The sequence below is a fragment of the Erythrolamprus reginae genome, chromosome 6, assembly GCF_031021105.1.
Source record: "Erythrolamprus reginae isolate rEryReg1 chromosome 6, rEryReg1.hap1, whole genome shotgun sequence".
Classification (NCBI taxonomy): Eukaryota; Metazoa; Chordata; class Lepidosauria; order Squamata; family Dipsadidae; genus Erythrolamprus; species Erythrolamprus reginae.
The window spans coordinates 93,380,566-93,437,771 of record NC_091955.1 but is presented as its reverse complement, the minus strand read 5'-3'; the positions used below and the strand labels follow the sequence as shown (position 1 = coordinate 93,437,771).

The following is a 57,206-nucleotide window of genomic DNA, read 5'->3' as shown; positions in this document are numbered from 1 at the left end:
AGATGACAGAAAAGGTAGCTTGCGTACAGGTGTGATTTTTTTTCTGAGTGTGAGCCTCAGAGACAACAAGGAGAAAGGAGAATCTCCATTTCCCCCACCCTCCACAACAATTTGGTAGTACAGTGGGGGGTTCCCCCCCCCAGAGGAATTTGGGGGAGTCTGGTTTGTTTGTTTATATTTTATTTATTTATTTATTTATTTATTTATTTATTTGTCTGTTTGTTTGTTTGTTTGTTTGTCTGTCTGTGTGTCTGTCTTAAAGTCTTAAAGCAAAGCTGGCTGAGGAATTCTGGGAGTTGAAGTCCACAAGTCTTAAAGCAACGCTGGCTGAGGAATTCTGGGAGTTGAAGTCCACAAGTCCTAAAGCAAAGCTGGCTGAGGAATTCTGGGAGTTGAAGTCCACAAGTCTTAAAGCAAAGCTGGCTGAGGAATTCTGGGAGTTGAAGTCCACAAGTCTTAAAGCAAAGCTGGCTGAGGAATTCTGGGAGTTGAAGTCCACAAGTCTTAAAGCAAAGCTGGCTGAGGAATTCTGGGAGTTGAAGTCCACAAGTCTTAAAGCAAAGCTGGCTGAGGAATTCTGGGAGTTGAAGTCCACAAGTCTTAAAGCAAAGCTGGCTGAGGAATTCTGGGAGTTGAAGTCCACGAGTCTTAAAGCAAAGCTGGCTGAGGAATTCTGGAAGTTGAAGTCCACAAGTCTTAAAGCAAAGCGTGCTGAGGAATTCTGGGAGTTGAAGTCAATAAGTCTTAAAGTTGCCAAGATTGGAGACCACGGGACTAGAACAACTTCCTCCCTTACCTGTTTGCTCTCTCAAGCTCAAGAGCTTCATATGTTAAATTGTCCGGCTGTCCTACAAGAAGCCTCATCATCTTTTCTGTACAAAGGGTGAAGTTGGTAGTTATAACTTTGCACTACTATGGTTTTATTCATTGCTGTCCACTAGGAGGCCCTAGCAAATTGTTTTTCTCTCTCTGTTGGAGCTGTCCTACCTAGGCCAGTTGAATAACAGCCGAGTTAAGAAATAAAAAGAATATCTCCTTGCCAAGAATCAATAGCCAGAGAAGCAGAAATTAACACTAGGATTAATGCTAGACCAATACTCAAGCAGTAAAGAAGATCCTAATAAAGGAACCACTAGGTCAGACAAACAATCAAATAGTAAATAGCCGTCCAATCAAGAAAAGCAACACTCCCGCCAACATTGACAGGTCAAACCATTTGTATATAAATGGAGGACAAACCTCACACCCTACAAGCACTGATGTTGTCACCTATTTGGGTTATGAAATGTCTGCAAGAAAACAAACATGCTCAGAGAGCATTAAGGACCCTCATAGTTCTTATCACCCTCTTCCTCTTCCTCCTCCCTGAATACTTCATTCTTTTCAAGCACTGATGTCGTTGCCTAGTTGAGTCATGAAATGTTTGCAAGAAAACACCCATACTTCGAGAGTACTAAGGACCCCACAGTCCTCCTCCTCCTCCTCTTCTTTTCCACTTCTTCCTTCTCTCCTCCTCCTCTTCTCCTTCTCCACCTCTTCCTCCTATCCTCTTCCTCCTTCTTTCCTTCTCCTTCTCCATCCCTCCTCCTCCTCTTCCTCTTTTCTCTCTCCTTCTCCATCTCTCCTTCCACTCCTCCTCCTTTCCCTCTCCTCCTCCTCTTCCTCCCTCTTTCCCTCTCCCCTCCTCCTCTTTTCCTCTTCCTCCTCTTCATCTTCCTCCCTCTTTCCCTCTCCTTCTCCATCTCTCCTCCTCCTCTTTTCCTCTTCCTCCCTCTTTCCCTCTCCTTCTCCATCTCTCCTCCTCCTCTTTTCCTCTTCCTCCTCTTCATCTTCCTCCCTCTTTCCCTCTCCTTCTCCATCTATCCTCCTCCTCCTTTCCCTCTCCTCCTCTTCCTCACTCTTTCCCTCTCCTTCTCCATCTCTCCTCCTCCTCTTTTCCTCTTCCTCCTCTTCATCTTCCTCCCTCTTTCCCTCTCCTTCTCCATCTCTCCTCCTCCTCCTTTCCCTCTCCTCCTCTTCCTCCCTTTTTCCCTCTCCTTCTCCATCTCTCCTCCTCCTCCTTTTTTCCTCTTCCTCTTCCTCCTCCTCCTCCATCTTTCCCTCTCCTTCTCCATCTCTCCTCCTCCTCCTTTTTTCCTCTTCCTCTTCCTCCTCTTCCTCCATCTTTCCCTCTCCTTCTCCATCTCTCCTCCTCCTCCTCCTTTCCCTCTCCTCCTCCTCCCTCTTTCCCTCTCCTTCTCCATCTCTCCTCCTTCTCCTTCTTTCCCTCTCCTCCTCCATCTCTCTTCCTCCTCCTGCTAGTGATTGGTCCAAAGTCACCCATCTGGCTTTCATGCTTAAAGCAGGACTCTTAACTCAGAGTTTCCCTCTTTCTAGCTTGGTGCCTTAACCGCTACTAGACCAACCTGGCTCTCCGTTCTCCCCACTGCACGATAAAGCCATTTATTTGAGGTTAGAAAGCATCGTTTTTGCTCGCAGACCTGACTGTGGGCCTGGCAGCGGAGCTAAAGGGAAGCAACGTGAGCTTCGTTTCGATCACACCTCTGACGACCACCGATGCCAAATGTAGGGCAAGCAGCTGCATTGAGTAGAAGTGGGGTGCCTTTGCAACGGCGTTTTGTGGTTTTTGCTAAGCTGTGAGTCAGCCGGAAACGGCATAAGAGATGCTACCTAATGTCTGCTACTCAAAAGCAGCCACTTTATCAGAAGTAGCTGAGTTGATATAGAGAGTAAACCAAGCACACAAGCTCACGAAGGTTCAGGTCCCTTTTCATTAAGCTACAGGTATTCTACCACCCAAAATTGTTTCCCAAGATATCTGGACTTCAACTCCCAGAATTCCCCAGCCAGCATTCGCTGGCTAAGGAATTCTGGGAGTTGAAGTCCAAATATCTTCAAGTTGCCAAGGTTGGGAAACACTGCCTTATAAGGTAAAAGGTAGAATGTAAGCATGCTAATACTGAGTCATTTGGTGTGAACTGCAATGTGATTGGGCCAGAGTGTTATAAGATGCAAATCAACTTCACCATTCCCTTGTTGGTCTTGTTGGATTGGTCGTTGGTCATTATTGGTGTTGACGGTGGTGGCTAGAGCAGTTTGAGCACGAGTTAGATATTGAGTAGAGCTGAGATAGTGATACGAAGAAACCAGGATAAGTTTAGTCTCTACTACAAACCTGGATAGGTTTTGTACCTACTTGTAACCTGGATAGGTTGAATATCTACTTGTAAGTAAGATGAATACAGCTGATGTAAAGTTCCTGTATATAGAAGACTGGAGATATTTTTCACTGAAGAGTAAACTACTGTTTTATACAAATGTGTCTTCATTCATTTATCTGGTTCATTTATTGCCACAATAGATTCTGATATCTTATCTAGTCTTCCTGCGTTACTCTGCTTATATACATCAGGACACGGATTTACAATGATCCCAAAATCTTTCATTGGAGCACAGAAACATAACAAATGAACTGGAAGGAAAACTCTGGGTCAAGAGGGTTTATGTACAGGTGTCAAACTGTATTTCTGACAGTCTCAAAATGGGTGAGCAGTGTGGTCGGGCGGTAGGAAAAGCAAGTAGGATGTTTGGCTGCATAGCTAGAGGTATAACAAGCAGGAAGAGGGAGATTGTGATCCTGCTATATAGAGCGCTGGTGAGACCCCATTTGGAATACTGTGTTCAGTTCTGGAGACCTCACCTACAAAAAGATATTGACAAAATTGAACGGGTCCAAAGACGGGCTACAAGAATGGTGGAAGGTCTTAAGCATAAAACGTATCAGGAGAGACTTCATGAACTCAATCTGTATAGCCTGGAGGACAGAAGGAAAGGGGGGACATGATAGAAACATTTAAATATGTTAAAGGGTTAAATAAGGTTCAGGAGGGAAGTGTTTTTAATAGGAAAGTGAACACAAGAACAAGGGGACACAATCTGAAGTTAGCTGGGGGAAAGATAAAAAGCAACGTGAGAAAATATTATTTTACTGAAAGAGTAGTAGATCCTTGGAACAAACTTCCAGAAGACGTGGTTGGTAAATCCACAGTCACTGAATTTAAACATGCCTGGGATAAACATAGATCCATCCTAAGATAAAATAAAAAAAATAGTACAAGGGCAGACTAGATGGATCATGAGGTCTTTTTCTTCCGTCAGTCTTCTGTGTTTCTATGTACATAAAATAATCCACCATAGTGGTTATAAATGATCAAGACTTGACAGGTACTTTAACGCATGGCTGTTTTTTTTAATTACACTGTACAAACATCACAAACAATCATTTTTGATGGGGAAATAAATCCAATGCCTATTCACAACTCAAAACACCACAATCCAGTTTTTCTAATCCCTGAAGGAAAAACAAAGGATGCAGGAAATAAAGTGAAATTACAGTTATTCCAAGGATTCCCACGTACAGATTCAAACAAGTCCTATCTCCCCTCCTCCATGGAGAAAACAGAGAGCACATCCGCAGGTTTGCAAAACCTAGGGAGAGCAATAGTATTTAGCATTTAGACTTATATACTGCTCCATGGTGCTTTTACAGCCCTCTCTAAGTGGTTTACAGAATCAGCCTCTTGTCCCCAACAATCTGGGTCCTCATTTGACCCACCTTGGAAGGATGGAAGGCTGAGTCAACCTTGAGTCAGGAAGGAAGGAAGGAAGGAAAGAAGGAAGGAAAGAAGGAAGGAAGGAAGGAAAGAAGGAAGGAAGGAAGGAAGGGCAATACTGCTTAAACTTATATAGCACTTCATAGTGCTTTTACAGCCCCCTCTATGCGGTTTACAGAATCAGCCTCTTGCCCCAACAATCTGGTCCTCATTTGACCCACCTTGGAAGAATGGAAAGCTGAGTTAACCTTGAGCCGGTGGTGAGATTTGAACTGCTGAATTACAATTAGCAGTCAGCTGAAATAACCTGCAGTGCTGCACTCTAGCTACTGTGCCACCCCAAAAGAAAGAACTTTTGAGAAACGAAATGTGGGTGCTGAGAATTTTTCCATAGGTCATGTGAAATCTGCACGAAGGTGTTTTTTTTTTTCCAGAAGAACGGTTTGCAAAATAGAAACTAGCAAGAAAACGCCTTTGACATTTATTCTGTGAATTTTGAAGTATAGTGGAGATAGTCATAGCACTTTAGACTTATATACCGCTTCACAGTGTTTCACTGCGGCGGCGACAAGGAAGCCTTGCCTGATCTGTAGCATCCTTGGTCCGCAAACTTTTAGAGAAGGGTTAGCCAAAGACCTTCCAGCACCCGATGTTGGAATTAGGGGACTGGAAATATTATAACTGAGAAGGATAATAGGTTTGCAACATGTCAAAACTCTAGAATAGTTGTCTTGAAAAAAGGTCTGTGCAGTTGTAATTCCAGCTTTGGGAGTGTTGTGGCCTGGCGGCCTAAGAACCTAAGAAGAGCCCTGCTGAATCAGGCCAAAGCCCATCGAGTCCAGCATTCTGTGTCACACAGTGACACACCAATTGTCCTTGGAGATCTTGAGCAGAAAGAGAAGGCAAGACCTTCCCTTTCCCTTGACCCCCAACAAATGGTACTCAAGGGAATCCTGCCTGCCTCAACCAACATAGAGGCGGCACATGGACATCTGTTTCAATAACCACCGATACACTTGGCATCCATGAATCTGTCTAATCCTGCCTTGGAGTTATCCAGGCTGACAGCTGTCACCACCTCTTCTGGAAGGGAATTCCATAAACTAGTGATGGCGAACCTTTTTTTCCTCCGGTGCCGAAAGAGCGTGCGTGCATACTATCACAGATATGTAAGTGCCCACACCCATAATTCAATGCCTGGGGAGGGCAAAAACACATTCCCCTGCCCTCCAGAGGCCCTCTGGAGGCCAGAAACCTCCTGTTTCCCAACTTCTGGTGTTTCGCCCTCCCCAAGCTCCAAAGGCTTCCCTAAAAACACCCTCCCAGAGCCTCTGCGTGAGCCAAAATTCAGCTGGCCAACACACACATGGACGTTGGAGCTGGACTAGGGCAACGGCTCGTGTGCCAGCAGATATAGCTCCTCATGCCACCTGTGGTACCCGTGCCATAGGTTCGCCATAACTGCCACAAACCAAGGACCCTCTGGATCAGACCTGGGCAAGGGGCATCCCGTGGGCTGCATCCGACCTGCCCGCTATCTGTAACAGATCTGCAGAGGTCGGGGTCCGCTCCAGTGCGAGGATGAAAGAGCTCACCGCTGAGGAAAGCAGGAACCGGAGGAGTCCCGACAGACGCGATGAGCTCTTTCATCCTCGCACTGGAGCGGACCCCGACCTCCTACTGAGAGCGGCCGACCACAGAAACCACGCAAACACTCCAGCCCAGTGACTGTGGTGCACCATGTTGCCGTAAAGCAAACAATTAGGGGTCTGTAGAGTGGGTCTGGGTGCTTAGGTCAGGCCAAGGTCTGGGTCTTTACAGTATTGGGTAGAACTGAGTTAATTATATTAGTCCGGCCCTCTAAAACCATCCCAATTTCTCATGCGGCCCCATGGTAAAATTAATTGCCCACCCCTGCTCTGGATGAAGAAATATTTCCCTTTATTTGTCCTCACTTTCTTACCTGTGAGCTTTAGGGAGTGTCCCCTTGTCCTAGTATTGTGTGATAGAGAAAAGATTTTTTTCTCCACCCACCTTTTCTATCCCATGCATGATCTTATACACTTTGATCAAGTCACCTCTTCAATGCTGTCTTTCAAGGCTGAAGAGACCAAGGCGTTGCAACCTGGTTTCATAAGGAGGCGGCGTGGGAGTCAGGGTCAGGGTCAAGACAACCTGAGAGGTCTGAGTGGAAAGAGGGAATGGAGCTATTGGGGGAGAGAGAGAGAGAGAGAGAGAAAGGGAAAGAGAGAGAAAGAGAGAGCGAGAGAGCATCTGGGCCGGCCGTCAGCCCTCGGATGGAGAGTCAACAGCCCCCAGGTCTGGAGATGGCTGATGAGGAAGAGGAGAAACAGCTGGGTCCTGTGCCTGACACCCAGATGAGCAGAAGGCAGAAAAGAGGAGTGGAAATCCATGGGCTGATCCTTTGGACAAAAGAGCCACACTGCTAATGAAGCCCCATGCTAGCTCTGGGGATATGAGTCAGGGGACAAGATAAATAGATGGGGCAGACAACCATTCCTCTTCTCAGATGGAGAGCCCCCAAGTCTGGAGGTGGCTGATGATTAAGAGGAGGAACAGCTGGGTCCAGTGCCTGACATGAAGATGCACTGAAGGCAGAGGAGAGGAGAGCAGTGGAAATCTATGGGCCGGTCCTGGGGAAGGAAGATGCCACCACTGCTAGTGAAGCTCCATCCTAGCTCTGGCAATAAAAGGCAGGGGGTGGAGATGAATAGATGGGGCAGAAAACTAGTTCATCTTCCTGTTAGCCTGAAGGAGAACCTTTACCGGGGCTGCCTAATAAAGGAACCTTTTGAATTCACTGCAGAGGATTTGCCGTGTTTGGAGCTCTGGGTCAGAACAGGGAGTCGCTTCAAGTCTTCTTCTCAAGGCAGGACCTTCCGTCCTCCTGGTTGTCCGGGAAGACACGGTTGTGCAAGGATCTCGTCAATGGTTGCAGTCTCCACAACTTGTAAGTTGCGAGTAGGGAATATGTAGACGCAATGCCAGCGCTGTCAGCAGGGGCGGATTGCTCCTACCGCTGCTACTGTGTACGCAGCTTCGGGTGTCTTGTGTGCTTATGCGTGCGTCCCAGTGTGTTTTTGCTCCTGCGCATGTGCAGGAAGTATAATCTCATGGGGCAACGAGTGTGGGAGATTTCGGCAATTTTTTTGCTTTGGCGCATGCGTCAAAGCAAAAAATCACCGAAACCTCACACGCGCACTTATCCCCTCGCGAGATTTTGCTTCTTGCGCATACACTGAAGCAAAAACACACCGGGGGAGGCATGCACACAGAGCTCAACTTTTGCTACTAGTGTGGCGTCCTCTACCGTTCCAGTAAGAATTCAGTACTGACTGTCAGTCACGTGACGCTGCCTGCCTGAGTCGGCTTCTGCTTAAAGATGCATCTTTCGCCGGTCGTTGCTCAGGACATCAATTTCTCCATGATGGGGTTGGTAAAAGAAAAACTCCTAAACATGTTTTGGTCCATGCTGTTGATGAGGGTCCGGTCTCCGACGGAGAGGCGGGGGTTTTCGTTGAGAAATTCCTTGTCGAAGTTGCTGCAGTCCCCGGGCGATTTCTTTCAAGGAGAGAGAAAATGGTGTTAGACCCGGATAAAAATCCTCTCTATCAGCCAATAAAGAGGGAGATTCATTTATTTATTTATTAGATTTGTATGCCGCCCCTCTCCGTAGACTCTGGGCGGCTAACAACACAATAAAACAGTTCATAACAAATCTAATGATTTAAAATTTAAAATATTTTAAAAAACCCATTTATTAAGCAGACATACATACAAACATACCATACATACATTGTATAGGCCCGGGGGAGATATTTCAATTCCCCTATGCCTGACGTCAAAGGTGGGTTTTGAGGAGTTTATGAAAGGCAAGGAGGATGGGGGCAGTTCTAATCTCTGGGGGGAGCTGGTTCCAGAGAGTCAGGGCCGCCACAGAGAAGGCTCTTCTCCTGGGGCCCGCCAAATGACTGGTTTATCTGGTTTTTGTGCATGTATGACTGTAACTTGTTGCTTATATCCTAAGATTTTTATTAATATTGCTTCTTCATTGCTTATTTGACCCCTATGACAATATTTATTTATTTATTTATTTATTTATTTGTTTGTTTGTTTGTTTGTTTGTTTGTTTATTTATTTATTTGTTTGTTTGTATGCCGCCCCTCTCCGTAGACTCGGGGCGGCTCACAACAGTAACAAGAACAATATAAGAACAAATCTAATAATTTAAAAAACACTAAAAACCCCATTATTAGTTTAGTTTAGTTTAGTTTAATCAGATTTGTATGCCGCCCCTCTCCGCAGACTCGGGGCGGCTCACAGCAACAGCAATACAAGACATTAAAAGCAAACACACACACAAACATTCCATGTATAAACTGTATAGGCCCGGGGGAAATGTGTCAATTCCTCCATGCCTGACGGCAGAGATGGGTCTTAAGAACTTTACGAAAGGCAAGGAGGGTGGGGGCAGTTCTAATCTCCGGGGGGAGCTGGTTCCAGAGGGTCAGGGCCACCACAGAGAAGGCTCTTCTCCTGGATCCCACTAAATGACATTGTTTAGTTGACGGGACCCGGAGAAGGCCAACTCTGTGGGACCTAACCGGTCGCTGGGATTAAGTGATTAAGTGTTGTACCACAAGATTCTTGACAAATGTATATTTTATTTTATGTACGCTGAGAGCATATGCACCAAGACAAATTCCTTGTGTGTCCAATCACACTTGTCCAATAAAAAATTATTCTATTCTATTCTATTCTATTCTATTCTATGTATTGGTACTGGGCTGTATCTAGTACGGGCCATACTATAGTATGGTAGCAAAAATGGAGATGCGCACGCATCTCTTCATCCCCGGTGCGCATCCATGTGAGATTTGGTTTCTGCACATGCGCAGGAAGTTAAATCTCGCACAAGAATGCTGACGTGTGTGAGATTTCACCAAATTTCGGTGGTTTTTGCTGGAAAAATTGTCAAAATATCATGCACGTAAGCATCCTCATGCAAGATTTCACTGCATACGCAGAAGGCAAATCTCATACTGGAGTGCAAGCGTGCGCCAGATGCTCTCGCGCCCACACCAGTAACCGGGAGAGCACCAGTAGCGCCAGCGATGGGGAGCCCTTCACTGGTGTATATGTTTTGTAAACTGTAATAAAATTATTTGAAACCTCTCTCTCCCACAACAGAGAGCATTTCCTGAATGTAAGTGGCATGGGGCAGGGGTCACATAGGGGCATACATAAGTGCACTGGTGTGCCTAACGTCCCCTGTCCAATTGTTTTTCCTTTATGTCATGTATCCTATATATTTTCTTCCTCTCATATACTTTCTCTTCTATATTACATATTATATTTATATATACTACCCAATGTCTATTCTCTTCCATATGTATTGTGTATTGGATAAAGAATAAACAAACAAACAAACAAACAAACAAACATTCATTTTATAAATGAATAAATAAAAATATGATTGGGCTGCATTTTTTTTTAAAAAAGAAGAAAATTAAAGTTTTTAGAAAACCATTCAATTTTTGTTTCATTTAATTTTTTTCATTTTAAAAAAATAGGTAAAGAATATTTGTTTCTCTTTTTTGGAAAGAGGGTGACATGCCAGGAGACTCAAATTAGATATTTTTTTAAAATTTTTGGCATGCCGAGCCCAACATGTTCACCCTCAATGCATTGGCACAATCAATGCAGTGTGCCAATGCACAATCAAAGTGGCATGCACCAGTAAAGCCACTCTCACACACCCACACCACAGGCTGCATTTGCAGATGCTTACCCTGGTTATTAAAGTCTCGTGTTGTGGGTTTGCATTAAAAAAACACAGAGGTGAGCTGGGATTGCAGTTAAGAGAAAAAATTACCAAGTTTAAGCTTAACTAAACTCAGTGTCTTGTGTGAAGGCACCTGATTTGATTTGGTTAAGCCAATTGTATGAATTGTATGAATTCACACCCGAACTTAACTCCCCCCTGAGTACTAAACATCTGGCTAGGAATGTCCCCAAAATGCTATTTCTAAAGGCAACTGGACTTCCTTTGTTTTCCTTGAAGCTTCTTCAGTTTGGTTCAGAACTGGGGAAGCTTCTTGGATGGAAGTGAAACGTCTTCAAGGAAAAACAAAGGAAATCCAGTTGCCTTTTGAAAAAGCACCTTTGGGACAACACCTATGACCTGGATGACTGAGAATCTCCATAGACATCTGATCGGGAATGGTACTTTTTAAAGCATTGGATGTATTTATATTATTATTATTTATTAGATTTGTATGCCGCCCCTCTCCGAAGATTCGGGGTGGCTCACAAATTTATATTTAGTTGCATTGGTGAGACCGATGCCATATAAATATAACTAGATACTGTATTTTTGGCATGAGGTCCACAGTGGTTACCGTATTTTTTAGAGGATAAGACGCACATTTCTCCCCCTAAAACTGAAAATTTGGGTGCATCTTATACTCCAAATGTAGCTTTTTTTTTCCAGCCCCAAAGTTCTTCCTGGCTGTTACCAGTTTGCAAGCTTTTTCATTGCTACTCTCTCTGAATAAGTTTTTTTTCCAGCCTAAGTCTTTACAGGCTTCCCCCCCATTGCTACTTGCTCCAAAGGAGGTCCCTCCCCCCAGTCCTAAGTCTTTGCAGGCTTGTTTTCATTGCTACTCCCTCTGAAGATTTTTTCCCCAGCCCTAACCATGAGATAAAATACTGTGCTGAAGCTGACCAGACTAAGGAATGCTATCTCAATGGTCTAAACATACTGTTAAGATATTTATGAACTGGAAGAGGCAGTGGTAACAAGGTTAGCCAATGAATAAGCCATAGCAACAGAATCAGCCAATAAGAGATACCCACTTCTGAGTCTGTGCCCAGAATCGAAATTGGAATCCGCTCAGAACTGAAAGCTGCTTGTGTTTTGCTTTTAACTGTGGCTACATTGAAGAACTCTGCTAATTGTATTGTGAATATATATATTATTGTGCTTGTAAAAAAAGTTATTGAATCCAGATGATGTGTGTGCTTGTGGTTTTGATTTTGCAGCAAACATTTAATACACACACAAATAAATTAAAGTAAAAGTGGCTTCAGAAAATTATGAAGAGAATAAGGAAGAGAGTCAAAGAAACAATTCTCACCACGATAGGCTTGAAAGGTGGATCTATTTCTCTCCTTTCCAAAGCTTCCCAAGTGATTTCTTGAAAGAAGGCATGTTGTCGAATATTCCCTCTGGCTCCCAGCCGCCTCTCCGGCTCTCGAACAAAAAGCTAGAAATCGAAAAGTCGAAGCATTTTAAAAAACCCGGATAAAATTGGGAAACATTTGTGTCAGGCCTGGAGCAGGGGCAGATTCCGGTCAATGCCGCTACCGGTGCATTTTCCATAGATTTATGTGACCCTGGTGTGCATGCATGCACGCCTGAACAAGATTTTGCTTCTGTGCATGTACAGAAAGAAGCCACCGTGGCACCTCTTTAGAAATCTCCTAGGAGGAAACAGGTCCAGAAAAGGCAGGGAGAAGCCTCCATGGGGCCTCTCTAGGAATCTCCTGGGAGGAAACAGGTCCAGAAAAGGCAGGGAGAAGCCTCCATGGGGCCTCTCTAGGAATCTCCTGGGAGGAAACAGGGCTGGAAAAGGCAGGGAGAAGCCTCCGTGGGGCCTCTCTAGGAATCTCCTGGGAGGAAACAGGGCTGGAAAAGGTGGTTTCCTCCCCGTTCGGACCGGTTCGCCTCAACTGGTAACGACCCACGGGTGATGTCACGATGACATCACTGAACTGGATTGGTTGGTGTCGGTTTGTGGGTGTCGCCACCTTTAAAAAAAAATTAATTTTTTTTAAAAAAAAATCCTTCTGAGCATGCTCAGAAGCCAAGATGGCGATTGCCATCTTTCTTTCTGCTTAGGGTCCTCCCCCCCGCCCCGATTTTCCCCACAAAATTAAGCCGCATCCACAGAGTGGTATTAAAAATTTGGAACCCACTCCTGCTTGGAAACCTGAGCATTTGCTCCCTCGCTAACAAATGGCTGTAAAGAGTAAGAAAACAAGTCTCTTTAGATCTTTATTGGTATATAAACTGCTCAAAAAATATAAAGGGAACATTTTTAACAACACAATATAACTCCAAGTAAATCAAACTTCTGTGAAATCAAACTGTCCACTTAGGAAGCAACACCGATTGACAATCAATTTCACCTGTCGTCAGCACATTCAACTTTGTACAGAACAAAGTATTCAATGAGAATATTTCACACATTCAGATCTAGGGTGTGTTCTTTGAGTGTTCCCTTTATTTTATTTTTTTGAGCAGTGTATATCATTGGTTTTCTCTCTACATACAATATGTGCTAAAATCTTAAGGTAAAGAATTTAGGTTTGGGTCATTCTTCTTCGTGACAGTCCCTCAGAAATTGAAACTCTGCTATCATGTCTCCCCTAGTCCTTCTTTTCATTAAACTAGACATGCCCAGTTCCTGCAATAATTATTTATATGTTTCAGCTCTAATCCCCTAATCAATTCTGTTCTGCCCGCGTGTCTCAACCGCCCGTAATTACAGAGTAATTAGTCCAGGAAGACACACACCACATGATAAAAGGAAAACCCAAAGGTTTTTATAAACAGAAAAAACAGAAACAGCTCCCTTTTTAAATGTCAAAGGGATTTTCTGGTACACACAAGGCACAGGTTAAATGCAATCCAATTGCTCACCCAATAACTGGGAAATTGAGTCCAATTCTAAAGTCCAGAGAGTCCACACACAATCTTGAACAGCACAAAAACCATGATCTTGACGAAACAATGAATCAGATAAATTGCCATGAGGCTAAAACACCAGGCTGCACTTTTATCTGTAGCACTAATTAGAGCAGCCCCACCCAACCACAGGTGGCCTCATTTTCTCTTGTAATAGTCCTTCAGTTGTTGTCTCCTATGCATCACTTTACGCATGCGTGGATGTGTCATTAATTCTTTTTCAGAATCCAGGGATGATACAGATGATTGATCTCCTCCTGGGCTGTCTGCCAAACTCCCCTCTTCCCTGTCACTCACGCTTCCTTGGTCAGAGGAAGCTTTGTCGGCAGATTCCATCGGGAGCAAAACAGGCCTGCGGCATGTGGATGTTTCCCCCACATCCACCTGCACATTCTTTGGGGCAGGAGCTGGGCCAGAGCTAACCACAACACAATTCTCTGAACTTTTTCTAGAGTCTCAACCTCATTGCGGCCTTCTCCAGGTCTGTCTGCCAAACAATGTTGGTTGGTGGGAACTCGGGGAAGAGCCTTCTTTGTGGCGGCTCCAAGCATGTGGGATCAACTGCCCTACCGATTTTCCGGAAAGCTGTTAAGTCCTGGCTTTTCCGGCAGGCCTGGAATTAGATTTATTGTAATGTATGCATGTTGCATGTTTTTGTTATGATATTATCATTTATATTACATTGTTAATTTTATTTTTACTGCATTTTTATTATTGTTGTATTTATGACTGTAGTTAGCCGCTCTGAGTCCATTTTGGAATGAGCAGCATATAAATACAATCAATCAATCAATCAATCAATCAGTAATAGGTTGCTACTGGTGGGGTAGGCGCCGCCATCTTTTTTTCTTCAATTTTTCACATTTTCTGTTCTGTCTGGGTGCCCCCAGACTTCAACACCAACTGGAAAAAGCAGCCAGACACGCTGGTAAAAGCAAAAGCACTTTATAGTTTGAAAAATAAACACAGAGAAAAACCTGTTCTTCCCAACAGGCAGGCTATGAGACTTCACAGCAGAGTCCTAATGGCCAGACAATACAGCAGACTTCTTGCTGGCACACCCACCACTGTAGAGAATAAGACCCACACCTTTCCCCCCCAAGGTTTCAGTATTCAAAGTCACAAACCAGAATTCCAAGACGCCAAAGATCACAGCCAGGTCCCAGGACTCCCAAAGATAATACTCCACAAGCCAGGAAGGGTGGGTCTGCCTTTTCAGCCTTTCCAGAGAGCACCACACCCAAACCCAGCTGTTGCCTCTTTAGTGCTGAAAGTACCTGGCTAATTGTCCCCTTCGTTGTGTTGCTCTTCTCTGCCGGAGATCTATGATTGCTTGTGCATTTTCATCTAAGGAATCCAGGCTGCTTCCTGGGGAGAGCTCCCCCGAGGGGGACTCTGGCTGTCCTCCCTCTCCCTCAGCCTGAGATTCCTCCTCCCCGTCTGCCTGAACCTCCTGTTCCTCATCCTCCCCCTCTGAGCAGGAAGCCGGCAGAGGATCAGCCGTTCCCTGAGGGGCCTCAGATGGAATCACAACAATTTTCATATTCAAACCCGAAACACCCCTGTTCTGGTATAATGGAATCTCCCAACTTCACCTTTACTAAGAGGTCTCTCGCAATTTTGTCGAGCCAGCGGGGGTAGAATGGGCTATCCATGCGGATGGACTGGAAGAGCTGTTCTTCATCCTGGCCATGGAAGGGAGACTGGCCAATCAGCATCTCGTATAGAAGGACCCCAAAGGACCACCAATCAACAGCCAGGTTGTATTTCTGCCCAAGAAGGATCTGCCGTGGGAAAGAGAAGGGAGAGTTTGGGGTGGGTGAGAGGTTGGTGGGGGGTCTCCTATACCTTTCTTCTATTCCTATATCTCTTCTTCTATTCTTTCATTGATTTGTTCTATTACTATATCTTCCTTTCTGTTCTTTCTTAGATATATTTTACTATGAGTATGTCCTCTATAACCTTCATCATGTATTTTACTATGTGTATACCCACTAAAACCCTCATTATGTATTGGACAAAATAAATAAATAAAAAATAAAATAAATCCCCTGTCTTTTGGCATGTGAACCAAAAAAGGTTTGACATCACGGTCCTATAATATTCTGGGCAAATTGTTGTCCAATCTTTTCTTAAAAGCCTCTATTGATGAAGTACCCACAGCCTCTGGAATCAAGTGAATCATACAATTACAGTGGTAACTCTACTTACAAACTTTTCCAGGTAAGAACCAGGTGTTCAAGATCTTTTTTTGCCTCTTCTCAAGAACCATTTTTCACTTAAGAACCTGAGCCTCTGAAACTGTAACCGGAAAAGGCAGGGAGAAGCCTCCGTGGGGCCTCTCTAGAAATCTCCTAGGAGGAAACAGGGCTGGAAAAGGCAGGGAGGAGCCTCCGTGGGGCCTCTCTAGAAATCTCCTAGGAGGAAACAGGGCTAGAAAAGGCAGGGAGGAGCCTCCGTGGGGCCTCTCTAGGAATCTCCTGGGAGGAAACAGGGCTGGAAAAGGCAGGGAGAAGCCTCCGTGAGGCCTCTCTCAAAATCTCCTAGGAGGAAACAGGTCCAGAAAAGATGGGGAGAAGCCTCTGTGGGACCTCTCTAGGAATCTCCTGGGAGGAAACGGGGCCTCTACCCTCCCTGTGGTTTCCCCAATCGTATGCATTATTTGCTTTTTCATTGATTCCTATGGGAAAAATTGCTTCTTCTTACAAACTTTTCTACTTAAGAACCTGGTCACGGAACGAATTAAGTTCGTAAGTAGAGGTACCACTGTATTGTACATTGTGTACTAAGCACACAGCCCTTAATAACTCTGCATCGTTCCCAAGAAGGATGGGACATGTTTTCGAACATCGAACATCAGAGTTGGAAAAGACCTTGGTGGTCTTCTAGTCCAACCCAGTGCTTGAGCAGCATACGCTATACCATTCTGGACAAATTGTTATCCAACATCTTCTTAAAAACCTCCAGTGATCGAGCTCCCACAACTTCTGAAAACAAGCCAGTCTATCGATTCATTGTTCCAACTGTCAGGAAGTTTCTCCTTAGTTGCTTCTCTCCTTACTTAGTTTCCATCCATTGCTTCTTATCCTACCTTCGGGGGCTTTGGAGAATAGCTTCACACCCTCTTCTTTGTGGTAGCTCCTCAAATATTGCTATCATATCATCCCTGGCTCTTCTCTTCCCTAGACTCGACACATACCCTATTCCAGCAACAATTCTTTATATGTCCCTTTATTTTGGGTGAACAAAGAAGCCCACCTACCTCGGGGGCAATATAGTCGGGCGTCCCACAGAAGGTGCTCGTTTTAGCGTCTCCTAACATGTTCTCTTTACACATCCCGAAGTCAGCAATCTTGATGTGGCCTTCTTTGTCAAGGAGAACATTATCCAGTTTGAGGTCTCTGAAAGGGGATGGAGGGTTAGAGGGAATGGGACTTTTTGCCTCCTCCAGTTGGATGAAGCTCTTTCCTCCGCAGCAACTGATCGGCCTCTGCCTTCACTCCCTCGCCCAAAGGCCCCTAGCTCTTGGCCCCAGCCCTTTGGTCACAAAAGTCCACCTTCAGCCACACTTGGGACACTTCGCCACCATCCAATCAGAACGGTTGTTACAAAATGCTACTTTTGGAAGGAAAGAATGGGACCAGTTTGCTCTTTCATACACAAACATACACATTGAATGATAAAGATGGAAGGGACCTCGGTGGCCATCTAGTATGACCCCTCTTCTCAGTCAGGAGACTTACAGAATGATAGAGAGAGAAGGGACCTTGGTGGCCCTCTAGTCTGACCCCCCTTCTCATTCAGGAGACTTGCAGAATGATAGAGAGAGAAGGGACCTCAGTGGCCATCTAGTCTGACCCACCTTCTCATTCAGGAGACTTACAGAGTGATAGAGAGAGAAGGGACCTCGGTGGCCATCTAGTCTGACCCATCTTCTCATTCAGGAGACTTACAGAATGATAGAGAGGGAGGGGGCCTCAGTGGCCATCTAGTATGACCCCCCTTCTCATTCAGGAGACTTACAGAATGATATAGAGAGAAGGGACCTCGGTGGCCATCTAGTCGGACCCATCTTCTCATTCAGGAGACTTACAGAATGATAGAGAGAGAAGGGACCTCGGTGGCCATCTAGTCTGACCCCCCTTCTCATTCAGGAGACTTGCAGAATGATAGAGAGAGAAGGGGCCTCAGTGGCCATCTAGTCTGACCCCCCTTCTCAATCAGGAGACTTACAGAATGATAGAGAGAGAAGGGACCTCGGTGGCCATCTAGTCTGACCCCCCTTCTCATTCAGGAGACTTACAGAATGATAGAGAGAGAAGGGGCCTCAGTGGCCATCTAGTCTGACCCCCCTTCTCAATCAGGAGACTTGCAGAATGATATAGAGAGAAGGGACCTCGGTGGCCATCTAGTCGGACCCATCTTCTCATTCAGGAGACTTACAGAATGATAGAGAGAGAAGGGACCTCGGTGGCCATCTAGTCTGACCCCCCTTCTCATTCAGGAGACTTACAGAATGATAGAGAGAGAAGGGGCCTCAGTGGCCATCTAGTCTGACCCCCCTTCTCAATCAGGAGACTTACAGAATGATATAGAGAGAAGGGACCTCGGTGGCCATCTAGTCGGACCCATCTTCTCATTCAGGAGACTTACAGAATGATAGAGAGAGAAGGGACCTCGGTGGCCATCTAGTCTGACCCCCCTTCTCATTCAGGAGACTTGCAGAATGATAGAGAGGGAAGGGGCCTCAGTGGCCATCTAGTCTGACCCCCCTTCTCATTCAGGAGACTTACAGAATGATAGAGAGAGAAGGGACCTCGGTGGCCATCTAGTCTGACCCCCCTTCTCATTCAGGAGACTTACAGAATGATAGAGAGAGAAGGGGCCTCAGTGGCCATCTAGTCTGACCCCCCTTCTCAATCAGGAGACTTGCAGAATGATAGAGAGAGAAGGGGCCTCAAAAGTCCCTTTTTGGGGGCAGGCAGTAGTGGGCTGCTGCATGGACAGTCCAGTATTCAGTCCACCCTAAATAGTCCCCTGCCACTCTAATCTTTTATTTGGAAATGGCAAAGTTTCAGGGTTTTTTTTTAAAAGAAAACAATCCTTACCTGTATATGATGCCTTTAGAATGAAGGAACTGCAACCCACAAATAATTTCAGCAGCATAGAACCTATAAAATGTGGAGGCATTCATTTTATTATAACAAGAACCAAAGAAGAATCTTGCTGGCTGGCTCAAATGACGTGAACAATGATATTTCATTACCACTACTACTAATATTTGTTATTGTTTCTATTTGTCTACTCAATCTATGAAAGCACAGAATAGAAATTAGTTTCTAGCGAAGGGTTGTCCCCTGGTAGGCACATCAAAAGGTGAAGATGGAGGTTATAGATACAGGCACACGACTTAGTGTGCTGTCAGTCTATTTAGAATTTATTGCGTAATGGATGCTGGTTGGCTGATTATGTTCCATGAAGTCATTGTTGAACTCATAGCAAGAACACAGGCAGATTTTTCTCCAAATAGAAGACTTGCAGTCAGAAAACCTGTTGGAAACTCTTAAATTTCACAACATATCACAGACTTAAGCATAGTTTCAACCAGGGGTGAAATCGTCAAAATAATTATCCTCTGAATTATCTATGTATATAAAAGATACGAGTCTGCGGAGAGGGGCGGCATACAAATCCAATAAATAATAATAATAAATAATAATAATTATCCATTATCTATATATTATGCAAAATAGGCAATCAACAAGCCCAAAGGGAAATAAAAAGACCAAAACACTTTTCTACCAGTAATCACTATACAGATGAGCATTGATTTGCACCAAGATTATTATTAATAATAATAATAATAATAATAATAATAATAATAATAATAAACAACCAACTGGTGATGAAATACGAAATCCAGCATATAGTGATCTCATTTGCTGTGTTGTATTGACATAATAATAATAATAATAATAATAATAATAATAACAACAATAACAACAACAACAACAATAACTTATTACACTTGTATACCACCCCTCTCCGGAGACTAGGATTAACCTGAGACCAACAATCAAGTAAACAACACCCCATTCAAGAAATTACCAACACAAGCTGACAATAAATAGCTTAACTAAAGAAACCCCAAAACTGCTCAACCAATAGGACAAGCCACTAAATATAAATTGAAAATAAACTCCATTTCCCTACTAGCGCTGATGATGTTACTTAGTTGGGTAAGGAAACTTCTGCAAGAAAACAACCAAGCTCAGAGAGCACCAGGAACCCCATAGTTCAGACCCCTGAGCTACAAATATTTTCCATTATTGACAGAAGAGTTTAACAAACCCAGGCTCACCTCACCTTGAACATAAGAACATAAGAAGAGCCATGCTGAATCGGGCCCAAGCCCATCGAGTCCAGCATTCTGTGGCCCACAAATTGTCCATGGGGATCTTGAGCAGAAAGAAAAGGCAAGACCCTGCCTTTCCCTTGACCCCCAACAAATGGTAAAGGGAATCCTGCCTGCCTCAACCAACATAGAGGCGGCACATGGACATCCATTTCAATAACCACCAATACACTTGGATACCATGAATCTGTCTCATCCTGCCTTGAAGCTATCCAGGCTGACAGCTGTCACGACCTCTTCTGGAAGGGAATTCCATCAACCAAGGACCCTCTGGGGGAAGAAATATTTCCCTTTATTTGTCCTCAATTTCTTACCTATGAGCTTTAGGGAGGGCCCCCTCGTCCTAGTATTGTGTGATTGAGAAAATATTTTTTCTCTATCCACCTTTTCTATCCCATGCATGATTTTATACACTTCGATCAAGTCACCCCTTAAACGCCGTCTTTCAAGGCTGGAGAGACCAAGGCGTTGCAACCTGGTTTCATAAGGGAGGGGCTCCATTTCCTTGATCATTCTTGTTGCCCCTTTTTTGCACCTTTTCCAGTTCCATTCCCTCCTTCTTGAGGTGCGTTGACCAGAACTGTACACAGGACTCCAAGTGTGGTCTCACCTTGCTCGGTCCATTTCAAATTTGTGGCAGTTCTGAATGTGGAACATTAGGTCTCCTCCGTTGAGGTACTCCATTAGGAAGAAGAGGTTCTCCTAGCAGGGGACAAAAGAATGCCCATTAGTATTGGGGCAAAAGCTCTAGAGCAGGGATGGCGAAACCTTTTTTGGTTTGTGTGCCAAAAGGCAGTGTGTGCTTGTGGTAGCATGCACACACACAGCTATACATGGCATCGGATCAGCATACATCTGGGACCGCCTTCTGCCACACGAATCCCAGCGGCCGATGAGGTCCCACAGAGTTGGCCTTCTCTGGGTCCCATCAACTAAACAATGTCGTCTGGCAGGCCCTAGGGGAAGAGCCTTCTCTGTGGCGGCCCCGGCCCTCTGGAATCAACTGTCCCCACCCTCCTTGTCTTTCGCAAACTACTTAAGACCCACCTATATCGCCATGCATTGGGGGAATTGAGACATCTCCCCCAGGCTTTTTTAGTTTTATGTATGATATGTGTGTGTTGCATGCGTGCCCTCCGATATGGCTACATGTGCAACCTATGGCACCTATGCCATAGGTTCGCCATCAGGACTCTAGAGCTGGTACCTCTGTGATTTGGACAAAGTGGTTGATTGATTAATGTATATTTTTAACCTTAGTTTGGAAAGTGCAGAAGACGTGCGTGAGAAACGGGTGCTCCCAAGCCAGCGAGAGGACGCGCTTCTCCACCATGGTACATTCGATGTCGTCATCCATCAGAACCACCTCCTTCTTCAGGGCTTTCATGGCGAAAAACTGGTTTGTGGTTTTGAGTTCGACAAGGAAGACCTGGAGCAAAAAATATCACCAAGGAGCAGGTTAGACCAGGGGTCACTGGGACCTCAGGGACTACAGTAGTACCTCTAGATACGAGCTGCTCCACATGCGAGTATTCCAAGTTACGAGCCACGATGGGAGCGAAATTTCTGTTCCAGACCCGAGCTCAAATTCGGGATACGAGCCGAGCTTCCACTAGGTGGCGCAAGAATCCTTGCTTCTGGTTATCTCCGTGGGGAAAAACAAAGTCTAAAGCCATTTGTTCCAGATACGAGCTGATCGACATACGAGCTCCGTTCTGGAACGAATTAAACTCGTATCTAGAGGTACTACTGTACTTAGACTTATATACCACTTCATAGTGCTTTTACAGCCCTCTCGAATCCTACTCTGATCGGAACAAAGAAGCACCCGCTTGCAAAATTCACCCCCCCCCAAAAAAAGCTAGATTTAAGAATGATTTGTACAAAACAGAGTCAGGGCACCATTCCCGGTCAAATTGGTTAATAGATAAAAGCTGCTGCGGCTGGGAGCCAAATCTAATTTAGACATTGTTTTAAACACACACTCACGAATCTTCAGGTTTTCCTCAGACAGCTGCCTCTCTGCCCGATGAACTTAAAGGGATAACAACAGTTTGCCAGAAAAGCATTTCTGGAACCCCGGATCTAGGATCTCTACCATTACAAATGTTGAAGCTCCACACCTATTTACCCATAAATCCTCAATTATATACTGTCTGGGTGTGGTCAACTAGGTATATTCCCTGTCTAGACTCACCTTCTAGAATTTTTCCCATAAAGATATTCCTGTCTGCTTTGTGACCTTCTGACCCGGGCATCTATTAGGGGCTCCTGGTCCCCAATGTCTCCCTTCTCCTCTGAATCAGACATTACGATCATTGGGGTTTCTACAGTTTCTGGTGGTTCCCCAGGTTTCTCAAGTTCCAATTCTCCCTCACTCTCTGACTCAATTGTCAAGAACACTGGCCTAGGATACCAAGATGGACCCAGATCATCCTCCTCAAAATCTGTGGACCACTCGCAACACTCACCATCACCTTACCTTGCCAAAACTTCCTTTCCCCAGTGTTCTGTGCAAGTAAAAATCCTCAATGGTTAACTTTGGCAATTCTGCTTGAATGTCTTTCCTCGGTTCCAGTGGAGAATCAGAAACCGGGATGTCATCCGCTGGAGATTCCCAAGAAATTCCTTGTGGTTCTATAAAGGATTCCAAGGCATTTGTGTTGAAATATCCTCATTTTTTAAAAAACCTTTATTCCATCCCTTAAGGCAGTCATACAACATGACACTACACAAGAAGTCTCCAAACTTGGTAATTTTCAGAATTGTGGATTTCAACACTCAGAATTGCCCAGTCTGTCATGCTGATTTCCTGGCATGTAGCAGCAGCAGCAGCAGTAGTAGTAGTAGTAGTAGTAGTAGTAGTAGTAGTAGTAACAATAACAATAACAACAACAACAATAATAATATAAAATAATAAAATAATAAAATAATAATAATAGTAATAATAATAGTAATAATAATAGTAATGGTAATAATAGTAACAACAACAACAACAATACAGTCCTAGACGCTTGGGAACTGTTTGACTTGTGATATTGTGATAGGAAATCCAGCATATCAATCTTGTTTGCTGTGTATTACTGTTATTATTATTATTATTATTCTTCACAAAAACAGTAATACACAGCAAACAAGATTGATATGCTGGATTTCCTATCACAATATCACAAGTCAAACAGTTCCCAAGCGTCTAGGACTGTATTGTTGTTGTTGTTACTATTATTACTATTACTATTATTATTACTATTATTATTATTTTATTATTTTATAATTTTATATTATTATTGTTGTTGTTGTTGTTGTTGTTGTTGTTGTTATTGTTACTACTACTACTACTGCTGCTGCTGCTGCTGCTACATGCCAGGAAATCAGCATGACAGACTGAGCAATTCTGAGTGTTGAAATCCACAATTCTGAAAATTACCAAGTTTGGAGACTTCTTGTGTAGTGTCATGTTGTGAATAATAATAATAATAATAATAATAATAATAATAATAATAATAATAATAATAGTAGTAGTAGTAGTAGTAATAGTAATAACAACAGAGGGGTCTTGGAGGTCTTCTAATCCAACCCCACAAATTGATAAAAGTTTCAATTTGTGTCTTTGTGTGTGTGTGATTTAATTAAGATCAACACGAGATATACAGGTAGTCTTCGACTTACAACTGTTCATTTAGTGGCCGTTCAAAGTTACAACACTGAAAGAAGCAACTTATGACCAATTATTCACACTTACGACCATTGCAGCATTCCCATGGGTGGCCATGTGATCAAAATTTAGACGCTTGGCAACGGACTCATATTTATAACGGTTGCAGTGTCCCAGAGTCATATGATCCGCTTCCGACAAGCAAATCCAGTTTCCCTTAACAACCGTGTTGCTGTACTAACTTAGGAATTGCAGTGATCTGCTTAACAAAGGTTGTGAAACGAGGCCCAAATTCACTGAACGCATGTCTCACTTAGCAATAGAAGTGTTGGTTTCCATTGTGGTCATAAGTCGATGACGACCTGTATAGGCCAGAGGTAAGAAAAAAATTCTACTACCTAGGAAAACATGTTTAATAAGATGAAATACCTTTTCTGCCTGTTGGAGGCACAGAAGGGCTGAGTGGTTCCTCTTTCACGCAGGAGATTTCGACTGGTCCTTCTCGTAAAATCCGCTCTGAATCACGGAGACTTCGGGCCTGAGTCAACACAAAACATATAAGGGTGAAAATATAAAAAAACCGAATGCATCTGTGCAACACGTTTTGATGTGACACCACTGAAGAAATGAGTGGGAAATTGAGGGCCCCATTTGGACATTATCACTTAGGGATGTATCACTATAGTTGCCAGCAATTTAGACATTAATAACTGTGTGTTGCATTATTTTGAGGGGACTGCACATTTACACAGTTATACAAGCTGTATACTGACTACTTTACATTGTAGCCAAGTGTCATTTCTTCAGTGTTGTCGCATCAAAAGATATACTTAAATATTTACAAAATGTGAGGGGGAGTACTCACTTCTGTGACATACTGTTACTCTAAGTCAGGGATGGCAAACCTATGGCCATATCTGCTGGCACAAGAGCTGTTGCCCTAGCTCAGCTCCAACCTGCATGTGTGTGCCGGCCAGTTTATTTTTGGCTCGCACCGAGGCTCTGGAAGGGTGTTTTCTTCCGAAAAGCTTCCAGGGGGATGGGGGAGGGCATTTTTATCCTCCCCCACCAGAAGTTGGGAAACAGGCCACTTCTGGCCTCCAGAAGGCCTCCAGGGATTGGGGAAAGATGTTTATGCCGTCCCCAGGCATTTAATGATGGGTGTGACCACTCATTCATGCATGATGGCGTGCCTACACACTCATCACTGCTCAAAGTGCTATGGCTATTGCTACTGGACTTCAACTCCCAGAATTCCCTATGAAGAGCAGGCAAGTTGTCTCTTCTATGACACGTGGACTTCAACTCCCAGAATTCCTGAGCTAGCATGATTGGCTCAGGAAGTCTGGGAGTTGAAGTCCACAAGTCATAGAAGAGCCAACTTTGCGTACCCTTGGGGCCTAGTCAAATGCTTTTTTTTTTTTTTGCCTCCGCTACGGGAATCTGTTGTCTGGAGGACCATGTCAACCAAGCAGAGGTTGCTACTTACTGCTGCTATCGGTACGATGTGTGTGCAGCTCTGTGATGCTAGCATGCGTGCACAGGTGCCCCAGTGAGATATTGCTTTTACGCATGCACAGGAAGCAAAATCTTGTGATAGGGTATGCGCGCGAGAGAGATTTGGGTGATTTTTTTGATCCCATGCATGTGCAAAAGCAAACAATTGCCAAAATCTCAAACACACACGTGTCCTCAGATTTTGCTTACTGTGCAAGTGCAGAAGCAAATTCTTGTTGAGGAACGTGAATGTGCTGGCAACGGTGCAGCTCCATTTTCACTACCGGTACGCAGTGTGGCCTGTACCGGCTAGCAACCCAATACTGATGTCAACCACAAAGAACTCACAGTGACTGCAAAACGAAGACATTTGCCATTCATTTCCCTTCCTTCCATCTTTCTTTACAAAAACATCTCTCAAGACGTCTCACTTACTCACCTGTTGCCTGCTTTCGATGAGCGCCAACGCTTCGGCCATGAGTTTCTGGTTCACGCCACAAAGATTGGCCACTTTGGTCTGGCACTTGTGATGGACATTCATCATGCAGGCTGCAAGACAGAGACCAGATCACCCAGTCAGATCTCCGGGTTGGAAACTGCTCGTGGGACATATATTGTGTTCTTTTGCTCCAAATTGAAAGTACTGCTTTTCTAACATTTTATTGCTAAGTTGTTCACTGCCTTCATGGGACGTAAACATTAGCAAATATTGGATTGAGAGGTGGGAAGTGGAAAAGGAGAATAGCCGGGGGGGGGGGGAGGCTCCTACAGATAGCCCTCAACTTAACAGCGGTTTGTTTAGTGACCAAAGTTACAATGACACTGAAAAAAATGGGACTTGTGGCTGTTTTTCACACTTACAACCATTGCAGCATCCCTGCTCATGGGTTCAAAATTCAGACACTTGGCAACTGACATGTATTTTGATGGTTGCAGTTTCCTGGAGGGATCATGTAATTCCAACCACCAAAACCGAAGGGAAAGCCAGCATCGTTTAACAACTGTGTTACACATTGAACAACGGCTGCCCTTTAAAAGTAATTTAGTAACTGTGACAAGAAAGATCATAAATCAGGGCAAAACTGACTTTAACCGATGTCTTGCTTAGCAATTTTGGGAATTGTGGTTGTACATCGAGGACTATCCATAGTAGGGCTGAAATCAGTAATAGGTTTCGCTTACCTTTGCTACCGCTTTGGAAATATGCGTGCACAGATTATCTGGGGTGATGTGCGGGAGAGTAGGCGGAGCCTCCTGTCGCCGTTACGGATTTGTCCAAACCAAGGCGAACCGATAGCAATCCACCACTGGCTGAAATGTCATGCTGCTTATCCCCCAAAGCATCACCTATCATAACTCACCATCGCATTTTAAACCCTGTCGTGCCAGGCCCCAAAGCAGCGTTCCACAATGGTCACAGAAGGTGGGGCTTTTATAATTGTACACTTTGAAGCGATGGGGCATGTCGATTTTAAACCTTTCCTTGTGGAACTGGAAGAAAAAGAAGGGGGAATGAGGTTTAATACGTCCCCATAGCTTTGAACTGGTAGCTGCGATTTTACAATGTTGTATATATGCCCAAAAAGCCAACACAGTTTTAGGCTGCATTAACAGAGAGATAGAATCGAAGTCATGTGAAGTGTTAATACCACTTTATAATGCCTGGGCAAGGCCACACTTGGAATACTGCATTCAGTTTTGGTTGCCACAATGCAAAAAGGATGTTGAGACTCTAGAAAGAGTGCAGAGAAGAGCAACAAAGGATTAGGGGACTGGAGGCTAAACCTTTTGAAGAATGGTGGCAGGAAGTGGGTATGTCTAGTTTAAAAATACATTTAAAGAGGAAAGACTAGAGGAGAGATGATAGCAGTGTTCCAATATCTCAGGGGTTGCCACAAAGAAGAGGAAGTCAAACTATTCTCCAAAGCACCTGAGAGTAGAACAAGAAGCTATGGGTGGAAACTAATCAAAGAGAGAAGCAACTTAGAACTAAGGATAAATTTCCTGACATAACAATTGATCAGTGGAACAGCTTGCCTCCAGAAGTTGTGAATGCTCCAACACTGGAAGTATTTAAGAAGGTGATGGATAACCATATGTCTGATTGGACTAGATTGGACTAGAAGACCTCCAAGGTCCCTTCCAAGTCTGTTGTTGTTGTTGTTGCTGCTGTTGTTGTCAGTATTAGTATCAGTATTAATATTATTAAAAGAACTGGTTTGCTAAGACTGACAAAATAAAATCAAGGTTATCATAGCCAAGTTTAGTCTCTGTTGCATAACTCTAGCTACCAAGTCACAAAAGCAACACAACCCCAAACCTACCATAGTTTCTCTACTGTTAATAGCCGATCCAGTACATTTTGCAATAACTTTGTCAATACACTTCTTGTGAATCGCAGCATTGCATTCTGGGGAAAAAGAGAGAGACCCTTTTCACTTAAATATTTTTTTACAGGTGACACAGAAAGATCACAACACGAATTACAGACTTTTACATACTATTGGACAGAAATACAGCAAGGTGGGCAAAGGAAATAATTCCGTTTAATCCCAATCGGGAGTGACCACTAGGTTTGGACAACAAAAGCCAAGATGTCATCTAAAGAACAGGCAGAGCTTTTGATGGTACCCGCTTGGTCCCTATCTTGGCTTTTTTGAACATATCCAGCAGAATCCCTGGGCCACCCGGCAGCACTCAAGAGGAAGAACCATAGTTCCCTCTAAGATGAGCAGTGAGCAATCGCTCACTTAAAAATCATCATCAACTCAGAGTTTTCCAAACCTGCCCAGAAGCCGAGAGGGAAAGAGTGAGAGGGAAGGAGAGAGAGAGGAAGAGAGGAAGAGAGAGAAACAGATAGAAAAAAGAGAGGAAGGAAAAGAGAAAGAAAAAGAATGGGAGTAAGGAAGAGAGAAAGAAAATCAAAATCTAGTTTGAAACTAGCTCAACTATTGAAGTGGCATTTTGATATTGATAGAGTTGCCCTATTATGAGCTCCCTGTTATAGACACACAATACAGTATTTTATTTTGAAATTCTCTGAGGCAAAACAGGGTGGGTTTTTTATTTATTTGTTTGTTTGTTTGTTTGTTTGTTTGTTTAATATTTCTGTGCCACCCAGTCCCAAAGGGACTGCCGCTCAGACACTATACTTTTCCGCCCACCCCCCAAAAAAATTAGAGGGAGCACTGGGAAGAACCATCAAAACAAATTCCTTTCCCGCTTCTTCTCGGAGAGATTAATTCAAAACCGACTTGAAAACCTTGTCTATATAGTAATCCCTCGCTACTTCATGGTTCATCTTTCACGGATTCGCTATTTCATGAGTTTTCAAAGGGGGCTTAAATCCATTAAAAAATTTAAATCCATTAAAAATTTATAAAATTCTTCTACATTACTACTGTACTTTATTAAAGAAACTGGTAGGATATCCCATGCAGTTCCAGCTGAGAAACATTATAGAATGACTGTTTAATGCAAAGGGTGGGTTTTAAAAGTCCAAATACTCGTTAAATACATAAAAAAATACCTTTCCTCTACTTCAGGGAAATTAGTTTTTCATGGGTGGTCTTGGAACGCGTCCCCAGTGAAAAACGAGGCATCACTGTAGTGGTTTAGGGGAGTGATGGTGAACCTTTTTTGTTTTATGTACCAAAATTGGGTGTGTGCCTGTGCTAGTTTGCACACATGTGGCCACACCCATTCCCTCCCCCCATGCATTCGCACCAACTACACTGCCCCTGCACACACACACAATTCCCCTGTCCACGATCATGTGCACAGGCTTCACTGAAGCCTGGCACGGTGAAAAAACGGCCAAATGGGCAAACTGGAAGTTTGGAGAAACAGACTTCCTGTTTGCCCGTTGTGCTGTTTTTCGCACTCCGGAGCCTTCAGGGAAGCTTCCTGAGGCCACGGAGTGCAAAAAACAGCACAACGGGCAAACCGGAAGTCTGTTTTTCTGAACTTCCGGTTTGCCCATTGGGTCATTTTTTTGCACTCCAGGGCTTCAGGGAAGCTTCCCTGAAGCCTCCGGAGGGCAAAACGGCCTTCTACAAGGGAGAAAATCAGCTGGCAAGCGCATACATACACACTGGAGCTGACATAGGGCAATGCCTCACATACCCTCCAATATGGCTCCACTTGTCACTTGTGGCACCCGTGCCATAGATTCACCATCACGAGTTTAGGGTTTCCTGATTGAGCAGGGGGTTGGACTGGAGGACCTCCAAGGTCCCATCCAACTTTGTTATTTTGTGTCCATTCCCCCCGCCCCAAATTTAGCACAGTTATGATAACCATCAACATATAAATGTAATATACTGAAAAATCTTACGCCTGCATTGATAACCTTGCTTGTTAAGGCCCCTGGAATACAAAAGAGAGAGAAGAAAAACAGTATTAATAGAAAACAGATTTCAAATCATGACGATTAATTAGCAGCTTAGGTTTTTTTATAAGAAAAGATTGCTTTTAGACTTTTGTGTGCGTGTCTCCACTACTAAGCCAGTTATTAGTATCGATTTTTATCGATTAAATTAAGTTCATCCAAATGGTGTGTTTGGGTCATAGCATCTCTTTGGACCAATGGATGATAGCATCTCTTTGGACCAATGGACGATAGCATCTTTTTGGACCAATGGACGATAGCATCTCTTTGGACCAATGGATCATACCATCTCTTTCGATCAATAAATCACAGCAGCTCTTTTGACCAATGGCTCATAACAGCTGTTGGATCAATGGATCATAACAACTCTTTTTACCCATAGATCATAGTAGCTTCCTGTTAGGACTTTGTCCATAACTGTTGTGTTGGTAATATATTAGCTGAAGGTGTTGCAGACTGCTTATTTCTCCGAGTCACCTTCTCTGTTTCTTTTTGTCTAAGCTACTCACTGTTAATGGCTACTCGCTGTACGCAAGCTCTTCAGTGTCTTTGCAACACTCTGCTATCTCTCTGTATTGTAGTTATGTATTGCAGCTAACGCCATCACTCTACTAAACAAATAATTCCCTCAACACTGTCAGAGTTTTTACTAAATCTGCACTTCTATTCTACTAGTTTTTCTCATCATTCCTATCAACCTTTTCCTCCCACTTAGGACTGTATGACTGTGACTTGTTGCTTGTATCCTAAGACTTTTATCAATATTGATTGTTTCTTCATTGCTTATTTGACCCCTATGACAATCATTAAGTGTTGTACCACATGATTCTTGACAAATATATCTTTTTCTTTTATGTACGCTGAGAGCATATGCACCAAAACAAATTCCTTGTGTGCCCAATCACACTTGGCCAATAAAATTCTATCCTTCTAAAATGTGTTTAGGCTTAATGTATTTGTTTGCTGATTATGACAAAGACAACTGGTAAGAAAGATTATGAACTTGGTAATATTTGGATAGTTATTCTGACTTATTACGTGTATTACTTTAGCTGCTGTGTTTATCGAAATATGTTATTTCTCAAAGCAAACTTTAATTCAAGTTAGTATATCTGTGTGTGGCTGAGTAGTTATTCGCAACTTATCTCAATCTAAATGTTTCTGCGTGTGCACAACCTTGGTAAACAAGGATTACTCTGTGCATACGTTAACACTTTACACAGGGAGCATCTTCCTATCAAGAAAGAAAGTTGCATTCTGTCTTTCACAGACTTAAGGCCCTCAAAGGATAACCCCCCACCCCTCCTCAGTCGTACCAGACAAATTCGTGGCAAACGGAACAGAACGTGGGCTGGGGAAAGAAAGTGGCTGTAAACTCGTGGCACTTGACATTATGAATCTTGGCTTGCTTGATGGCTCCCCTCCGTTGATGTAGTGAGAAGAAGCCCTCCTTTTCACAGTCGATAAACTCTGGATCGTCTGAGTAAGAGAGAGAGAGAGAACCAAGAAATTCAGTGGTCAGGCCATGAATGCCAATAAGACATATTTAAAACAGTTCGAAAAAGTGTGAAGAAACACCCCAATTGATAAAAATAACCAGGCACACTTCCTAAAAACTTTAGAGCACCTATTACCATCAGAAGAATGTCAGTGGCGCTTATGTTATTTCTGGACTTCGGCAGAAATGCGCTCGATGGGGGAGAGATTATATTTTTCTTGGTTCCCCCACCCTAAAAAAATCCCGCTTGTGCAAAAAAGTGCATTTTCAAAGTGTTGGAGTCAGAATTAAACTTTTAGGCAGAGTTGGGGTGAAATGATAAAACCCTCGAAAGAACGTGAGTAGAATTGATACTTGCCGGTACTTTCCAAAAAGTATCTTGCGTTCATTAACATCCTTCCTTGGGGTTTTAGTTCCAGCTGAAAAAGAAGACAATGAAATATAATTTGGAAAGTGGAAATGGGAATGCAATCAGAGATTTTTTTTAAAAAGTCAGATATTTCTTTTTAATAATGCACCCAGTTAAGGCTTGCTAATCGAAGTTGGGTTTTACAAATGGACAAAGGAAGGGAGGTAAGGAAGGAAATAAGAGAAGAAAGAAAGAGGGAAGGAAGAAAGAAAGAAAGAAAGAAAGAAGAGAGAGCAAGGGAAGAAGTACGAGAGAGAGAAGAGAGGGAGGTAAGGAAGGAAATAAGAGAAGAAAGAAAGAAAGAGGGAAGGAAGGAAGGAAGAAAGGAATTAAGGAAGAAAGAAAGAAAGAAAGAAAGGGAAAGAAGGAAGAAAGGAAGAAAAAAAGAAAGAAAGAGGGAAGGAAGAAAGAAAGAAAGAAAGTGCCAGAGGGGGACAATAGAAGGGAAGAAATCAAATGAAAGGAGGAGGAGGGAAGGAGGGATGGAAAGAAGAAAAGAAAGAGGAAAGAAAGAAAGAAAGAAAAAAAGAAAGAAAGAAGGAGGGAAGGAAGGAAGGATGGAAGGAAGAAAGAAAGAAAGAAAGAAAAAAAGAAAGAAAGAAGGACGGAGGGAAGGAAGGAAGAAAGAAAGAAAGAAAGAGGGAAGGAAGGAAGGAAGGAAGAAAGGAAGGAAGAAAGAAAGAAAGAGGGAAGAAAGAAAGAAAGAAAGAAAGAAAGTGCCAGAGGGGGACAATAGAAGGGAAGAAATCAAATGAAAAGAGGAGGAGGGAAGGAGGGATGGAAATAAGAAAAGAAAGAGGAAAGAAAGAAAGAAAGAAAGAAGGAGGGAAGGAAGGAAGGAAGGAAGGAAGAAAGAAAGAAAGAAAGAAAGAACCAAGTTGGGGCAATAGAAGAAAAGAAATTAAATGAAAGAAGGGGAAAAAAGCAGGGAGAGAAGGAAGGAAGCAAGCAAGCAAAAAGAGGAAATTAGGACGACCGAAGCCCAATATACAACAGATTGTAAAAGTCAAGGATGGCTCAAGGTGTTGAAACTTACCCAAATTTCAATTTTCCCATTATTCTTCTTGCACTTCTCAGCGACGAGGTGGAGTTCCATGGTGGTCTCCGAGACCATTTCGGCACTCTTGTCCTTCACCACAATGTGCATGACGCGACCCCTGTGGATGTGCGCATCGAAAGTGCTGTTCCAAGGAGGATACATCGTCGGCTTCTTCTGCACAAACACTGGTCCTTTCTCTACGATCGACACAATAGTTCCTTTCTTTACACCCACAATGCCATCGAAACATGGGGGACATCGCAACAAGCCAAACAAATGGGCCTTAACATGCTTAACAGCTCCAGCGTGCATGTGTGCGCTGGGCAGCTGTTTTTCGGCCTTCCAGAGGGCGGGGGAGGCTGTTTTCGCCCTCCCCAGCCTTCAGGAAAGCTTCAGGAACCTGTGGATGGTGAAAAACAGGCCCAACAGGCCTACCCAAAGTTCAGAAACAAACACACCCCTCCATCTTTCTCTGCCTCAGTGGCTTCACTCTCCATTTTTCCTCAGTTTTTCCAAACTTTTTCAGGTCCTCATCAACTGGAGAAAACATCCGATACAGGGAGTCCCCAACTTACGACCACAGTGGAACCCTAAAACTTCCACTGCTAAGCCCTCATCACCGCAATATTCGACTACTGCAACACTCTCTACATGGAGCTACCTCTGAAAAGTGTTCGGAAACTTCAGATTGTGCAAAATGCGGCTGCGAGAGCTATCATGGGGCTTCCCAGATTCGCCCACGTTTCGGCAACACTCCGTGGCCTGCACTGGTTGCCGATCAGTTTCCGGTCAAAAATCAAAGTGTTGGTAATGACCTATAAAGCCCTACATGGCATCGGCCAGAATACCTTTGGGACCATCTGCCGCATGAATCCCAGCAACTGATAAGGTCCCACAGAGTCGGCCTTCTCCGGGTCCCATTGACTAAACAATGTCAGGCGGAACCCAGGGGAAGAGCCTTCTCTGTGGCGGCCCCGGCCCTCTGGAATCAATTCCCCCTGGAGATTAGAACCACCCTCACCCTCCTTGCCTTTCGTAAGCTACTCAAAACCCACCTATGTTGCCAGGCATCGGGTACCTGAGTTACTCCTAGGCTATGGTAGATTTGTGTATGGTATGGCTGAGTTGTTTGGTTTTAATAATGGGTTTTTTAATGTGATTTTTTAACATATTGGATGTGTGATATTGTATTTTGTTGTGAGCCGCTCTGAGTCCTTGGAGAGGGGCGGCATACAAATCTAAATAATAATAATAATAATAATAATAATAATAATAATAATAATAATAACAACAACAACAACAACAACAACAACAGTTGTCAAGCAAATAATAGCAACTGTTCAGTTATTACCGCAAGTTGTTAACAAGAAAGCTTCTGGGAGAATGAAAAACAGGCCTACTACTGGGCCCACTGGAAGTCAGGAAATGGGCCATTTCTGGCCTCCAGAGGGCCTCCCTGGGGGAGGGGGAGGCTGTTTTTGCCCTCTCCAAGCTCCAGAAAAGCCTCTGGACTACTCAAAATTTCTGCTACCAGTTCTCTGAACTGCTTAAAATATTCACTGCCGGTTGTCCAAACTACTCAATGTTTCTATTACCAGTTCTCCGAACTATTCAAAATTTCTGCTACCGGTTCTCCAAACTACTGAAAACGTCTACTACTGGTTCTCTGAACTGCTTAAAATGATCACTGTTGGTTCTCCGAAACAGTCAAAGTTTCCTCTACCAATTCTCCAAACTACTCAAAATTTCTGCTAGTGGTTCTCTGAACTACTCAAAATTTCCACTACCAGTTCTCTGAACTACTCAAAATTTCTGCTACCAGTTCTCTGAACTGCTCAAAATTTCTGCTACCAGTTCTGTGAACTGCTCAAAATTTCTGCTACCGGTTCTCTGAACTACTCAAAATTTCTGCTACCGGTTCTCTGAACTACTCAAAATTTCTGCTACCAGTTCTCTGAACTACTCAAAATTTCTGCTACCGGTTCTCTGAACTGCTCAAAATTTCTGCTACCGGTTCTCTGAACTACTCAAAATTTCCGCTACCGGTTCTCCGAACTACTCAAAATTTCCGCTACCAGTTCTCCGAACTACTCAAAATTTCCGCTACCAGTTCTACTCAAAATTTCTGCTACTGGAATTTCTGCTACTGATTCTTCAAACTACCTAAAGATTCTGCTAGTGGTTCTCCAGAACTCTTCAGAACCTGCTGAATCTGATAGAAACCCAAAGTCATTATTCACCTGACCATAGTTTTGTAGGAATATTCAAACTCTCTTAGCCTGTTCCTTCATGGGCTGGAGGAGGATGTTATGGAGAACATAGTATGTATGTGCACCCAAGTGTGCAAATCACATTAATTCCGCTGACCTTTCTCTGTGCGACCAAGTGTTTTTCTGCATTAACTAGTGTTTATTTTTAGCCTGTCAGCCTTCTCAAATTACAATTTAACTCACTGAGCTTTGCAAGCTCATAAATTAACAGCATTTCTTTCTGAGCAGAATGAAGCAAAATGCAGCAACTATATCCATGCAATTTATAGACTGTCCAACTTTTCTGCGGCTAAATGAGACGGTTGTTAAGTGGGTTTTGCCCCATTTTATGACATTTTTTGCCACAATGCGTAAGTAAATCACCGGAGTCGTTAAGATAGCAACACAGTGGTTAAGTAAACCTGGCTTCCCTCCTGTTAACTTTGCTTGTCAGAAGGTCACAAATAGGGATCATCACACATGACCTCAGTACAGTGCAACCATCATAAGAACCTGACAGTTTCCAAGTGTCTGAATTTTGATCACACGACCATGGCGACGCTGAAAAGGTGGTAAGTATGAAAAGCAATCAGAAGTTACTTTTTTTCAGTGCCCTTGTGTTGTGGTTAGCTCTGGCCCAGCTCCTGCCCCAAGGACTGTGGATGTGGGGGAGACATCCACATGCTGCAGGCCTGTTTTGCCCCCGGTGGAATCTGCTGATGAAGACTCCTCTGACCAAGAAGACATGAGTGACAGGAAGGAGGAGAGTGTGGCAGACAGTTCAGAAGGAGATCAATTATCTAGCTCCTCCTTGGATTAGGAACAAGAGTTAATGATACAGCCACGCATGTGGAGAGCGATGCATAGGCAGCAACAACTGAGAGATTATTATCAAAGAAAATGAGGCCACCTGTGGTTGGGAGGGGCTGTGGTAATTAGTGAGGCTGCTATAAATAGCAGCCTGTGGGTTTGGCCATTGTGGAGGATTATCTGATCGTTGTGTTTCATGACTGCTTTACTGACTTTGACCTTTTGTGTGCTGATTTTCCCCCACTTTGAAACTAAACCAGAGCAAAGTGTGTTTCACTTTGTGAAAGAAGAAGGACTGTGAATTGCCTCACAGCTGCAAGCTAAGTATCACAGAACTGATAAGGGACTTGTACAAATTACCAGTTTGTTTGGGGACGAGTGCTCTTTGCTATACCAAAAGAGGGCTTAGTTTAAGTGAATTTTCATTATAAAGAACATTGTTTTGAATTTTCAAACGTGTGTGTGTGTCAGAAATTTGTACCTGTGAATTTTTGGGAGGAGTGTACCAGAGAGCCTGACAGAACACCTTGTAATTTTGAACGGTCACTAAATGGTCGGTTGAAAGTCGAGGACTCCCTATAGAACATCTCTAACATGGACGACAGCATGTTTTGTGTGATTCTCTACTTTAAGCGGGTTTAGTCCCAAAAGACGTGCTGGTAGCCACCACAGTGTGTTCAAAGCTGTGTTTTATGTACAACAAGCATTTACGAAGTGGCTGGAGCTTCAAATTAGAATAGAATAACAGAGTTGGAAAGGACCTTGGAGGTCTTCTAGTCCAACCCCCTGCTTAGGCAGGAAACCCTACACCACCTCATCATTGTAGACGCCACTTTGACTTTTCTGATCACTCCTGCTGGCACCCATGATTTTAAGTTTTAAAAGTGTAAAGGTTGCATTGCAGTACAGGTAATCCCTGTGTTACGAGAGTTCCCTGATTGAATGTTCGAAGTTATGCAGATCTGCCCCTCAGAAGCCCCCTTTCAGCTATCTAGAGGCCTTCATCATCCCATTGCAGGCTGTAATCGAGCTTCTGAGGGCCAAATCTGGCTGAGGGAAGCTCCATTTCAGCCTGTAACAGGCCAGGGGAGGCCCGTGGAGGGCCAAACAGAACCTCAGAAACTTGGATCCAGCCCGTGGAAGCTCCATTTCAGCCTGCAGTGGGTCTGAGGAGTCCTCTGGATGCCCAAATAGGAGGAGAGTGGGGCAGACAGCTCAGAAGGAGATCAATTATCTAGCTCCTCCTTGGATTCGGAACAAATCCACCCCTTAGAAGCTCCATTTTGGCCATCAACGTGCCGGACACATGTTGGAGAGCCTCTGTGTTTGTTTTTAAGACCAAACAACTACCTAGTGCTGGAATATTCGTAGTTTCGGGCCTTGTTCGGAAACACCAGGGAGTGCTGATCGCCTGACTTTGAACATTTGTTAAGGGAATGCTCATAACCCAGGGATTACCCATAGAATAGGAATGAGAATGGGAATAGGGTAGGGTAAAAAAGAATACAATAGAATAGAATAGGAATAGGATAGGATGGAATAGGATAAGAATAAGAATAGAATAGAAAGAATGGAATAGAATAGAATAGAGAACAGGACAGAATAAAATAAGAATAGAATAGAAAGAATGGAATGGAATAGAATAGAGAACAGGACAGAATAGAATAAGAATAGAATAGAAAGAATGGAATGGAATAGAATAGAGAACAGGACAGAATAGAATAAGAATAGAATAGAAAGAATGGAATGGAATGGAATGGAATAGAATAGAGAACAGGACAGAATAAAATAAGAATAGAATAGAAAGAATGGAATGGAATGGAATAGAATAGAGAACAGGACAGAATAGAATAAGAATAGAATAGAAAGAATGGAATGGAATAGAATAGAGAACAGGACAGAATAGAATAAGAATAGAATAGAAAGAATGGAATACAAGAGAAGAGAAGATAAATAGAGTAGAGTAGAAAGTAGAAAGTAGAAAGTAGAAAGTAGAAAGTAGAAAATAGAAAATAGAAAATAGAAAATAGAAAATAAATAGAAAATAGAAAATAGAAAATAGAAAATAAATAGAAAATAGAAAATAGAAAATAGAAAATAGAAAATAGAAGAGTAGAGTAGAATAGAGAATAGAGAATGGACTGGACTGGACTAGACTAGACTAGAATGCCCTTCTAGCACTGATGATGTTACCTATTGTGTCATGAGACGTCAGCAAGAAAACAACCAAACTCAGAAAGCACCCAAGAATCCTCATTTCAAGCCTGAGCTACAAATATTCACCTTTATTGGCAAACGGACATCTGGGTTGTTTTGTTTGTGTGTGTGTTTCGCTTGAGAAGTAGATAACTTTGAGCTGGAAAGGAACCAGCGTGAAAAAGATTAAATGGCCCTTCTCTGTCTCTTCTTTCCTCATTGAGATTCAGAGCCTCTCTCGGGGTTAAGGTCGAAACTGAAGAGAAGACAACACCTTAGCTCATCGTTGAAACTCACGCTCTCCAATTTCTCAGTGAAATCCAAGGGCCCAGAGAACCTTCGGCTCACACCCAACTCCAAACGATGAGCCCGACCGAACGAGGTGTTTCCTTACCAGCCTCCACTGCTTCCTTCACCATCACGGCGCAGTAGGGATCCATCACGTCTCCTTGTGAAGGGAGGTAGGGGCCGCTGTCAAAATTGGAGAGCCCGATCCTCAGGAAAGGAGACATGGTAATTCTGCAGGGGATTAGAAAGGCCTGGTTAGTGGATTGGTCCCCCCAAAATATCCCGAAACAAAAGTCCTCGGAGAAGGGCGGTAAATCAATCAATCAATCTATTAATCAATCAATCAATCAAATTTCACAAATGGATCTGCTGGATAGTGGTATGATATCCTCTAGAGTCTAAGTATGATATTTTAAAGGGGGGGGTTGGATCCATCAGTTGGTGGTACATTCTGGTTATTTTATGTATCTTCAGTACTGAGGTGTTATTTATTTATCTATCTATCTATCTATCTATCTATCTATCTATCTATCTATCTATCTATCTATCTATCTATCTATCTGTCTATCTGTCTATCTGTCTATCTATTTGTTGGATTTGTATGCCGCCCCTCTCCGTAGACTCGGGGCGGCTAACAACAATAATAAAAACAGCATGTAAATCCAATACTAAAACAACTAAAAAACCCTTATTATAAAACTAATCATACATACATACAAACATACCATGCATAAAATTGTAAAGGCCTAGGGGGAAAGAGTATCTCAGTTCCCCCATGCCTGGCGGCAGAGGTGGGTTTTAAGGAGCTTACGAAAGGCGAGGAGGGTGGGGGCAATTCTAATCTCCGGGGGGGAGTTGGTTCCAGAGAGTCGGGGCCGCCACAGAGAAGACTCTTTTCCTGGGCCCTGCCAAACAACATTGTTTAGTTGATGGGACGCGGAGAAGGCCAACTCTGTGGGACCTAATTGGTTGCTGGGATTCGTGCGGCAGAAGGCGGTCCCTGAGGTAATCTGGTCCAGTGCCATGAAGTGCTTTATAGGTCATAACCAACACTTTGAATTGTGACCGGAAACTGATCGGCAACCAATGTAGACTGCGGAGTGTTGGTGTTATATGGGCATTTTTGGGAAAGCCCATGATTACTCTTGCAGCTGCATTCTGCACGTTCTGAAGTTTCCGAACACTTTTCAAAGTTAGCCCCATGTAGAGAGCATTACAGTAGTCGAGCCTCGAGGTGATGAGGGCATGAGTGACTGTGAGCAGTGACTCCCGGTCCAGATAGGGCTGCAACTGGTGTACCAGGCGAACCTGGGCAAACGTCCCCCTCGCCACAGCTGAAAGATGGTTCTCTAATGTGACCTGTGGATCGAGGAGGACGCCCAAGTTGCGGACCCTCTCCGAGGGGGTCAATACTTCCCCCCCCCGGGTTATGGACGGACAGATGAAATTGTCCCTGGGACAATTGTCCTCCTCCTCTTCTTCCTCTTCCTCCTCCCACCCAAATTCCAAGCTTTTATTTCTTTCCTAATGGGTTTGCACACATTATTTGCTTTTACATTGATTCCTATGGGAAAAAATGCTTCTACTTACAAACTTTTCTACTTAAGAACCTGGTCACGGAACAAATTAAGTTCTTAAGTAGAGGTACCACTGTATGTGTGTTTTTAATATTATTGTTATTATTGATTTTTATTATTAGATTTTAACTGTTTTTATTGTTGTTGTATTTATTCTGATTGTTAGCCGCTCCGAGTCCTTTTGGAGTGCGAGGCAAATAAATACAATAAATAAATAAAATAAATAAATTTTACAGTATCCTTCCCCTGCCACGCCCACCAAGCCATGCCATGCCCCTCAAGCCACGCCCACAGAACCGGTAGTAAAAATTTTTGAATCCCACCACTGCTGCAGTTGCCTTTCGGACAACCACAAACTGGAAGATTGAGAATCTCCATAGAGGTAAGACCGCTAGAGTTTTATCAGCCACCAGCAGCACAAACACACAATGTATTTACGGCTTATCCACAACTCACAACATTTCCCCTTCTTGGCTTCCCAACAAGCTGACTTAGCAAAAGTTGGCCGGCCAGCTGCTCCTAAAATATCCCAACAGTAGAAACATAGAAACCTAGAAGACTGACGGCAGAAAAAGACCTCATGATCCATCTAGTCTGCCCTTATACTATTTCCTGTATTTTATCTTAGGATGGATATATGTTTATCCCAGGCACGTTTAAATTCAGTTACTGTGGATTTACCAACCACAGAGGCTTATCCCCGTCTTTTCCGGCCCTGTTTCCTCCCAGGAGATTCCTAGAGAGGCCCCACGAGGACTTCTCCCCGCCTTTTCCGGCCCTGTTTCCTCCCAGGAGATTCTTAGAGAGGCCCCACGGGGGCTTCTCCCCGGTTTTTCCTGCCCTGTTTCCTCCCAGGAGATTCCTAGAGAGGCCCCACAGAGGCTTCTCCCTGCCTTTTCCGGCCCTGTTTCCTCCCAGGAGATTCCTAGAGAGGCCCCACGGAGGCTTCTCCCTGCCTTTTCCTGTTACAGTTTTGGAGGTTCGGGTTTGTAAGTGGAAAATGGTTCTTGAGAAGAGGCAACGAAATCTTGAACACCCGGTTCTTATCTAGAAAAGTTCGTAAGTAGAGGCGTTCTTAGGTAGAGGTACCGCTGTATATAGATGTTGATCTGCTCGAAAATGTTACGATGTAAAAACAAGAATATCAATAAAAATTATTGCAAAAAAAAAAAAAGGTGTAATTTGCAGTTCTTTTTGGGGGTGGAAAAATTTGCCGCTCAAAAGCCTGGGAATAAACGCGTGGGTGTCAAGAGGAATCCTAGACTTTTGTTTGGGAGTTCTAGTTCTCTTGTGGGTGTGGGAAACTGGATTGTCATGGGAGGGAGAACGGGTCTTTCCTTCCTTTATGTTCGGCAGCCCCTTTGGAAAAAGAACCCACAACCGTTCAGGAAATGCCTTCTCTTTCTTCATGTGGAAGCTTTTCAGGCACCCACGCACCCCGGCCTTCCCAGATTCTCTTCCGAAACACGGAGCATCCTGGTTCTGTCTAGCCCCACCTCCTTTGTCTTTTTATAAGCCTGATCAGCCTTGCTGGGATGCTCTGGACTCGTGCCAAGTTTCAAAACAGAAACTCTAATCTACCTCCTCGTTCAAGAAAATAAAGACTTGTGCTGTATTTTTTTCCTCTTTCTTTCTTTCTTTCCTTCCTTCCTTCCATCTTCTTTTTCTTCCTTTTCTTTTTGTTTTTCTCTTTCTATTCCTTCTTTCTTTGCTTTCTTCTTTCTTCTTTCTTCCTTCCTCCATTCTTCCTCTTCCCTTCCTTCCCTCTCTATTTCTCACTTTCTTCTTTGAGTTTTGATTGCTTCTTCCTTCCCTCCCTCCCTCTCACCCCTTCCTTCCTCCACCACTCCTTTCATTTTTCCTCTTTCCTTCTCTTCTGTTCCCTCTCTCTCCCTTTCCTTCTTTCTGTTTCCTCTCTCCTTCCTTATTTTCTTCCATCTTTCTTTCCCTCCTTTCCTGTATTTACTCTTTCCCCTTCCATCCATCCTTCCATCCTTCCATCCTATCCTCCCATCCTCCCATCCTCCCGTCCTCCCTTCCATCCTTCCATCCTTCCTTCCCATCCCTTCCCTTCCCATCCCATCCCTTACTTTCTTCCTTACTTAAAAAAAAAAACTTTTTATTTTAATGGTCTCAAAATGTGTGGCAGATTTGGGTCAGGTTGTTTCCATTTAAAGAAAAAAATACCCATTTTAAAAACTAATGACTTAGAAACTTCCTTCCTTCCTATTATCCTCTCTCCCTCTCTCCCTCCCTTTCTCCCTCCTTCCCTATCAGCCCCTCTTTTTTCTATCTCCTTCCTTTCTTCCCTCTCCATTCCCTATCTTTCTCTGCCTCCTTCTCTCCCTCCACGGAATAGTTCAGCATCATTCCGAAATAATACCCACCTACATTACAATCATACATGCTATAACCATGAAACTGGATGTTTGAGCCTATTAATTTGATATCATCCACAGCTGATGTTTGGCTGGGGATTATTGGATGACATTCAACACGTTTAGAAGCCACAAAGCTGGAGAATGTTGGTCTGTTTTAACAGAGGATGGTAAACAAGCAATCCTTCTTTCCTTCCTTAAAAATTTTGGGCCGGTGCAAAAACAGAAAAGTTAACTCAAGCATTATGCCCTTGAAGTCACAAGTTCTGAAATATTTTTGTGACTCTGTGTTAATAATCTCCTACCTTTAAAAAAAAACAAAACACCTCCCCAACATATATCCTGCTTGTTTTTAAAATAGGGGATTCCTGTTCTAGGATTATTGGAAAATGGCTATCCATCTACCCAAGTTAAAGGAAAAACGTTTAAAAAGGAAGTCAGGGAGCCTCCCATTTTTTTAAAAATTAAAATAAGTCACACTCCATCTTTCGTTTTCAATTCTCTCTCTTTGAAGTTTGTTGTTAATGCAGATTTGCAAGTAGCTGATGGAAGCTCTTTGGGAGGCAGAAAAACAAATTCTCTAAATCTTAATACTAATACTAATACTAAGAACAAAGAGGAAGTTCTTCAACAGAATAACAAGTGTTGGAAGGGACCTTGGAGGTCTTCTAGTCCAACCTCCGGCTCAAGCATGGGATCCTCAAATATTAATTGATAGAAGGAATTGCTGGCAGCGGGTGAGTGAGCAAGAATCGGTCTGCAACTTGCTACAAGTCTTTTGACTTATGATCGTTCACATAATCACATTGTTTATTTATTTTATTTATTTATTGGGTTTGTATGCCGCCCCTCTCCGCAGACTCGAGCTAACAACAGAATAAAACATTATATAACAATATACATTGATGTTCACCAGTGAAAAAAGTGACTTATGACTTACCTATGACCAGTGAAGGGCTGCAAATTTTTTTTACTACCACTGTGGGCGTGGCTTACTTTGTGCGTATGGCTTGCCAGTCATGTGACTAGGTGGGAGTGGTTTGATGATCATGTGACTGGGGTGGCTTAAAGGTCATGTGACTGGCTTAAAAGTAGCCAATATGATGTCACTCACATCAAGGGTTTGGGTTGGGTGCCTGGTCTCACCTCGCTTCAAAGAGAAACAATTTCCCTATCTTTTCACTATTACTGAACATCCAAAATATACTCTTTTATTCTATGTATAATGTGTACATACATATTACACACAGGCACACAAAAATGTACATTATCTACTATATAAACTGTATCTGTATGTACACACACACATGGAGACAAATCTTCTAAAATTATACACATTCAACCTCATTTACTGCGATAGGAAAAACATACCTAGAGCTCAGAAGGGGAAAAAAAATATCAATTATCGGTTATGCATACCTGACCGTACCTGTAGAAGCCCATCACTGGTAGAGGGGCAGAATTCCCTCTCCAATTTTTCTTCATCCTATATTTATCTATTTAAATTTTATTCACTTTACCACTACTTCCCTCCAATTCTTCAGATGAGCCCTGGCAAGCTGTGGTCTCAAAGAATAAAGCTCACAAAATTATGTGACAGTTAATCACATAAAATACTATTTTTGTTAAAAAAACAACAACAAGGAATGCGTTTAGTAAATAAAGCTGGTAATTCTACCCAGTTTCGTTCACAATCCATTTTTAATCTACTTTCACACCTCAAATATCTTCCAGGGGAAATCTGTTCCAGGGTTTGTATGAGAAACTTATTTAATTTGCATGCGAAGGTGAAATTTGATCTCACTTTTTTTTGTCTTAAAAATTCTCAAGGTTAAGAAATATGTCTCTGAGGGTTCTATTTTGAAACTATATTCATTTGAAAATCTACTTTTAAAATAAAATACCTTTTGGGATATTGGAGTAGCTTTGCAAAAGTACAAGGAAATGATTTTTTTTTACTACAAATATTCTTTTCTACTGATGGATGCTTCAATTTGGATTCCATATGCAGCAGGAGATATATTCCTATTTTCCTTTGTCAATTATATTTTGATATTTTACATACTATTACTACTACTAATAATAATGGTACATAGAATTATTGAACTGGCCAATATTTTGAGCAGTTTCTAACAACCACTTCAGTTACTCTTATTTTTTATTTTATTTATTTATTTTTCAAAACATGTACAAGATAACAGGTGTAAACATAAACAAAAGCAAAGTAGGTGCTGCAACGTTCTACCTGTCAATGACTACTTCAGCTTCAACCGCAACAACACAAGGGCACGCAACAGATTCAAACTTAATATTAACAGCTCCAAACTTGACTGTAAAAAATATGACTTCAGCAACCGAGTTGTCGAAGCGTGGAACTCATTACCTGACTCAGTAGTGTCAACCCCTAACCTCCAACATTTTTCCCTTAGACTATCCACGGTTGACCTCTCCAGGTTCCTTAGAGATCAGTAAGAGGCGTGCATAAGTGCACCAGTGTGCCTTCAGTTCCTTGTCCAATTGTCTCTCCTTATCTCATTTATCTTTTCTTCCTTTCAAATATGTTCACCTATACTTTTATATCTTTTCTTCTATTCTTTTCTTTATTTATATTATTACATATCTATTCTCTTCAATGTGTATTATGTATTGGACTAAATAAATAAATAAATAAATAAATAGGTACAGTATAGATAAATTAGGACAATAAGACAGGGACGGTAGGCACGATGGTGCGCTTATGCGCGCCCCTTACAGACTTCTTAGAAAAGGGGAGAGGTCCACTGTAGACAATCTAAGGTTAAAGTTTTTGGGGTTTGGGGAAGAAACCACAAAGCCAGGTAGGGCATTCCAGGCATTGATCACTCTGTTGCTGAAGTCGTATTTTCTGCAGTTGAGTTTTGAGCGGTTAACATTGAGTTTGAATCTATTGTGTGCTCATATGTTGTGGTTGACACTGAAGAATTCCTTGACAAGTCTAACATTCTGGCCAATGATTTTATGAACTAATTTAGATCAGATCAAAGGCGACGTAGCTCAAGGTTTTCTAAGCCCAAAATTTCGAGTCTGCTGCAATAAGGCATTCTGTTGCGAGTTGAGGAGTGGAGGACTCTTCTTGTGAAATATTTCTGGACTCTCTCAATTGTCCGATATGCAGTGCGGGTTCCAAACAGGTGAGCTGTATTTGAGGATGGGTCTGGCAAATGTTTTGCATGCTCTGGTTAGCAGTGTAGAAGCTATGCAAGATTAGGTTAACAACTCTTAGTGCCTTTTTAGCAATGTTGTTACAATGGGCTCTATACTTTTCAAAAACCAGAGAACAAATTGCTTGCAGGGCAATTGTCTCTTTTGTTTTATTCAAACAGTTCAATTTCCTGGAACTTTGACAAGTCGTTTCCTGGCCAAACCACTTCCACAGACTCAGCCTGTCTCTTTTCAGCATTAGGGCCTCACAATTCACAAGACATAATGAGCAGAAAAGAAAGATGTCACCAGCCTGATGAACATTTCAAAGGAGACAAGGACACACACACAAAGAAACAAAAACTGACCAGACCCCAATCCAGATGAATCACAAGATTTCCTAATCTTGCAATATTACAATGTTCCCTTCCATTTTTTTTCATGTTTCACTGACTGAAAATCTTTGAGTCATTAAAATTGAATTTTCAACCAGACGCAGACCAATACTAAAACTATTTTGGAACGCAAGCCAAAAATCTAGACAATGAGGGGAAATCTCCCCCAAAACTCTTCTCAATCTATCTGGGATCAGGGATTTACCAAATGGAACATGTCCATCAAATGCTCCTTGAATGAAATTTTACTATTGTTATAGTAAATACCATTAATATTGCTATTACTACTAAATCTGCGGACAGCATAAAATAAAAATACTATGTCTTTCGTGTTTAACTGAATAACCTGTATGTATATAATATTTTAACAACTTTAAGTATTATAAACTATTATTACTGCTAGTTTTTTCTCATCATTCCTTCCAGCCATCTCCTCCCACTTATGACTGTATGACTGTAACGTGTTGCTTGTATCCTTAAGATTCATATTAATATTGATTGTTTCCTCATTGCTTATTTGACCTCTATGAGAATCATTAAGTGTTGCATCTCATGATTCTTGATAAATGTATCTTTTCTTTTATGAACACTGAGAGCATATGCACCAAGACACCTATATCAAGCAATGGATGATAGCAATGGAAATAAAATATATACAAAATACATTTGCAAAAGAATATATATATATATATATATATATATATATATATATATATATATATATTCTTATATATGTCACATGTTTTTTTACACATACAGTATGTGAAAGGGTTAAATAAGGTTCAGGAGGGAAGTGTTTTAATAGGAAAGTGAACACAAGAACAAGGGGGCACAATCTGAAATTAGTTGGGGGAAAAATCAAAAGCAACATGAGAAAATATTATTTGACTGAAAGAGTAGTACAGTGGAACCCCGACATAAGAGCTGCTCTACTTAAGAGCAACTCGAGATAAGAGCTGGGAGGGGAGAGATATTTTTGTTCTACTTACAAGCCCAAATTCGAGATACAAGCGCCAAGGAGCTGTCTCCTGAAGCCAAACGCTAACTTCCGCGTTCGGCTTCAGGAGACAGCTGCGAAGCGGCGCACGTGTTTTAAAAGGTTGCAGCCGGCCTGGGGGGCTCGGGGGGGTGCTTGCAGCTTTCTTTCTTGCTCTTTTTCTTTCTCTCTTTTACCTTCCCTTCCTCTATTTCTTCTTTTCTTTCTCCTTCCCACCTTCTTCCCTCCCTCCCTCCCTTCACTCATTCCTCTCTTACTCTCCCCTTTCATAAGTTTCCTTGCTTCCTTCCTCTGTTCCTGTCCCTTCCCTCTTTCCTTCCTTCCTTCCCACCCTCCGTCCATTCATTCACCCATTCCTCTCTTGATCGCTTAAAGCCGGTCCCTGGTGCAAAAAGGGTTGGGGACCTCTGTCCTACAGGATTGGGTGGCAGAGAAGTTGAACATATGTAAATTTAAAAGTTTAAGAAAGTTTACAAGTTAAGTGAAAGAAACTTCATTATTCATTTATATGTACATGTATATTTCTTCATTAAAAACATGTCTTTCTGCATAATTTAGACTAACTTTGTGAGTTTTTTGAGGGCTGGAACCAATTAAAATTATTTACATTAATTCCTATGGGGAAAAGTCGTTCGAGATAAGAGCTGCTCGACTTAAGAGCCCAGGTCCGGAACGAATTAAACTCGTATCTCGAGGTACCACTGTAGATCCTTGGAACAAACTTCCAGCAGACGTGGTTGGTAAATCCACAGTCACTGAATTTAAACATGCCTGGGATAAACATATATCCATCCTAAGATAAAATACAGAAAATAGTATAAGGGCAGACTAGATGGACCATGAGGTCTTTTTCTGCCGTCAGTCTTCTATGTTTCTATGTTTCTAAAGGAACAAATTCCATCTGTTCCCTTCAAACCACCCACCACCCCTTCATCCTCAGGTTACTTAACTCATCAACTGGAGTGATTCACTTAAGGATGGTGGCAAGACAAGGCCATAAAATGGGGGGGGGAACTCACTTAACAAGAGACATATTCTGGGCTCAATTTTTATGGTAAATATGTATGCAACCATTTTTTCCATCAGTTTTCAGTTGTGACCGGGTACAAGGGAATGTCACGTAACATATCGCAAACACTTTTGCAATTTAACTAATTTAACTGATTACTTTGACTGCCGTCAATGAAAAACTTTGTTCTAACCAAATGGATTACTTAGTCTGTGTGTACTTAAATTTTTGAGGCCACATCAATCGTGATCTGCTTTGTGCAGCTTATGCTCCATCCCTGCGTAAACAAGACTAGAGCAACTTTGGAGAAATAACCAAACACTAGAGGGTTTCCTGCCTAAGCAGGTGTTGGATTTCTTTAAAAAAATATTTATTTTATTTTATTTTATTTTATTATTTTATTTATTTTATATTTTATTTTATCTTATTTTATCTTATCTTATCTTATTTTATTTATTATTTTATTTTATTTATTTTATTTTATATTTTATCTTATTTTATCTTATCTTATTTTATTTATTATTTTATTTTATTTTATTTATATTTTATTTTATTTTATTTTATTTTATTATTTTATTTTATTTTATTTTTTATTTTATTTTATTATTTTGTCCAATACACAATGAAGGTTATAGAGGATATACTCTTAGTAAAATATATCAGAGAAAGAATAGAAGAGAAGATATAGGAATAAAATATATCAATGAAAGAATAGAGAAATATATAGGAATAGAATAAAAGATATATGAGATTAGAAGACCTCCAAGGTCCCTTCCAACTCTGTTGTTGTTGTGTTGTTGTTGCTGCTGCTGTTGCTGTTGTTATATTATTTTTATTATTATTATTATTATTATTATTATTATTATTATTATTATTATTATTATCATTACTACTGCAAAAAATACAGATGATTTAATGGCATAGCCCATAAAATCATCTGCTACAACGTCCTTCCTACCAATGACTACTTCAGCTTCAGCCACAACAACACACGAGCACTCAACAGATACAAATTTAAAGTAAACTGCTCTAAACTCCACTGCAGGAAATACAACTTTAGTAACGGAGTACTTGATGCATGGAACTCATGACCTGACTCTGTAGTTTCATCACCAAACCCCCAAACCTTTACCCTTAGACTTTCCACTGTTGACCTCTCCTGATTCCTAAGAGGTCAGTAAGGGGCGTGCATAAGTGCACCAGTGTGCCTTCCGTCCCCTGTCCTAATGTTTCTCTCTCACTAGTATCATGTATATAAACATTGCTATATCTTTGTAAACTACCAATACATACTTCATAAAACAAACAAATAAATAAAAATAAATAGACACATAGGCATAAACGATATCTATATATTATACTATTTCCTGTATTTTATCTTAGGATGGATATATGTTTATCCCAGGCATGTTTAAATTCAGTGACTGTGGATTTACCAACCACGTCTGCTGGAAGTTTGTTCCAAGGATCTACTACTCTTTCAGTCAAATAATATTTTCTCACGTTGCTTTTGATCTTTCCCCCAACTAACTTCAGATTGTGTCCCCTTGTTCTTGTCTTCACTTTCCTATTAAAAACACTTCCCTCCTGGACCTTATTTAACCCTTTAACATATTTAAATGTTTCGATCATGTCCCCCCTTTCCTATCTGTCCTCCAGACTATACAGATTGAGTTCGGATTATTATAAGGTTTGGACTAAATAGTACAACTGGATTAAAAAAAGAGAGAGAAAGACTGTGAGACAGTGTAGAAAAAAGACCAAGAAATGGGACACTAAAAACATATAAAGTATTGTAAATAAAAATGTAAACGATATCTATATATTATGCAAAAAAGGCAATCAACAAGCCAAAAAGGAAGCAAAAATGGACCGCAACATTTCGCCACCAGCAATCAGCACCGAGATGAACGTAGATTAACTCCAAGATTAACATCAGACCAACAATGAAGAAGAAGTAAATCATAACCCAAGCGAGGCAAACAACTAAGAAGAGAAGAGTGACTAAAGAGGATTAAAGGCCTGGAGAGCAAAATAATATAAAGATTTGCTGCTTGAGCAGGGGGCTGGACTAGAAGACCTCTAAAGTCCCTTCCAGATCTATTCTATTCTAAAATGGCCAAATAAGCCCACTGCAACAATATCACCAACAAGGCTTCTAGACTTGTTAACCTGATCCTACGTAGCTTCTGCTCTGGCAATCTCATGCTACTCACCAGAGCCTACAAAACATTTGCCAGACCCATCCTTGAATACAGCTCATCTGTCTGGAACCCATACCACATCTCGGACATCAACACCCTTGAAAATGTCCAAAGATACTTCACCAGAAGAGCCCTTCACTCCTCCACTCGAAACAGAATACCCTACGAAAGCAGACTATCAATCCTAGGTCTTGAAAGCTTAGAACTACGACGCCTAAAACTTGATCTAAGTATTGCCCACAAGATCATATGCTGCAACGTTCTACCTGTCAATGACTACTTCAGCTTCAACCACAACAACACAAGAGCACAGAACAGATTTAAACTTAATATTAACCACTCCAAACTTGACTGTAAAAAATATGACTTCAGCAACTGAGTTGTCGAAGCGTGGAACTCATTACCTGACTCAGTAGTGTCAACTCCAAACCCCCAACACTTTACCCTTAGACCATCCACGATTGACCTCTCCAGGTTCCTTAGAGGTCAGTAAGGGGCGTGCATAAGTGCACCAGTGTGCCTTCCGTCCCCTGTCCAATTGTCTCTCCTTATCTCATTTATCTTTTCTTCCTTTCAAATATGTTCACCTACACTTTTATATATTTTCTTCTATTCTTTTCTTTACTTATATTATTACATATCTTTCTCTTAAATGTGTATTATGTATTGGACAAAATAAATAAATAAAATAAATAAACCTCTAAGAATACTGACACCAACAACTAAGAATGGGTTGCAGGATCTGAATTTGGCTAGTCGAGAGACTTGAATTGGAGAAGTACTCAAGAGATGGATAAAAATGCCAAATTAGGTCTAAACACCTGCCTAATTACGACCAAACACTCACAACCACAATGACAAAATTGAACGGGTTGACAAAATTGACGAAATTGAACAAGCCCAAAGACAGGTGGAAGGTCTTAAGCATAAAAGTTGTTAGGAAAGACTTCATGAACTCAATCTGTATAGTCTGGAGGACAGAAGGGAAAGGGGGGACATGATCGAAACATTTAAATATGTTCAAGGGTTAAATAAGGTCCAGGAGGGAAGTGTTTTTAATAGGAAAGTGAACACAAGAACAAGGGGGCACAATCTGAGGTTAGTTGGGGGAAAGATCAAAAGCAACATGAGAAAATATTATTTTACTGAAAGAGTAGTAGATCCTTGGAACAAACTTCCAGCAGACGTGGTTGGTAAATTCACATAACTGAATTGAAACATGCCTGGGATAAACATATATCCATCATAGTTCCCTCTAAGCTGAGCAGTGAGCAATCGCTCACTTAAAAATCATCATCAACTCAGAGTTTTCCAAACCTGCCCAGAAGCCGAGAGGGAAAGAGTGAGAGGGAAGGAGAGAGAGAGGAAGAGAGGAAGAGAGAGAAACAGATAGAAAAAAGAGAGGAAGGAAAAGAGAAAAAAAAGAATGGGAGTAAGGAAGAGAGAAAGAAAATCAAAATCTAGGTTGAAACTAGCTCAACTATTTAAGTGGCATTTTGATATTGATAGAGTTGCCCTATTATGAGCTCACTGTTATAGACACACAGTACAGTATTTTATTTTGAAATTCTCTGAGGCAAAACATCATTCATTCATTCATTCATTCATTCATTCATTCATTCATTCATTTATTATTTCTGTGCTGCCCAGTACCGAAGGGACTGCCGCTCAGACACTATACTTTTCCGCCCATCCCCCCCCAAAATTAGAGGGAACACTGATATCCATCCTAAGATAAAATACAGGAAATAGTATAAGGGCAGACTAGATGGACCATGAGGTCTTTTTCTGCCGTCAATCTTCTATGTTTCTTTATTTCTAAGTGCAAACAATACCACTCGATGCTCACATTGACAATCTAGTAGGTTTAACTCATTTTTTAAAAACTTCCGTATAGTTCTTCAGTATTATTTAGTATTCTTTATTTATTCTTTTTCTATTAATTGAATTTATATGCCGCCTCTCTCCGTGGTCTCGGGGCGGCTCACAACACAACAACAATAAAACAGTGTACAATAATGCAATTGGATCCAATTAATATAAATAGTTAGTTTGAAACATTGAAAGCTAAACATCAAAAAACAACCAACAACTAAGTTCAGTGGGCATCAAGGACTCATGATTTAAAAGCTGGCAATTTTTCCTCTGGGGAATCGAACCATCCACGAGTGGATCAGGTCCAGGCAGCCCCAAAGAAGGAAACCGTAATTCCTTTTTTAAAATGTTTTTTTTAAAATTCCATGTACATACATATATCAATGCATATACTTTGAAAATGTATCAATAGCATACACAGTTACATAATTCTATCTGATCTCTTTTATTTTAAATGTCAGCACCTCTATCATATTAATAGGTTATCAGTCTGTGTTCATGTTTCCCTTTCTCACTCCACTCCCACTCTCTCCATCTCTCCCATCTCCCTCCCCTCCCCTTCCCCCCTCCCTCCCTCCTTCCTTCCTTCCTTCCTCTCTCCCTCCCTTCTTTCCTCTCTCCACCCCACCTCTACCTTTCACCAACTATTTCCTCTCTCTTTCCCTCTAAACCTTCCCTTGAGGGATTTTGGTTCCAATAAGTTTTATATGAAACTGAGAACATATTACCAAATCATTATATTCTTTTGGTGTCTCTTCTCTTTTATAATACTTTATAATACATTTATAACCATCACCCTTTAGTTGTTGGCATATGTTTTAAAAATAATATTACCGTTTCCTTCTCCTTCCTTCTTTTTCTCCTTCTCCTTCCTTCTTTTTTTCCTCCTCCCTCTATGAACACCTCCTTCCCTCTCTCCCTCCCTCCTTCTCTCTTTCCTTCTCTCTTTCCTTCTCTCTTTCCTTCCTTCCATCCCTCCCTCCTTCCTTCCTTCTCTCCTTCCTTCTTTTCCTACTTCTCCTTCCTTCTCTTTCTCCTTCTCTAAACCCCCTTCCTTCCTTCCTCCCCTCCCCTCTCTCCCCCCTCCCCTCCCTCCTTCCTTCTTTCTTTCTCTCCTTCTTTCTTTTTCACCTTCTCGTTCTCCAAACCCCCTTCCTTCCTTCCTTCTTCCTTCCCTCTTTCTTTCTCTCCTTTCTTTTTTGCCTTCTCCTTCTCCAAATTGCCTTCCCTCCTCCCTCCTTCCTCCCTCCCTCCCTCCCTCTTTCCTTCCTTCCAGCTTCCCTCAACTTCCCCCTTCCCTCTTCCTTCACTCCTTCCCTCCCTCCTTCCTTCCCTCTTTCTTTCTCTCCTTCCTTCTCCTTCTCCAAACCCCCTTCCTTCCTTCCTTCCCCCCTCCCTCCTTCCCTCCCTCCCTTCCTTCTAGCTTTTGTCTTTGGGCTTAAATCGTTTCTTTTATCACTCCGCGTCTTTTTTATTTTTGCGCTGGCTTTAGAAAACCCTCCTGCCAACAGAGCCCAACCTGCTTTGAGGTGGGAAAGCTCCAAACTCTGCTCCTCTGCCTTTTCTTTTCCCCCCTTGGGGGGTGGGTTGTAGCCGGACAAACTAAGGTCGGGGAAGGGAAACTCTTCCACCCTTTTAGTGGAAAGCGCCAGGGCAGAGTTTCCATACCCGGCGCAGGCAGCCTGGGGGCTCGGTGGGGTCGCCGGGGTTGGCCGTGGCCGATGGGTCCCAGAGTCATCGCCCCCCTTACCTGCTCTGCTCCTCGCCCGGTCCCTTCTCGGGCAGCCGGTCCCAGCCGCCCCGGCCGGCGGCTCCAGCTGCTGCTCTCCGTCACCCGAACCGCAACCGCTCGCTGCTGTCGCCGCCTCCGCTTGGCAGGGAAGGCGCTGCGGAGGAGCTGGTCCCGGCTGCCCCCCTCCCCCGGAAGGAAGGGAGGGAGGGAGAGAGGAAGAAAAGAAAGAAAGAAAGAAAGAAAGGGGATGGGAGAAACAGAAGGAGAAAGAGAAGGAAGGAGAGAGAATGAAGGAGAGAGGGAGGGAAGAAGGAAGGAAAGAAGGAAGGAAAAGAGAGGAGGAAGGAAAAGGGAAGGAAGGAAGGAAGAAAGGAAAGGGGAGTGGCATTGGGAGGAGAAAGAGAAGGAAAGAGGAGGAAGAATGAGGGAGGGAGGGACGGAGGGATGGAGGAAGGAAGGAAGGAAAGAAGGAAGGAAGGGGGTTTGGAAAAGGAGAAAAATTAAGAAGGAGAAGGAGAAAGAATGAAGAGAAAGAATGAAGGATGGAGGGAGGGAGGAAGGAGGGAAGGAAGGAAGGAGATTCAGAGAAGGAGAAGGAAGGAGAAAGAAGAAAGAAGAAAGGGGGAGGGAGGGAGGAATGAAGGAACAAAGGAAGGGGATTGGGAGAAGGGAAAAAAGAATGAGAAAAAAGGAAGAAGAAGGATAGACGAAAAGAAGGAAGGAAGGAAGGTTATCCAGTAAAATGTATTTCTAGCTAATTTCTCTCTCAATGTAGACTACCCCATAGAATCATTGGGAAGCTAAAATTAAAATTACTGGTAAGCAAAATCTGAAATTCACAGGGGGGGGGGGGATCTCAAATCCTATGTTTTTTGGTGTGTGTGTTTTCAGATGGCTGCCATTGCCCATTCCCAGCAGACATCGGAGACCGAAATAAAAATAACCAGCCTTGCTCACCTCCTAATTATTTTTAATGGTGGCTTAAGTTTTAAAACAAATATACAACACTGAAGCATCATTTCAGGCTTCAGGTAAAATGCCTTTTCTTTTGCTTTCTTATAAAATACTTGCTTGGTATTTCCTTCCTTCCTTCCTTCCTTCCTTCCTTCCTTCCTTCCTTCCTTCCTTCCTATATTTTCTCCACCTAATCTTATTTTATTTTTAACCTAGTCTGCTTTCATGCCTAAAATTGAACTAGAACTCACCAACACTCCGCAGTCTGAATTGGTTGCCGATCAGTTTCCGGTCACAATTCAAAGTGTTGGTTATGACCTATAAAGCCCTTCATGGCATCGGACCAGAATATCCCCGGGAACGCCTTCTGCCACACAAATCCCAGTGACCAGTTAGGTCCCACAGAGTTGGCCTTCTCCGGGTCCCGTCAACTAAACAATGTCGTTTGACGGGGCCCAGGGGAAGAGCCTTCTCTGTGGCAGCCCCGACCCTCTGGAACCAACTCCCCCCAGAAATCAGAATTGCCCTCCTCGCCTTTCGTAAGCTCCTTAAAACCCACCTCTATCGTCAGGCATGGGGGAATTGAGATGTACCTTCCCCCTAGGCCTATACAATTTATGCATGTTATGTTTGTGTGTATGCTTGCTTTTTAATAAGGGCTTTTAGTAATTTAAATATTAGAATAGAATAGAATAGAATAGAATTTTTATTGGCCAAGTGTGATTGGACACACAAGGAATTTGTCTTGGTGCATATGCTCTCAACGTACATAAAATAAAATATACATTTGTCAAGAATCATGTGATACAACACTTAATGATTGTCATAGGGGTCAAATAAGCAATGAAGAAGCAATATTAATAAAAATCTTCGGATATAAGCAACAAGTTACAGTAATACAGTCAACATGGGAGGAAAAGGGTGATAGGAATGATGAGAAAAACTAGTAGAATAGAAGTGCAGATTTAGTAGAAAGTCTGACAGTTTTGAGGGAATTATTTGTTTAGTAGAGTGATGGCGTTCGGGAAAAAACTGTTCTTGTGTCTAGTTGTCTTGGTGTGCAGTACTCTGTAGCGACGTTTTGAGGGTAGGAGTTGAAACAATTTGTGTCCAGGATGCGAGGGGTCAGTAAATATTTTACCCGCCCTCTTTTTGACTCGTGCAGTATACAGGTCCTCAATGGAAGGCAGATTGGCAGCAATTGTTTTTTCTGCAATTCTGATTATCCTCTGAAGTCTGTGTCGGTCCTGTTGGGTTGCAGCACCAAACCAGGCAGTTATAGAGGTGCAGATGACAGACTCAATGATTCCTCTGTAGAACTGAATCAGCAGCTCCTTGGGCAGTTTGAGCTTCCTGAGCTGGCGCAGAAAGAACATTCTTTGTTGTGCTTTTTTGATGATGTTTTTGATGTTAGGTGACCATTTTAGGTCTTGAGATATGATAGAACCTAGAAATTTGAAGGTCTCTACTGTTGATACTGTGTTGTCTAGTATTGTGAGAGGTGGAAGGGTGGAAGGGTTTCTCTTAAAGTCTACCACCATTTCTACAGTTTTGAGTGTGTTCAGTTCTAGATTGTTCTGGTCACACCACAAGGATAGTTGTTCAACTTCCCGTCTGTATGCAGATTCATCATTGTCTCGAATGAGTCCGATCACTGTTGTATCATCTGCAAACTTCAGTAGTTTAACAGATGGATCGTATGAGATGCAGTCATTAGTGTATAGAGAGAAGAGAAGTGGTGAGAGTACACAGCCTTGGGGGGCACCTGTGCTAATTGTACATATATCTGATGTGATTTTTCCTAGCTTCACCTGCTGCTTCCTGTCTGTTAGATTTGTTTTATGCTGTTTTGTCTTATTGTTGTTAGCCGCCCCGAGTTTATGGAGAGGGGTGGCATATAAATCTAATAAATGAATGAATGAATGAATGAATGAATGAATCAACAAACAAACAAACAAACAAACAAATCTCCTGATGACTGACCTAAGGTCACCTAGGCAGCTGTCATGTTTAAAGCGGGACTAGAGCTCTCCATCTCCTGGTGATTGGCCTAAGGAATCAGAACAACAAATATAAGCTGAATAAACAAGACCTTACAGACAACCCTCACTCTGTGAAAGACCTTGGAATACTCATATCCAATGACCCAAGTGCCAAAGCCCACTGCAACAACATCGCCAAAAAGGCTTCAAGAGTTGTTAACCTAATCCTACCTAGCTTCTGCTCCGGTAATCTCACACTACTGACCAGAACATATAAAATTTTCTCCAGACCAATCCTTGAATACAGCTCATCTGTCTGGAACCCACACCACATTTCAGACATAAACACCGTAGAAAACATCCAGATACTTTACTGGAAGAGCCCTCCACTCCGACATTCACAACAGAATACCCTACGCAACTAGACTTACAATCCTAGGTTTGGAAAGCTTAGAACTAGGTCACCTTGAGCATAGCCCATAAAATCATCTGCTACGACATCCTTCCTGTCAACGTCTACTTTAGCTTTCAACTACAACAATACACAAGCACACAACAGATACAAACCTAAAGTAAACCGCTCCAAACTCGACGGCAGGAAATACGACTTTAGTAACCGAGTAGATAATTCATGGAACTCACGACCTGACTCTGTAGTATCATCATCTATCCCTCAAAACCTTACCCTTAGACTCTCCACTGTTAACCTCTCCTGATTCCTAAGAGGTGAGTAAGGGTCGTGCATAAGTGCACCAGATTGCCTTCCGTCCCCTGTCCTAATGTTTCTGTTTTTTATTTTATTTATTATTTATTATTTAGATTTGTATGCCACCCCTCTCCGCAGACTTTTACTAATATCATGTATATTATTGATTGATTGATTGATTGATTGATTCATTTATTTATTTATTTATTTATTTAATTTTTATGCCGCCCTTCTCCTTAGACTCAGGGCGGCTTACAACATGTTAGCAATAGCCCTTTTTTAACAGAGCTAGGCTATTGCCCCCACAATCCGGGTCCTCATTTTACCCACCTTGGAAGGATGGAAGGCTAAGTCAGCCTTGAGCCGGTGATGAGATTTGAACCGC

At 42.4% G+C, this 57,206-nt stretch overlaps 1 protein-coding gene across 2 annotated transcripts; it reads right to left on the bottom strand.

The window, feature by feature from the left end:
- Positions 1-6,815: 6,815 nt before the first annotated feature.
- PRKCQ (protein kinase C theta) lies at positions 6,816-53,285 on the bottom strand. 2 transcript variants are annotated; one of them, XM_070754450.1, is made up of 18 exons: positions 53,198-53,285; positions 37,939-38,063; positions 32,287-32,486; positions 31,200-31,260; positions 30,660-30,822; positions 29,290-29,321; positions 27,278-27,363; positions 26,315-26,444; positions 25,393-25,502; positions 23,886-23,994; positions 22,284-22,438; positions 21,057-21,230; positions 20,412-20,503; positions 18,495-18,557; positions 16,649-16,787; positions 14,982-15,170; positions 11,774-11,902; positions 6,816-8,195 (listed from the first exon to the last, which is right to left on the bottom strand). In XM_070754450.1, the coding sequence occupies exons 2-18, from the start codon at positions 38,054-38,056 to the stop codon at positions 8,040-8,042; spliced, it is 2,106 nt and encodes a 701-aa protein (XP_070610551.1). In that variant the 5' UTR covers positions 38,057-38,063; positions 53,198-53,285; the 3' UTR covers positions 6,816-8,039. The 2 variants fall into 2 exon arrangements, with proteins under 2 accessions (XP_070610551.1, XP_070610552.1); XM_070754451.1 differs by lacking the exon at positions 53,198-53,285 and having other exon boundaries at positions 37,939-38,078.
- Positions 53,286-57,206: the final 3,921 nt, after the last annotated feature.

What these genes read in the sequence shown, in the direction of transcription:
- PRKCQ (XM_070754450.1), bottom strand. Translation starts at nt 38,056, where the DNA reads ATGTCTCCTTTCCTGAGGATCGGGCTCTCCAATTTTGACAGCGGCCCC. An exon ending in TTTGAAATGGACCGAGCAAG is followed by an intron (nt 18,558 to 20,411) that starts GTGAGACCACAC and finishes CACATTTTATAG; the next exon opens with GTTCTATGCTGCTGAAATTA. An exon ending in CACCTTTCAAGCCTATCGTG is followed by an intron (nt 8,196 to 11,773) that starts GTGAGAATTGTT and finishes TCTCCTTGAAAG; the next exon opens with AAATCGCCCGGGGACTGCAG.